This window comes from Ascaphus truei, chromosome 3 (genome assembly GCF_040206685.1).
Source record: "Ascaphus truei isolate aAscTru1 chromosome 3, aAscTru1.hap1, whole genome shotgun sequence".
NCBI lineage: Eukaryota > Metazoa > Chordata > Amphibia > Anura > Ascaphidae > Ascaphus > Ascaphus truei.
Genome location: NC_134485.1, coordinates 17,457,501 through 17,529,589, shown reverse-complemented (window position 1 = coordinate 17,529,589; position 72,089 = coordinate 17,457,501). Strand labels below are relative to the sequence as shown.

At 43.3% G+C, this 72,089-nt stretch overlaps 1 protein-coding gene across 1 annotated transcript; it reads right to left on the bottom strand.

The window, feature by feature from the left end:
- Positions 1-26,006: 26,006 nt before the first annotated feature.
- On the bottom strand, positions 26,007-50,982 carry LOC142490620 (indolethylamine N-methyltransferase-like). Its single transcript, XM_075593037.1, has 3 exons — positions 50,838-50,982; positions 49,134-49,341; positions 26,007-27,301 (listed from the first exon to the last, which is right to left on the bottom strand). The coding sequence occupies exons 1-3, from the start codon at positions 50,980-50,982 to the stop codon at positions 26,869-26,871; spliced, it is 786 nt and encodes a 261-aa protein (XP_075449152.1). The 3' UTR covers positions 26,007-26,868.
- Positions 50,983-72,089: the final 21,107 nt, after the last annotated feature.

The window sequence follows — 72,089 nt, the reverse complement described above, 5'->3', positions numbered from 1 at the left end:
ATAACTGCTTTCAAATAACGCTTTACTTGTGAGTGGGCATTTGTCTGGTTTTAAATGTTCCATAAAATTATTGTTAAACTTTAATGCACTAGGTGTGCGCCTGTTTTCTTTTCTTTTTTCTTTCATAGGTATTCCTAGGGAGTTGTGATCCCTTATAAACGGGCTGCCTATACCTGGATGCATTCACTTGGAACAGGACTCTGTGACTTTTAAGGTTTTTTAAAAGTTTTTTGGAAAAAAGTTTTTATTTTCATTTTTTCATATTTTTTATATTTTTTATTTTATTCTAGATATTTTTTGTATTACAACATAAAAATTTTTTTTTTTCCAGAAGCATTTTTTAACAATTTTGTTATGTACACTTTGTATTAAAGTTATTACACATTTTATCTTAGAATCACATAGGGTTTTTTAATTATATTATTTCACTTTAGCCACCCCATAGGTTGTATCAACGCAGTTGGCTACTTATTCACAGTTAGGCAGGTTGTTGCATTAGGCGCTCCTTTATTATTTCTGTTTTGTTTTGTTATATATCACTTCAAAAGGTAGCTGCCATTGCTATAACCTTGAATTGTTGGAATTATCTGTTTAAACTCAAGTATTATACTCACTTTAGTTAGTGACTATTTAGTGTAAATTGTTAGTTTTTATAAAAGTGTTAGATTACACTCACTAAAATGATGCAAAACTGTGAAGAACGTTTAGCCAGAAGGAATAAACTTGCAAACATTGTAAATGAGGACACCACTGATACTGTGGAGAACAATATAAATCTCAAAAACTATTTTCAGGAATTGGAGAATTTTACTAAAGATGAAACAAGAAATTGGTTGGACCTACTTTCTCTTCAGAACTATATAGATATTAAGTTAGTTCCAAGAGGTTTAAGAATAACAAAAAAAACAACATTTGAGGCACCTGAAACATTTACAAAAGAATGGAATGCCATTTTGGAAACATGCTCAGTGTCCCTCATTAACCTCTTGATCTCCTACAGAAAAGAAAGATTGGAGAAAGTAGGGAAGGAGATAGCTCAAGTACAAGAGATTATTAAACCATTTGAAGGTACGGAGGAATTTATTAGATTGGATGAAACAGTACACAAGAGGGTAATATCATTTGAGAAAGAAATCATAGATAGAAAAACAAACAAACTCAAACGTGATAAAGATGATTATGCAAATGATAGAGTAAGGAATTGGAGAAGGAAGGGTGATTCTTTCCAACACCGTAGGTATGGTAGATCAAACTCAGGTTATAGACAGGAGAATAGAGATTCCAAAATAAACAAGAAACCTACATCCAATGAGAAAGAAAAAAATGAAATCATCACTTTAATTAAAGAAGCTAGGATGGATAGGAAGGATAAGGTCACTCCTACAGCTTCCACTGCAAGTTGTTCCACCTCCAATCGGTACTCTGTTTTGGGGGACGGTTGTGAGGATAATGGGGAATCCCATGAACAAATTGCAGTGGAACATAGGGAAGGAGCTAGATCAAAAACTACCAGTAAGGTTTCTAATTTAATAAATCATGTTTCACCTGACAAATCACATCAATCCACTTCTTCTTTTTTAGAACAGAGAGAAAAAGAAAAGAGATATCCACTTTGGGAGAAACAGAATTCACAATTACCCCGAAGAAAAAGAGATTCAGGGGAGTCAGAGGAGGAGCGAAGAAGCAAGGACAGAAGAAAATAAAGATGTTGGCAGCTACACCACATAAACACGGTATTTACAACCTTTCGTCACACATACTCACTACACATCATTTATCACTTCTTTCTAAAGGACTTTCATATGCTCCAAATAGTACACCCAATAGGTTTGACCTGTTCGTGGATCTGAATAGATACATCCGCAAGTTAACATTGATGCGACATTTCACCCTGAAAGGAGATGACCATTCGGAATTGCAATTTAATACACAAGAAAAAGAATGTATAAATGCCCTGACATCATTCTTAGTAGAATCAGACCAAATAAACAACTCACAATATGGTAGTGTTACTGGAAAACTAATGGGTCCATCCATAAAAAGATCTGCACTTGATAACCAGTATCTAGCCAATAACTCATTATTGGACATCACTATACATGAGGAAGGTTCAAATATATGTTTAGACTCCTATCTAACCCCAATTGATCTAGATCAGGATACTTCACTGAAATGTAAATCGTCACCATTTGTCCCTAAATCAACATACTTCCCTTATCAATCAAAGGGCAACTTCATTGAAACATTCTATACAGTAGTCCTGAGGGACTTAGAACAGTTGTGTCTTGATAATGTGGAACTGAAATACAACAACCTTACAAAAGAAGAAAATTTGGCATTGCAAAACATAAAAAGTAATGGTGATTTAATTGTTCGCCAAGCTGACAAGGGGGGGGCGATTGTCCTGCAGGATAGGGCAGACTACCTCTGTGAGGCCCATCGCCTCCTCCTTGATACAACATCGTATCAGACTCTTATTGAGGACCCTTTAGAGGGTTATCAGGTGGAGTTCCGAGATCTTCTCCGGGACGCATTCACTGAAGGGATTATTTCAAAATTGGAACACAAATTTCTATACATTAAACACCCTAGAACCCCTATTTTCTATCACATTCCTAAATTGCACAAAGATATAGTTAAACCACCTGGGAGGCCTATTGTGTCGGGGATTGGCTCAATGACATCCAACGTGTCCCAATATGTGGATTATTATTTACAACCCCATGTCATCAAATTGCGTTCTTACATACGGGACACGTTGCATGTCATTGACTCCATCTCTGACATCAAGTGGAAGGATACCTATCACTGGGCTACATGTGATGTATCCTCACTTTACACCTGTATTGAGCACTTAAAAGGTATCGAGGCAATTAGTCACTTTTTAGAGTCAGATCCCGAGTTGCACTCTTCACACAGGCTTTTCCTATTAGCATGCATTAAATTTATGTTGAATCACAATTATTTTCTATTTGGAAACACGTATTATTTGCAAATCTGTGGAACGGCCATGGGGGCCAAATTTGCTCCCAGCTATGCTAACCTCTACATGGGACTGTGGGAGAGTACACATGTTTGGGGGAACGCTGCGCTGGGGGCGGGTTTGGTCTACTATGGCCGCTTCATAGATGATATCCTTATTATTTGGGATGGTGAGAGGGGGTCCCTGGAGGAGATTTTGGAAGCCTTTAATGATAACAATATGGGGTTAAAATTCACATATATTACACACCCAGATACCATAGTATTTTTGGATTTAGAACTATTTGTGGGTCCTCAAGATGTCATTCATACCAAAACACACTTTAAAACAGTGGCTGCGAACAGCTACCTACAATATGGTAGCAATCATTATAAAAAATGGTTAGACAATGTGCCAAAAAGTCAGTTCTACAGATTAAGACGCAACTGTTCAATGGACATAGACTTTTATACCCAGGGTACAGATCTTTCAATGAAGTTCCAGGAAAAAGGCTATGATATGGCAGTTGTTAACAAATCGTTTTCAGATGCCAGTTTACTGGATCGCGCGTCTTTATTGGAGAAATCCAAAAGTAAAACAATATCAAAAAATAAGGTTAACTCTACAGGTTCTGTACCTCAGTTTATTACACAGTTCAATCAGTCTGCCAAACAAATTAAGAAAATAATAAATGACCATTGGAACATCTTGGTTAGCGATCCAGAGATTGGTCACCTGTTGCCAACACATGCTCCTGTGATCTTCAGGAAAGCAAGGAGTATAAAAACAATAATTGCTCCGAGCAAATTAAAAACATCTAAGCTAGTCAACAATTGTAGAGTGGATGGATCTGTTCCCATTAGGGTTAAGGGAAACTTTGGATGCGGGAGAAGTAGATGCTTAACGTGCAAACATTTGATAAAAACCAATACATTTAAATCTTATTCCAATGGGACATCACATGATATAGCAGAATATATCAACTGCCTTAGTGACTATGTGATCTATCTTATATCATGTGAGTGCGGTCTACAATATGTAGGCCGCACATCAAGAGCCCTAAGCACGAGGTTTTTAAAGCATCGAAGAAATATAATCAATGGGTGTCTAACACACAATCTCTCCCGCCACTATTGTAATGAACATTCGAAAGATCCTAGGTCCTTACGAGTTATGGGCATCGAGTTCATTCCCCCTACATTTATGGGTGGTGATCGTTTCAAAAGATTGTGTATGAGGGAGACCTATTGGATGTATATTCTAGATACTTTGCACCCAAGTGGACATAATGATCACATAGACATTAGCACCATAGTGTGATCACTCCAGGTGGGTGATCCTTCGGAGGTCTGGTTTGAGTGCTTCGGCACTCCCTCTGAACTATGGTGACATGTCAACTCTCTAAAATATTCATCCTTCACAGAATTTTTTGAGGAATTTTTTGAGGCATTTATTGCATTGCATTCCATTATGGCTATATATATTCCCAATAATGCATTGTACTGCGGATGTGTCTGTTTGAGTCCAGAACAGGTCTCAACATATATGTTTACATTTTTATACATTTTACACGTCATTACCAATAGAGGTTATACATTCATTCATATCATTAACTTCACATTTATATTTCATTATTAAAATATTTGGATAATCACCTACACATACACATTATCCAATCACTTTAATATCTATTCTTTATATTAATATATTTTATCATTACAATTTTTCCATTTCACTTTATCAATACATCACAAACACATTATTATTTAATATCACATATATTATACACCATTTATACATAGTCACTTCATCACTTCATTGCTAGCCTTTCTGAGCATTCTTCTGTTCTTGCTTAAACCATCTTCTTTGCTCCACCTCTGACTCCAATTGCAATCAATCACAGATGGATCATTCAACAGGTATTATACCATGCCCTAAGACCTGATTTGTTTAATTTATGTAGCACATTGTTTGCTGAACATACTATAAAGGGGTTAATTGATGGTATTCAGTTTTGATAGTATTCTCCAATTCTTGGGATCTCTCAATTAAATCTTGTTCCAAATTGCCAATCATGTTTTGTGAATAGAATCACAACTAATTGTCATCTATTGTCATGAAGTATGGTTAACTCTATCCAACTAGTAAGTACTTGGTAATTCAATTAGTAGCCACACATCTATATGGCACTACACGTTGATTTAATACATTTATCAATTATCTCTATTGCACAAATAGGTAGTTTCAGTACAATATTCATTTTTTCTACCCATATATATTTGTTAACATCTTATGAGCTATAAAATTCTCCAATAGTACAGTGTGGTCCTTAGAACTTGTCCATTGTGATCAGTGTAGTATTAGTAATTGTACCAATGGACTAGTTTAAAGTGTTTTATTAATGTTGTAATTGATTAATTGTTTTTAATTATGTTTGCAAATGAACCTCACTATAAATACTGTGGGGATACAACCAATGGGTATCCCCTGAAGAAGTCATCATCGATGACGAAACGCGTAGGGCGTGGCTAGAGCAGAGCAGACATTTGTCCCACTGAGAGCAGACTGAGAGGAACGCAGCTTGTGGGAGGCTCAGCAAAGCAGATCAGTGGACACATCGTTTGGCTTGATTGGTGGTGCAGCAGCTAGAGGCAGTCAGGAGAGGCCTCGGTTTCCTGGAGGGACTTCCGTTTTGTGCGGGACACCAGACCGGGTGAGCGTCACTTCCGGTAGAAGGAGACCGCGCACGAGAGGACACCATTACAGGCTCGAACGGCACCACTGGCTTATGAGGGCCAATCTCATAACTGCTTTCAAATAACGCTTTACTTGTGAGTGGGCATATGTCTGGTTTTAAATGTTCCATAAAATTATTGTTAAACTTTAATGCACTAGGTGTGCGCCTGTTTTCTTTTCTTTTTTCTTTCATATATATATATATGTATATATATATATATATATATATAAAATCAAAAAATAAATAGATGATACCGTTCTATGGCTAACGAAATGCTTTTATTTGTGCGAGCTTTCGAGATACACTGATCTCTTCTTCCGGCGATGTTACAATGAATGAAGCAAGCAAAAGGTATACTATAAACAGTGTCTCTTGGAATGTTATCTGTGCTGGTCCTTCCCCCGGTGTGGATGTGTTTAATATATATATATATAATTACAAGTACAATCCTGACACCAAAAGGATGATGTTGTGGTAAGTCCAAATGTAGGGGTTCGAATGAATGTACAGTTGCAATAGGTAGACTGCTGTATCTGGGAGAATCACTCCCCAAGGGAAATCTGTAAAAAAAAAAATGCAACAGCGCTCAACCCTAGTGCATTCCCAAAATATAGAAATGTATTTAAAAAAGAAGTAGTAATGCCCACTTACAAGAAAGCAGAGTTAAAATTCACATAAAGGTATCTTGACTCAGATGGTACAGTACCATTGTAAATGCTGCAAGACCGTCCGTGGAGCCGCCAGTCAAGCTCTTTGCTCAAGTTTCCAACCACTCTCAGGGCAGAGGGAGCTGATTCTGATGAAACGCTTCAGGTGACGTCATCACGTTACCACGAGAAGCAGTGCTGTGTACCGAGGGGACTCCTTCACTCTAGTGCTGCTGCTGCAGGCTGTGTTAACAACGTTTGGCCTTTCATGAGAGCTGCTGGAGAGTGGCGTGTGCTCCCTCTGCCCTGAGAGTTGTCTGTAAGCTTGAGCAGAGAGCTTGACAGGTGTTTCCTCGCTGCCCATGTGGCTCCACGGACACAGTTTTGTGTATATATATATACAGGTATATATATATGTATGTGTATATATATATATATATATATATATATATATATATCACACAGTGAAAGGGTGTGACTTGTCACAACCATTCCGCTTCATATATGTAAGCAGAAAAACGACCTCCAGCTTCTGCTAGTTGTTTTCAGTGAAAGTAGAATTGTTTTGCTGGTTGTATGCCAGTACTGTGTTTAATAAGAATCGGCTTAACCGCAAGTTTTGTTTACAGAAACCAAGGCTAAATGGAAAGTCCCCAGAAAATCTGTTATTAAGTAATATGCTAATATTGTTACGCCTCTAATTACGCCTCCAATTAACACCTTATTTCTCTGTATAATTAGTATTGCTTTTCATTAATAAAGCTGAGACGAGGAATCAGAATTACCCTGTGTACATCTGTTTCTTCGTGTCCCGGGTACCCGTATGTCATCAGATCAAGATCCAACAGCCCAGGGCGTGGTTTGAAGTCTCCCAGGGTAGAGCTACACTGTTTACAGTCACGGCCGGCTGACCTGAGGTCCCCGGCCCGTATTAAGTTTAAGAACCTTACTGGTGCCCGGGACAACCTAGGGTCCCTGGCCCATTTTAACTGGCAAGAACCTTACGACTGGTTTCAGAAGTGGGATTCCCACTTGGTGGTGAGTATATTTGATATTTGATATCTCACCCCACTCTGGGTATCTCTCGGTTAAATTTTGACTGTGAAGTTAAGGGTTAGAGTCCTTAAGTGGTTAAAGTCCCTAAGTGTGAGTCAGGAAATCTAGGTTAAAGTCCTGGAAACCTGTTTTACGACTGGACTGTCGTCTCTGATCTAGGTGCACGACTATTGTATATTGTGTAAAGTATAAGAATTCTATTGTTACGTGTTTGCTATTATTTGCCATAATTTCGCTGTTTTTCTGTGAGCTACTAATGGGGGCAGCTGTATTGGGTACCTTAATGATAATAATGATAATTATTACCATTTAAAATCTATTGGTTATACTGTGTCGCTGACAGGACTGAGGTACAGGTACAGGAGTATAATATGATCAGGTAGAAATTGCATTTGGAAGAGGACTGATTGCAAGGGTAGACTTGTTTTATCATACCTGAAATAGCCTCAAAGTTGTTTCAGATCCTTGTTTTTATATCCTACTGGCTTTAATCCAAGTGTGGATATATTAAGATTGGTACACGATTAATTAATTGATTGGGGTAAAACTGAGAATTATGGGTAACCTACATTCTCGTCCACTGGCAAGGTTATGTGCTTTATGGATTTTATGGTAATAAATTGTGGAAATATTGAGAAAAATGGGATGATATTTTCCTGAATGATTCACTGCGTGAAAGATAAATCATGCTAATTATCACAGATATCAATGATCTTGCAAGTGCTTACGAAGTGAACAACACTAAAAAAAAGAAAGTTTGAGTGTCTGTGGAAGGAGAGGAGGGCGAAAAAAGAATGGGCATATGATATTCAGCCCAGTCACTGGTAAAATTTAAAGGGTTTATTCATTGTGGCCAGATGAATGAGTTTTTTTTTAAACCGGAGACATTCGTTTCTGTCTGCTCTATTTCTATCTCAAAGAAAGGAGAGAAAAAGCCCCTCACCTCCAGTTTAAAGAATGTGCAGCGATCATAATCCAGACATGAAATTTAACTAGCTCTGTAGCTTATGATAAGAACAAGGTAATTTAGAAAAAAAAAGCTGTGCTCCGCTGCAATCCTTGGATTTCTTGGTATCTACACAAACTCTGCATGATGCATGCACATATGGAGGAATAGCTGTTTAAGTGAGTATTGTTTCTCCCCACCATGGATTAAAGGGGAGTTGCTGACCTGAAACAGTGCTGCAGGTAAGATCTATCATGTCTGGTGAAGTGCTATTAAGAATGTTGGACATCTCTTCACCTAAAGGACATTATATGTTATTGATTTATTCCTGCTATCAAGTGCACTGGGTCCAATACCTGATACAGCTTTATTTTATTCCTTCCCACTTGGCTATACATTGATACTATCTGCCTATATATGTATCTAACATGCTGAAGCGCTGCTCTTGGGATTTTTATCCTGTTTTTCCACTAAATCATCATTGTCCCAATGATATTACAAAGGGCCGGAATTGTCAACAAGTGAGTCCTCAACGGGTGTAGGAGGGGTTCCTATTCAATGTAAATACACCCCCCTTGTTTCTGCCACACGCATCCCACAGTGGTTGAATTTAGGAATAGGTTTCTGGTCATTCCTAATTGCCCTGTGAATCTGCTTGGTAGAGATTTCTTGGGAAAACTCAAGATTTCCCTCTATGTTAATGATCAGGGTGGAATTCTGTGCGACTACCCCTATGCATTCTCAATCCCTGGGAACGATCCTGCATATGTTATCACGAGCATGACTAGTCACTCCCGCAGTTGCCCTCTCTGAATTGATTCTATCTGAAGATGTACTGCACCGACACACTTTATTCGAGCAAATACCCAGTATGTACCTGGCAGATACCTGGAATGCGCCGCTCCTCACCTCTGACAAGCCCCGTTGTGTTTGCCTTCCCAGCCTGGGTTCATGCCTGGCTGACGGATGGCTGATCTGTTAAATGATAATGATTAGGATTTAATAGGCTGCAATGCTTCGCGTGTCTACCAGATGGCATAAATTCATGAATTGTAATGCAGTATATATATATATATATACTGTGCAGTATTGCAGCCAGCGGGAATAAAATGCTTCAATCCCTGCCTGGAAAATACCTCAATGCACTCGGGCAGAAAACAGTCACAAACCTCAATACACCCGGGTATACCCGAATTCGTGGGACTAGCCGAGCTCGAATAAAGTGTGTCGCCAGTGTAATGCATGTGTTGGCCGTGGCTATGAAATCTGCCTTTCAGGATGATATGTTTGTGGATGTCTTTCATGACAAGCCATGTTTGTGCCCTGATATTTTTGTTCTCACAGAACTTGATGGAGATGATGAGGATTACCCCAGTGATCTACAGTAATTGATGGTCTATATTTGACTAACACTATTATCTATATTGTAGCCAGGAATAGATTATTTGTGTGACTCATGGGATGAGATTGTGTTCTCTCTCCTAAGTTTGTACCTATCGAGAACCAGGACTGTTGCTTCTCCATGACTTAGTGAGAAAGATTTAAAGTGAGTGAGGACTTTAGATAAGAGGGGATGTTCTGATGTTTGGATTCCACCTTTTCCTTAAAATAATTATATTACAGAGTAGATCCCAAGAGGATCAGAAAAGGCTCCCTCATATAATGAGCACTCAATGTTAGTACACTGTGGTGAGACTTACAATAGTCTATCGGTATCAATACCTTTAGATAGGACAAAGTGTGGCCCTTTTCTACCGGATTAGCTCAGGAAAAATAATAAAATTTTATTAATGAATTGTACTTGATCAGGATTAAAAACACATATAAAACATTCAAACATTAAAAATACCCCGTATTGAAGTGGTTGGGTGAGTTAGCAGTATATCGCTATAGTATATTCACCACAGACGTCTAAATAGCGATTTTAACTGTTAGTGGACAAGCAGGTAAGTATGCTCCTTCAAACCTAAATGGCGGAAGGAGTATTGTCAGAGATGTAGTCTCTATAGCTGTATTATTGGGTTGGCAAATATACAGGTAACCTCTATCCAAGGGTACAATGCATCATATATACTGTGTGTATGACCCTGAGGGGACAGAATAGATGAGGGATAAGTGTATATATATATAGTATTTCTATTATCCCTCAAGTGTCTAAGTGATTTCGCCGTGAGTTGTACTTGCTCGGGACACTGTATATTATAGTGGCTAGTGATACACGATGTGTTAATAGCTTTGGGATATGGTCATCCCATAGGTAATGCAAGTTGGTGCAAGAGGGTTCCGTTTCAAAGAGACCAATATAACAATATGGTATATTCTAGTATCTCTTGTAGAGTATTAAATGGTAAGCTAGAAGCCCCCACTGCGGGCAAAACCACGTGAGACACACTTGCAAAGTTTGCTGCTTTGATGCAAGCCTATATTCAACATGGTGTTGTCCCTGTAACAATATGGTAGATTCTGGTATCTCTTGTGAAAGTAAATGGTAAGCTGGAAGCCCCCACTGCGGGCAAGACCACTCAATACACACATGCAAAGTTTGCTAGCTTAGTGCAAGCCTGTATTCAAAAAGCTGCTGTCCCTGCTTGCAGGTGTTGCCAAAACTGATGATGTCACAGTCAGAATATTAATAGCTTAAGGATATAGTCATCCCGTAGTTAGTACAGATAGCTCCGTTTCAGGAAGACTAATACAAAGAAATATTGCAGGTTCAAATATCTCTTGTGTGTTTGGTTGTAGGCTGGAAGCCCCCACTGTGGGAAAACCACTTGGCACACACATATAATTCGCTGTATATCCTGTATCGATACAAGCCTGTCTTCCAAAGTGCTGCTGTCTCTGCTCGCTGACGCTGCCACTTCTGATGACGTCACTCGTGACGTCACCACATCCCGACGATCGTTTCGCGTAGACTGACACGCTTCTTCAAGGGGAGGAGTGTGTTCCCTTGCTATGCCGGTGAGTATTTGTAGGAAAAGATAATTTTCCTTAAAATAGTCCGCAAAGTCCTGAGGTGGGATGAAGGAAGAAGAGGCAGCTCAGGGTAGTTTGAGTAGAGAGTCAAAGACAGAGAAGAATTGGTGTGGGTTTAACTTGTGCGTGTTGATTAATGAAGAAAAGTAGGTTTCTTTAGCTTGAGAGAGGGCAGAGTTGAAACAGGATAGCATAAATTTGTAGTGAAGGAAGTTTGCGAGAGTATGAGATTTCCTCCATAAGAACGAGTGGAGGAACGTAGCATGTATTTGTGGGAATTTTTTGTGTGTTTATAAGTTATCTGACTTATTTTTACAAATGTCCCGTTGTTTTTATTTTCTGTGATGCCCTAAAAATTCAGTTTTTAGGGCTGTAGAAAAAGCTGCATTTTAACTCTGTGTTAATATTTAGCTGACGGAGAAGCCGTTTTGTTATCTGCTCGGCACTCTCAAGGTCATTTGGCGCAACGCCCTGGCTGGTTAAATGACCAGGATGATCTGAAATGATTTTTTTAATCAAATGCTAATTGCTAAGTGTCTCTATCTGTATAAGCACTGTCCACAGGTGTTTTCGGCGCTTCACAAAGAAATTGCAATACAGGAAGTTGGCATGGAGTCGAGTCCTATACACCCATAATAATAATCATTTGTCTACTTTAAATTTACCTGAATGTGTAATCCTCAAACCAGATATTATTTTGTAGTCTAAAGTTTCCTGTCAGCTATGTATGATAGGACTAGGTTCTGTTAACCACTTCACCACTGTGTGAGAACAGGCATTATAGTGCCAGACACAGACACAGATATCTGGGTGCGATCCTGGTACATAGACAATTAAGGCTATGAATGGTCACTCTGTACAGGACTATTTAGGCACATATGAGCCATCCCTCTGGGGGTCTCTTACTACAAACAGGATGGCCTACTGTAGTATTCACTCTGAGGGACATTGCTATCTAATACTTAGGGATTGCCTATTGTTTCCACGTTGATGTAATACTATCACCCTTTTAATTGTTTTAGAAGATTATTTGAATATGCGTCGTTGTTCTTGTTGAAATAAAGTTTTATTATTTTGGCCATTTGTAGGCTTTCAGTCTGTCCTCCTACAGTGTTGGAAGCAGTTACATTGTGTACTATACTTTAAGCAGCCAATTAGACAATTGTGTCTGGGAGTATTTAACCCCTATATGACATAGCAGCCCTGGAGTGCAATTATAGAGGGATCTTTGGCAGATTTTGCGATTTCCTTTGTTTATGCTTATGTCTATCAAGTTCAACTTATGCTAAATTTGGACAACAGATACTTTATCATATATCTATACTTACGAGTATAGTTCATCGTAACATACGAGAAGTGAGAAATAAAGACTTCTTCATATACTGTATACATTCTGAGTATAATTATATAATCACTTTTGTTTTTAATATTGATAGCAAAATGTAATCTACACTAATGAACATCAGAAACCAGACGAGGAAATCTAATAGTTTAAATACAATACAGTCAATTTATAATGGCATGATACCCAAATTAAAAAGCATTTCCATTCCAATAATTATCCGGCTGATTTACTTTTACAAAAATGTCTTACATTTTTTAGGAAAGAACCACAGAAGTGATAAATTTGAGCATATAGTTCGCTTACTTTTTACCCTCCAGCTGACACAGTAATTTGGAAGTGTGAGACCAATCAAAGGTGCCTGGCTCCTTATTCAGCCATTTTTCCAAATCACTAATGGCACGTTCATTGGATTCTACCACAATGATCTCCTTAAAGATCTCACAGGCCGGCAAGAGTTGAAGTACACATGGACTATTGGAGATATCAATTAGTGTTTCTCCTGTCACTTCACCTGCAGGAAATATGATATTGTCATCATTCCAAAGTCCAACAAAACATTTTGCAACATGCAAGAAAGAGAGAGAGTTTTTTTGCAAATATCATAATTTTTGCAAATATATACATACACCAGCAATAGGAGAAATCCACAGGAATGTTAATGTGCACGAAAACCTTCACAAACAGGCGAATATCTTGGCAAAATGTTGACAAACCAAACTGGGACACATTCTCTAGCCGCATGCTTATAGGCAGGGCCACAATTGAAGCAAACTACTTGATACATGAATACAGGATACAAAAGTTCCAGTTTTTTTCTAAATTTACTTTGGCACTTAGGGGGCTATTTCCTAAAGTCTTTGAGCTGCAAATCTGGTGCAAACCCATTGTAAAAGAATTGCACCATATACAGTATAACAAAGGAAAATTCCCAATTACTTACATGATTCCTTTCCTTTGATAAATATGGTGCTATTTTTTGCCCCAGTTATGCTGTGTGAAGACCTTTGTAAATAGGGCATAATTCAATAATGTCTGTTATGAGTTATAGGGGCATATTCAGCATTAACTCCCATTCCAGTCAGTGGTACAGTAGTAAAATTAATATCCGCAGCATTATCTTGTAACTGGGGTTAATGAATAAGAGGGCAGATGTTCAAATTGCTTTATATACCTTGACTGTTTCTCTTCCACCACTTTGGACAGAAAATTGTCCTTATTCCCTATGTACAGCCATATTCAGAAATCGGGTACCAAAACAAGCGATCAATGCTTCAGATTGTATTGTCTACTTCATCTAGTGCTGGTCTTTTAGATGGAATAGACGATTTAAAAGTGCTCTTCCTTCATGCTACATACAGTAACATGAATAAAAATAATAATTTTAGTTATACAGTATGTGTTATAAGCAAACCCACATATTTATGTCACTGAAGAAGTCCCTAGGTACAGTACGTCAGTTTATATTTTCTAAACCCTTAATAAAAATGGAATATACATACCTGAACTGAATATTTTATATAAGGTTCTTACAACAAAGTCTTGCAGGTCCTCTGCCAGAACACTTGTTTCTGAAAAATATGTTTCTATTACCAATCTTGGATCATGTTCTTCATCATGGTAGTCTTTATGGGAACTGGAATCCATTGTGTGCTTCTGGAATAGTTTAGTTTTCAGCTGAGCTAGAATATATATAGCTATAGAATATTTAAAGCCTGAAGAGCGTCTATGTCATTTTTCAAATAGTCATGTAAGTTAGCACATGATGACTACTGTTTGCTAAAGAGATGCCTCTAGGAAACATTTTGGTCACAAGTAATCAAATGAAATGTGTCTGTTAACCCTTCACAGTGCTGCATACCACTATTATTACTTTTTATACCAGTTTAGATATTTACAATATGAGAGCAGTATTCCAGGATATCACTAATGTGATTCTAATGCTCATAATCCCTGTCAAATATTTCAATTTGTTTGTGTTAATAATCAGTAGAGATGTGCAAATCTTTCACATGAGGTTGCAAACTCTGAAACATTGGCCTTTAATCATTTAAAAAAAGCCATGGCAGTGACCTGATCAGAGTTTGCAGCCTTGAACAGGGAGGAGGGCTTTGTTGCCTTCGGAGTTCTCAGGGAGAAACTTGGTGCCCCAGCTTTCGAATACATCCACTACCTTCAGCTCTGGCATTGTGTGGCCTCCATACTATCCCAGGTCTTCTCCCACAGAGGGACATATTTTTAATGTTGCTCTATATTCTCCCCAAAAAGCACAGGCCGTAAGGATTCTTACAGTTTGGGTTTTCCTGGTTGCCTGCCCTTTTCGCTCAGTTCGTCCATTTTTTTTACTTGCAGCCTACTATATAAGGCTGCAGTTCCAAGTGGAGGTGCCGAACAAGGGTCTTGTTTTTGCAGCTCCTGTTGGTCTTCGCTGTCACACCTTTTCCTTTTGCTGTTTTGATTTCTTTGTTGCTGACCCTGGACTGGGACCCCAACCTCACTGCTTTATACCTGCCCCGATCTTTTGCCTGTTGCCTGGAATCTGCACCACTGCCACCAGCTCTGACCCCTGCCTGCTTACTGACCATGGATACTCTTACAGGACTCTGTCCCTGGGCTCTGGTCAGTAATTCTGCATCCCTACCTCAGCCCTTCGGGTCCGCTTCCTGATTCGAGATGAGCGCCGTCACACAGACCTAGTATTGGTCTCAGCAGAATTTCATTTCTAGTAATTTGGATGACTAATTTATCTACATGAAACTATCAGAAAATAATATAAACTAATCCCTGGAGGTTGATGACTGGTAGGAGATTTGGGAGCTGCCCCCAAGGCTGTTCATCAATATGCACATCAAGGAAAATGGGTATAAGGTTATGTACAGGTGGTATATGTCATATTCTCTAGCCTGCTGTCCCCATGCTTGACCACCGGGACTGCTGCCACTCTCAATGTCTTGTTCTAGCCTGCAGTACCTATACTGGTCCACTGGGATTGCTGTTGCTAAACTAAGGAACATTCCAGACTCTGATACCTGACACCTCTGCACCTGTGCTCCACCTCTCAGCCTGCATATATAAACCTCCCTTTCCTGTTCCTCCTTTGCCTGTTTATACTGGTTCCTTAGCTCCTGCAAGGTTCCTGTGTTTACTGCTGTGCTAGCTATTGCTATCATCCTGTTCCAGTCTCCTCGTTGCCGACCTCTGCTTGTTACCTGACTTCGCTACCTGCCGCCTGCCTCGGACCCCTGCTTGTTACCTGACTTCGCTACCTGCCGCCTGCCTCGGACCCCTGCTTGTTACCTGACTTCGCTATCTGCCACCTGCCTCTGATCTCTGCTTGTGACCCCTACTTCGCTCCCTGCTGTTCCTGCCACTGGGATCCACTTCAGCCGAAGTCCAATCCTTGACAGAATAAACAGGCCCTACCATGGATTCTGCTGGAACAGACCCGACCCAGGCTCAGACACTCCATGACTTACAACATATCATGGTTGGTTACCAAGAACAACAAAGACACGTGTTCAATCGTCATGGCCGCTTGGAAGAACAAGCCACCACCGCGGAAGCTGAGAATCGTGAACTACGTGCAGCCTTAATCACCTTGTCTGGTCAAAACACTGTGCCTGTGCAAACCGCACCCCGTATATCCCTTCTGGAAAAATTTTGGTGGAAAAAACAATCTTTCCGGAATTTTCTTAATCAATGCAGACTTGTGTTCAAGCTTCAGCCCATCATTTATCATACCGAAGAATCCCAGGTTGGACTGATCATAACCCTGCTCAAGGATGAGGCCCTTGCTTGGGTCTCCCCTATGTTAGAACAAGATAGCCCACTACTAAGGGACCTGGAGGATTTCATCGAAGCCATGAGTCTTATTTTTGATGACCCAAATCCTAGTGCAACCGCTGAGGCAACTCTGAACAATCTTCGTCAAGGAAGACGCTCGGCAGCTGAGTACACCGCTGAATTCCACAGATGGGTTAACGATACTGATTGGAATGCGGCCGCGCAGAAATATCATTTTCGGCAGGGTTTCTCGGAGCAAGTTAAAGACGAACTAGCCCGGGTGGAGCCCCCAGAAAGATTTCAGGACTTTGTCCGTTTATGCATCCAAATTGATCACAGGCTTACGGAAAGATGATTGGAGAGACAGGGGTTCATGCCAAGCAACCCCAGGTTTAGAGATGTCAGTACCCCAAGACGTTCCAGGGAGACTGAGGAGCCGATGCAAGTAAATACATTGCGGGAACCCATTTCGACTGGGGAACGGAATAGACGCCGAACAGAAGATCTCTATTTATATTGTGGAAACGATGGGCACTATCTCGCTGATTGCCCAAACAAGTCCAGGAGGTCTTCTTTCCAGAGCCCTAGGAGAAATCAGCTGCACGCTATATCAAAGACTGTTTTCTCTGCTTCTCAAGGGAAAGATAACCCTCCTTCGCTACACCCTCACCTCCTAGTTCCTATTATAATCGAGGAAGGAACACATCGTTTCTCAACCACAGTAATGGTCGACTCAGGGGCGGCAGGGAATTTTATGGACATAGAATTTGCCAAGAACAATTCGGTATCATTTGTAGCCAAGGAATCGCCAGAAAGGATGGAAGTCGTTGACAGTTCTCCCTTGAGCTCTGGACCTGTTACCCATGAAAGCAGTAACTTAACACTAATCATGGAGCCCAATCACCAGGAGAAGATTTCATTTGGTCTCATTCCATCACCTTTGTTTCCAGTGATTCTGGGAATTCCATGGCTCATGATCCATAATCCACTAATTGACTGGAAGACAAAGACCCTCACGTTTCCCTCGGAGCACTGTCAGCTAGCCTGTCTACCTAAAACTCCTATACCAGAGTATGTAGGAATACATAAGATTTCCTCGTCTCAAGAAAATCTTCTGCCGGCTCCTTACTCTGAGTTTTTAGATGTGTCTGACAAGAAGAACGCGGATACGCTTCCCCCACATCGCTCTTATGACTGTCCCATTGAATTATTACCGGGTGCTGTCATTCCGTTTGGAAGAATCTATTCCCTCTCAGAACCGGAATTGAAGGTCCTCAATGACTACCTACAGGAGAACCTATCAAAGGGTTTTATCCGACCCTCTACTTCTCCGCAGGCGCTGCGCTCTTCTTCGTGGGAAAGAAAGACGGTTCTCTACGCCCCTGCATTGACTATTGGGAACTAAATAAGATTACAGTGAAGAACAGGTACCCATTACCTCTGATTCCTGAACTATTGGAAAGAATTCGGTCAGCCAAAATCTTTACCAAATTAGATGTCAGAGGAGCGTATAATTTGGTCCGCATTCGACCCGGTGACGTAAGGAAAACAGCCTTCCGAACCCGTTATGGGCACTATGAATATCTGGTGATGCCTTTTGGACTCTGTAATGCCCCTGCTACCTTCCAGCATTTAATCAATGATGTCCTCCGAGAGTTATTGGACCAATTCGTAGTGGCATACCTGGATGACATCCTAGTCTTCTCAGATAACATCATGGATCACCAGAGACATGTCCGAATTGTCCTTCAGCGTCTCCATAAGTACAAATTGTACATCAAGTTCGAAAAATGCGAATTCGAAAAGACCAGCATGCAATTTCTCGGTTACATCATCTCTCCCGAGGGTTTGAGTATGGACCCAGGCAAGATTCAAGCCGTGGTGGAATGGCCAATCCCTCGAAATGAAAAGGACATTCAGAGATTTGTGGGTTTTGCCAATTTCTATAGACGTTTTATTAAAAATTTCTCTGGCATTATTGCCCCACACGGAAAGAATTCCCTTTCAAATGGTCTCCAAAAGTGGATGCGGCATTCGAACAATTGAAGTCACTCTTCACATCTGCCCCTATCCTCATCCATCCAAATCCAGAATTACCATTCATCTTGGAAGTGGATGCATCCGACTCTGCTGTTGGTGCCATTCTGTCACAAAGAATTGGACCCAAGATGCTCCTTCATCCATGTGCCTTTTATTCATACCAAATGTCAACAGCTGAAAAAAATTATGACATCGGAAACAAAGAACTCTTGGCTATAAAAGCTGCATTCTCTGAGTGAAGACATCTACTGAAGGGGGCCAATCACCCAATTACGGTCTTTACGGATCACAGGAACTTAGAATTCATTCGATCTGCAAAGAGACTGTCTGTGCGACAAGCCAGATGGGCTCTCTCCTTTGCAAGATTTCAGTTCCACATCTCATACTGCCCTGGCTCCAAGAATGGGAAAGCCGATGCCTTGTCACAGTCCTTTCCTAATCCTAGTTCAGACAAAGAGCAAGAAGAAACTATTCTTCCAAAAAGAATTTTTTTGGGCGTCACATTCTCCGCCGATCTCCTCACACGAATAAAGGGGGCCTACTCAAATGACTCTTTTCTTAAAAACCCTCCTCCGGAAGCCGAACAATTTCTATGTGATGGTCTCTGGAACTGTAAGGATCGTCTGTTCATCCCTAAGGAGGTAAGATTAGAGGTCCTCCAATTAATGCACGACTCCCGACCCGCTGGTCACCCAGGTGTCCTCAAGACACAGGAACTGTTGTCTCGCTCTTCTTGGTGGCCTAAATTAGCACAAGATGTTAAAGACTATGTATTCTCCTGTGAGACTTGTGCTAGGACCAAGACCCCTCGAGCATCAGCTGTGGGTTTACTGCAGCCTATTCCGGTTCCAACTCGTCCTTGGGGGTCCAGATCAATGGATTTTATTGTTGACCTGCCCCGATCAAGTGGACATAATACCATCCTGGTAGTGGTGGATCGACTTACAAAGATGGCTCACTTCATTGCAGCACAGAATCTTCCTTCTGCAGACCAGACAGCCAAGTTGATTGTGAAAGAGGTGTTTCGGCTTCACGGGGCTCCTGATGAGATCATATCGATAGAGGGGTACAATTCACTTCAAAATTTTGGAGGACCTTCTGTTCCTCTCTAGGAATTCATTTAAATTTATCGTCTGGCTATCATCCACAATCCAATGGCCAGACAGAAAGGACCAATCAGACTTTGGAACAATACTTACGATGTTTTGTTTGTCATCTCCAGGATGACTGGATTGATTTCCTACCATTAGCTGAGTTCTCATACAACAACTCACATCATTCATCGACTCAGAAGAGACCCTTTTTCTCAAATTATGGATTTCATCCAACCTTTATTCCTCGTTTTCCATCTTTGGGCCCCATTCCGGCAGATACAGAGAAACTGGAGACTCTGCGAGACATCCAGGAGACCCTCAAAGAGACACTTCGTGAGACTCAAGTAAAGTACAAAAGAGCAGCAGACCAACACCGCAGACCCTCCCCAGAATTTCAAGTCGTGGATAAAGTCTGGCTTTCTACAAGAAATCTACGTCTAAAGGTTCCAACCATTAAATTGGGTCAAAAATACATCGGCCCATTTTGCATCTCAGCACTAATAAATCCAGTGTCCTTCAGATTGGAGCTTCCTGAGACCATCAAAATACACCCTGTGTTTCATTATTCTCTGCTGAAAACTTTCCGTGAGAATCCGTTTCCTGGACGGAGACTTCCTCCCCTGAACCCGTCCTCGTGGATAACGAAGAGGAATTTATTGTGGAGAGAATTTTGGATTCCAGGTTACACCGAGGGAAACTACAGTACCTGGTTCACTGGGGGGGTTATGGCCCAGCGGAGAGGTCTTGGGAACCCAAAGATTTTGTACATGCTCCACGACTAGTCAAAGCTTTCCACCAGAGATATCCAGACAAGCCTAGCAAGGATCGTCCGGAGAACGCTCTTGGGAGGGGGGAGTAATGTCATATTCTCTAGCCTGCTGTACCCATGCTTGACCACCGGGATTGCTGCCACTCTCAATGTCTTGTTCTAGCCTGCAGTACCTATACTTGTCCACCGGGATTGCTGTTGCTAAACTAAGGAACATTCCAGACTCTGATACCTGACACCTCTGCACCTGTGCTCCACCTCTCAGCCTGCATATATAAACCTCCCTTTCCTGTTCCTCCTTTGCCTGTTTATACTGGTTCCTTAGCTCCTGCAAGGTTCCTGTGTTTACTGCTGTGCTAGCTATTGCTATCATCCTGTTCCAGTCTCCTCATTGCCGACCTCTGCTTGTTACCTGACTTCGCTACTTGCCGCCTGCCTCAGACCCCTGCTTGTTACCTGACTTCGCTATCTGCCGCCTGCCACTGATCTCTGCTTGTGACCCCTACTTCGCTCCCTGCTGTTCCTGCCACTGGGATCCACTTCAGCCGAAGTCCAATCCTTGACAGTATATTTGCCATCTAAACTTATGTATGATTCGGTCTCCTCCTTGTTCTTCAGAGGCTGCGGCCAATTGGGCACCATATTTCACACATGATTGACCTGTCTCCAAGTTGTCACTATGTGGGAACAGATCTTCCAAATTAATTTGAGAGATAGTGGGGGCTGGGATCCCCCTTCACCTGGGGTTCGCCTTACTTAATAGACAGTCTGAGATGATTTGGGGAGAAAATGCTTAACATTTTCATGATTGCATTTTGGACAGTTTCACACATCAATTGAAATGAATTCCCTCAAGGTTTAGGGGAACTAGCAATGCAATTATCGGAATACCTCTTACATACGCCAACATTTTATTCCAGCATTTCGCTAAATTATTGATAAACCTAAAGCAAACCAATGTGTTGCCTGAAATGTTTAAACAACTTATCTGTCTACATACGGTAGGTTCCCAAAAATTGATGAAAATGTTATAGCGCTGTAGACATAAAGGAACAGCATCATGAAACTGTTTTTTTAAAAGTGTTGATTTCTGTTCTGTTTCAATTCTTATTTTGATTTACAGAGGTAGTCAGACTTGCTGTTTTTGGTGCCGTGATCATATGCAGCGGTGTTGCGGTCCAGCAGCAGTGGCCCAGAAAACAGAAAGCAGCCCGGGAGGATTACTCTGTGGGGGTCCCTGCTTCTCAATGGGACCCCCCAGCTTTAATTCTCCCAGGCCATAAGCCAGTAGTGGGATAGTCTGGAAGAGCTGTGCAGAGAGAGCATAAAGAAGCAGTCTCTCTCTGTGTCTCCACGAGTAGCTCTTATGGTAAGTGACGCAGTGATAAGCAGTCTCAAGTCTGTCCAGCCCTCTGATGATGTAGATGCCCAAATATGGGATCTACATCATGAACACAGTAGAGGGAGAAAGGGGTTGCACCCCATATGGCCATCCCCTGACCTCACCAGAGAGACAAGGGGTTAACTGGACTGCGGTCCAGGGATGTGTTTTGCACCGTGTTATACCTTGAAAATGTATGTTCCCCTGTTCCCATGTTTCACCTTTAATGTTGTTTCCAAGGCAGGGATAAAATCCTGCAGAGATTCCTTTGCACAAAGGGAAGCAGATGGTCAGAGGGGCGACCCAATGTCTAGAGACAAAGTATTAATCAACAGACTCTGCCAGTCTAATTGCTACTTGAGGGCGGAGAATCATCAAACTGGAGTGGTTTGTAAGTGTTATGTCTACACCTACAAACAATGCAGATCCTTCCAGATACTTCATTTGGTAGACTGATCGTTGCCCCTGATTTAATTATGGGGCTACCCATAGAGTCCCAGTACACATGGGCTAATTAGCTGGGGGGCATGGGTTAATCTGTGTCTCCACGTTAGGGATTGGATACAGGTAATTGTCACCAATAGTCTATATTCAATGTTAAGAATAGGGTTACACAGGTATTTAAACTGTGTCAACCCTACAGTTTTTAGTTCTTCTTCTGATACCATCTTGAATGTCACCGGATTGCTGGAGAATTGCTAGCTGATACTTCTCCATCCCCCAACCCTAAGTAAGTGTTACCTTCTTGTCTGTTAATTGTACTATATTGCTGTGTTCACCTTATTTAAGGAATAAATTATATTTTATTATATCTAAGCCTCGTTCAGTTCAACCCAGATATTTGGTGTTCATTATATCTTGTCATAAGCTACCGTGACAAACACAAGAGTACCACATTCGGTCATCTATCTCATCAAGGTCCTGTCCAACGCCCTTGATGACGTACTGCACCGACACACTTTATTCGAGCAAATACCCGGTATGTACCTGGCAGGTACCTGGAATGCGCCGCTCCTCACCTCTGACAAGCCCCGTTGCATTTGCCTTCCCAGCCTGGGTTCATGCCTGGCTAATGGGCGGCTGATCTGTTAAATGATAATGATTAGGATTTAATAGGCTGCAATGCTTCGCGTGTCTACCAGATGGCATAAATTCATGAATTGTAATGCAGTATATATATATATACTGTGCAGTATTGCAGCCAGAGGGAATAAAAAGCTTCAATCCCTGCCTGGAAAATAACTCAATGCACTCGGGCAGAAAACAGTCACAAACCTCAATACACCCGGGTATACCCGAATTCGTGGGACTAGCCGAGCTCGAATAAAGTGTGTCGCCAGTGTAGATGACCGAATGTGGTCTTCTAGTGTTTCGCATTGTAATGAAGAGGGCATTGAATCAATCTGGCACTCAAGATGTTAATGTTGATTACAAATTGTGAAAAAAATAAAATAATTTTTTTTTATGGCTTGTCAAGCCAGGTCTGTGTTGTATAGGACAGAGGTTATCTCAAGTCAACATCTGTTTTGCCAGAGATGAGATTAAAATATGTATTTCCTGACACTAGAATAAACAGGATTTTTTTAAATGTACCACAGTTCCTGGAGATGGAGATTGCGCTCGTCTGGGATCTTCAGGGAGATTCCTCTGGAAGGTCTCCTCTCCCGCTGCTCCCTCTCCCTCCGGTGATCAGCTGGCCAAGTAACAGTCCAAAATGCAAAAAAGAGATGGGAGGTGGAGCGCAGAGAAAGAAAATACCAGGGTGAGACAGGGTCAATTTAATGTAACAAAACACAGAATTACTTACAATTGGTAAAACAGCAGCATGTAGATACTCCCACAGAAATCTGGTCTGCGTCTATTAGGTTACCCCCGTCCTGACTGCGACACACTGCTTCAGTCACACAGGGTCCTTGACCCGGAACCGGAAGTGTAGCGACCGAGTGATAGGCGAGCTCTCTCGGGCCGTGGCAAAGGCTATAGCAATAGCAACAGCCACTCGAGACTGACGGCAGGATTCCGGCAAATACAGAGAATAGGGAGATTCTACTGTGCTAGAAAATGCACTCCTACCCAGGAGTGCAACATAAAAGTATTTAAACAACCCTCAACGCGTTTCGCACAGTATAGCGCTTCGTTCACATTAGGTATTATTGTATTTATTATTTGTATATGTAAATATGTTCAGTGTTTGTATATGTATACTATACATCATTAGTCACATTCACCATTGGGAAGTATTTTAAAAGTATGTTTTGACACATGCATTTTGTGTTGGTTAATCGGGTGGTGACCTATATAAGACCACCTCCTGCAATACCCTAATAACTCCTGACCATGCTGCTGTTTTACCAATTGTAAGTAATTCTGTGTTTTGTTGTTACATTAAATTGACCCTGTCTCACCCTGGTATTTTCTTTCTCTGCGCTCCACCTCCCATCTCTTTTTTGCATTTTTTTTAATGTACCTTCAAAGACATTCTTTGGAAGGGTCAGGGGGCGGGGTTAAAAAGGTATTCCCAAAAGAGTAAATGTATTAAATATGAAGCTATATTGGCCCTGACACCTATTCTGCAGAATAGCGCACATTCATAACTAGTCCCTAGTTCCTCCAAGGTCAACATTTTAGCATTTTAAACATTGCACTTTCACAAATATGCAAATGTCATTGATGTTTGCAAAGAGAACTGCGAGACTCATCTCTAATGCTAAATGTAATAATGATAATCCCCAGCACCCAGAGTTAAATAAAAAGAGACAAAAATCAGCATCATTAATCTGAAGTGTATTGTGATTATAGACGTATCATATAATTTGACGCATAGAAAATAGAATTTTTTTTAGCCTATTTTCTATGCTTAATATGTTTGGGAATTGTGTCTGGGAGGTTTACTTTAGACATTTGGGGCCATTGTTCAATTGTTCAATGAATACTACTTGGTTATTCTCAGGAGTCCAAATAAAAGAGGAGGGGAATCATTCTCATTTGTAACAATGAATTCTGTATGGTAACATGGCTAATCTTCCACAGTAATCGTCACATAATTAGGGGGACAATGTTTCGAGGAACAACGGCCGTTCTTCAAGTCCATTCCCACATTCCAAATATTTCAAATGAAATGTTGTATTTCCCTTGATTCCAATGTCCAGTTCTGTGATAGCAAAAAAGTCTGTCTTATTTCTCTGTATATCTGTGTATGTATCTAAAGCTGCAAGAAGTGCACTCCGCCTGACTCCTCTAATTGCTGATTGTAGTACTACTTCATAGCCTGTGGTAGTATACAATAAGCCGTTCTTGCTCTCAGTTGAGGAAATGGAAATAAGGGATAAGTTTGTACAGACTGGCAAGCAGACAACAAAGGGAAACTTTTGCTAATAGTTTTTATTGAATGAATTTGTAAAATGTTCTTATTTCTCTTTCTTCAATTAACCCAGCACCACAATAATCAGCATTGTGGTCTCATCACATAAAAAGAAACATTTATTTTGAAGATAAATACTCACATACAAAAATAGTACAAAATGGCGGTGATGTTCCAAATATCTCATAATATTCTTAATGACAGTTAAATAGTTTTCTGTTTCTGAGTGCAATTCTTGTATTTGATCTTAATATCATGATAAAACTTCTCTCCATCTCTTGGTATTAATCCATCTCTCTCCCATCCTTCTGGTGTAATCTCTCTGTTCTCCTCCTTGTGTAATCTTTCTGTTCTCCTCCCTACCACTAGTTACCCTGCTAGATATTTATTCAGACAATATTCCTTAGTCAGGTCTTGATATTACTAATTCTATTACCATGTAAGGTCCTACAGCCAAACTGATGTCATCTGATAAGGAACTGTCCACACCTCCATACAGAGAATAACCTAATATGGTATGTCTTCTGGAAAGACCCAACCTTAGGGCATAGCCTCCTCCAGTTGCATTAGCTCTAACCACAGTTGTCTATTGTCACTCAAATGTCACCCACACAGGACTTCTCTACAGAGAACTCAGCACAGCTGCACTCCCAAAATACCATCCCAATGTAAGTGAATCTATAAGAAAAAACCAATTACAATATAAAGTGATATAATATGAATGTAATGAAAGAACCTTTGCAAATCAGACAATATACTGTAGGCTTGGCTTTCATACCAGATTCACACATATTACAATATAATAATATCACTGAACTGAATTTCTTACAGAACTGAAAAATAACATATAATAATAAGATAGATAATAATAAATGTAATAAGATCAGAACAAATAACTAGGTAAAAGCACACCATGTGAAGATAAACATGCCCCAAAAATCAGCGTAAAACTAATAGTAATATTGAGGGTTATGTAAAGCACAAAGGGCCATATTTACTGCACTGTTCCATTGGACACCTACAGCACAGCTTAGCAGACATGGCCTGTAAGGTGTCTTCCGGCGTTAAATAAGTTGCCTTATGGAGTAACACTGCCTAATACATATATCTATTTATTAAGATGTCTATTAATATACTGAACACTATTTACTGATGTAAGGTGTCTTTCAGCACAGAATGGGATCATTGTACCAAGGCAAAGGTGGTGCAATTTTGGGGCAAAATTATTGAACCAGATGTATCAAAGAAAAGATAATTTTGTTTTTATAAGGATTTTATTTTCTTTGTTCCAGATGGTGCTGGGTGTGCACCATAGAATTGCACTCCTTTGCTATAATACATATTCCCTAAGGTCTCTTACGGATAATAACTTCTTAGTAAATATGGGCAACATTTTAAAACAAAGTTTTGCCAACATAAAAGATTTGAGAAACAAAACTGTTTCTTTATAGTAGCCAGATAATACGTGTTTTTCATAATCTATTGAATAGTTACCCAAATTATACTGAGCTGATTCCTGGAGAATTATCTACACTGATCTATTTACAAGCAGTGATGGTTGTCTGATGGATTCTACTAAATGCAGGATGACAGTATTGCCTGAAGTCCCAGAATCCTTTGCTGTGGCTATGGCTCAGATTTTATGTATGTATTTTAGAAGTGTTTAGTTGTTTTTGTCTCTACCAGCTTTCCCCCCAAAAAGTTAATGTATCCACTCTGCTATACTTGTATGGGGGTAGGAGTATTTGTCTTCCCATTTATTACAGAAACAGTTTTAGTAAACCTCGCTCTCCTTTTGAGCCAAAATAAATCCTACGTGCTCATAATCTAGTAAATGTGTGTTCTCTTTGCGGGTCTGAAAATCAACACTTTTAATAACAAACCCTGTATCAGTAAGTGCCTTTCTAACAAATCCTTCATCATATTTCAGCATATAAAACTTGTGCTCACCAATCATGTAATAAGACATAGAAATAGCCACAAATAGTACCAGATGCCCTGCAACTTTTATCAGGGAGGATATTTTTTTCAGGTTGCTGCGATAAGCATCAAGATCTTTGCTCACAACCTCCAAGTAGCCACAGGATAAGAGACAATCCACCTTTGGTAGAATGACTGGGTGTAGAGGGTTTTCTTTGGTGATGTCACATATTAGAATACGCTTGATTGCTCTTCTTAATTGTTCTTCCTTTTCATGCCACATCGCACTTGAAAAGAAAAAGCTCATTACTATCTGAATATCTACATGCTGGTGTGTGCACTAATGTTCATGCATTTGTCAGCTTAACTACAGTTTGAGACATAGGCAAGAAGTGCATACAGTATGTGTGCGGAAAAAGCCCTTTAAGCTCAGATAGGCACATTATCGTATTTTATAGCCCTTCTCGTATGTCTAAACCATGTGTGAAAAGTTTTCTTAGGAGTGATTTTTTTCTGGCTCTGCAAATCCGAGTAAGATAACAGAAAGGTCTGAAACGCACAATTTTAGCCAAATCGCTGGAATTCCAATAGCTCCGTTAACTCAAAATGGCAAAACCGCTTAATATAACTCACAGACTTTTTTCCTGCCACTTAAAGGTAAGCAAGATAGCTTCAATAATTGCAGTACAAATACAGAGTTACAAGCCCCACATCGTGTGTCAGCTCTGCTGAGCATGCACTTAATGTACCTACAGTAATTAATATGCCTAATAATCTATTCTATAGTAATTTCTGCCCTTTCACTGTACTGTCTAACGCCTGATGTACCTTGTTAATAAAATAATTTAACCCCTATATAATTATTACACATAAATACATTCATATGAAATACCTGGGCCACGTGCCCAATTGTCTCATTAAATAGCTGGTGGCCAGATTGATAGGTACATGGCTCAAATAGCTGCCTATATAAACACCCATTTTATGAGCTTCATATTTATTTAAAAATGTGAATACATGGGCATCATGCAGGAGTAATGGACATCATTGGGGACGGTCTCTCTTTGATAAAAAGGCAAAATACTTCTTTTTCATACGTCTGTAGCCCCTTTTCCCCCACCCTATCTGAGATCATATAGCTACAGTTGTATTCTGGTGCTGGTGCATACCTGTTAGGTAGAACAGAAGATAGGAAGATAGTCCTTGATAAAGCACATTTATTGTGCGAAACGCATAGGAGGCTCTACATCTCCATTGGATGATGTGTATCATTGAATACATCTTTATATTTTTATACCACCTAGCTCCATGGACAATGCGCTGCTTTCCTATTTTTTTTTGCTGCCAGGTAGAACAGAAGGCCTGAGAACTCCGCGATTATTTATTTATTTATAAAATGTTTTACCAGGAAGTAATACATTGAGAGTTACCTCTCGTTTTCAAGTATGTTCTGGGCATAGATTTAAGACACATAATAAATGGTTACAAATACAGTTACATAAATGAACAGGGTATACATTATATACAAGACATTGCATGCACAGTTAAAGAAAATATATATTATAGGCTTATGAAACAGTTACGACCAGATTAAATTGTGTGTCAGCCTTAGTTTTGAAAGAACTTAAACTGGTGGTGGATGTGAGAGTCTCTGATAGGTTGTTCCAGTTTTGGGGTTCACGGTAAGAGAAGGAGGAACGGTCGGATACTTCGTTGAGCCTTGGGACCATGTACAGTCTTTTGGAGCCTGATCTCAGATGATAAGTGCTGAATGTGGTAGGGGTGTGGAGCTTGTTCAGATAGATGGGTACAGTAGCTTGCCCAGAAAGTATTTGAAGGCAAGACAGGAATGGTGAACTTTGCACCTTGACTTGAGTGATGACCAATCTAGTTCTTTGAGCATTTTGCAGTTACATATGTTGTAGTTGCATTGGAGAACAACATGGCATATTGAATTGTAGAGGGTGTCAAGTTTGCTAAGGTGGGTTTGGTGTGCTGCACCATATACTATGTCTCCATAGTCTATTATTGGCATTAGCATCTGCTGTGTGATACACTTTCTGACCAGCAGACTTAGGGAGGATTTGTTCCTGTAAAGTACACCTAGTTTGGCATGCTGTAGGGCTTGGATGTCAGGGTATCAATGTGCATCCTGAATGTTAACTGGGAGTCAAACCATACTGATGCAGCAGCCGTTATTCGAACACATCTCGGTGCCGATTTTGTGTTCTCTACTGTTTCCTACGTAGCATGAATGCGGCCAATCGCCCCAGGCACCCGCGCTTATCCCAGGCACCCGCGCTAATCACAGATGTTTTGTTTGAATATCATGGATTCTGTTTCTTCGTTTGCAATAAAATGGATGAATTGTAATGTGTACAGTACTGTGCTACTGTGCAAATTTCATGTTTTTAAAAGCCAGAACACTAAAATTCGTTTTTCTGCTCTCGCCGCGCTCGCATCTTAGTGCGGGAAGGTTGGAATTCATCCCGCGGTTTCAAATCGGGATTCCGATGTACATGGCGTGTGAAGTGTTCGAATAATGGCAACTGCATCAGTATGCCCAGGTATTTAAAACTAGTGACAGGTGTTAGAGTGGTGTTAGCGTTGGTTCTGATCTGGAGCTCAGTCACTGGAAGCTTTAAAAATTTAGTCTTGGTCCCAAATACCATTGTTACAGTCTTGTCAGTGTTTAAAAACAGTTTGTTTTGGGAAATCCAGTTTTCGAGTCTCTAAAAGTCAGACTGAAGGCAGGGTTTGCTCCCACTCTTTACTGGGACTTCCAGTGCTAGAGGGGCCAGAGAATTAGTAGCCCAAGGGGACCTGGCTAAATGTCTATAGCTAAAAATGTTATCAAAACATATTTTGAGCTAAATGATTTGTCAAAATATGGAGTGTACATGTACTGTATATACAGTTGTTATATTTTGCAGGTGGCACATTAGCTATAAAGAAGCTGCAAACCACATCTATGGACATCATGAACAGTTTTCATGCTCCGTTTAAACATACTGTACGCTATAATAGTTTTGTGCTTCATATTGGAAACCAGGGCCACTGACAGGGGGGGACAGTGGGAAAAGTTCCCGGGCCCGGGGTCTCGACGGACGACGGCGCAAGTTGGGCCCCACCTCTGCCAGGCCAGACTGCTTGTCCTCTCATGGCCAGTCCCAGCATCTCTCTCAGATGCAGGCCTCTATCACTGTGTCCCACGTCGATGGGCCTCTCTGACGTCACCACGCTGGAAGTAGGCTTCGCCCAGCTTCCGGCTCATGGCATCATGGAGGGAGGCCCGACGAGCGCCAGCACGGCGTGGGACATATGGATAGAGGCCTGCAGTAAGTGAGAGCCGGGGCCCGGTTGCGAGAGGATCGGCTAAGAGACCTGGCCAGAAGTTGGGCCCAATTTGCAGTGCCAGCCGGACGGGCTTCCCGCAGACCATTGACAAGGTAAGTCTGTTTTTTTCATATGTATGGGGGTGTGTGGGTCTTTCTAAAATATATTGGGGGAGTGTGGTTTGTTTTAAAATGTATTAGGGGAGTGGGGGGTCTTTTTAAAATGTATTGGGGGAGTGGGGGTCTTTTTAAAATGAATTGGGAGGTAGGTGTATTTTTAATATGTATTGGGGTGGGCGTCTTTTTAATATGAATTGAGGGAGAGTGAGAGGGGGAGAGTGAGAGGGGGTGAGTGAGGAAGAGGGAGTGAGACGGAGGGGAGAGAAATACATGGGATGGGAAAAGGGTGGGAAATAGAGGGGGCTCATGAGGGGTGAAATGGGGGGGAGCTCACAATACCACTGGGGAGAGGGGGGGCTCAACGTAACTCCAGTCCTGGCCCCCAGGAAATCTGTCTGCGGCCCTGTTGGTAACAAGTTAATATAAAACATTATTGGTGAAGGAAACAATTCTCTGAGCTCACGTGGGGCCGATTTCCCATTAGGAAGTAAGGCCGCGAGTCCACGCTGAAGAGGGGACATCTGCTCCAAACACTGAACTTTCAGATAAGAAAAAAATCTTTATTGCCGTGTGCAGAGACTGTGCAGATTGTTGCATATGAAAGGGCTTGTTTTTGGGGTGGGAACCAGTTTAGCTGGCCATCCAGTTAGTGGGGGCTAAAGCTACGGTGCAGTTAATTTTCCCTAAAGGGAATTGGTGTTATTTTTATGTGTTGTTTTTGACTTAAAGGGACAGTGGGCCTATTGGTGTATGATTGAATCCTGTAAATAAACCTCCTGTATAGAGAAATATCATGTTTCCGGCCTTAATCTGGGACTAAAAGTTACTGCAACATGGTGTGGGCATCACAATTGGTGGAGTTTAATGTGGGCAGTCCAAGAGGCACTGAGCAGTGGAAACTGAGGTTTGAAAATAAATGCGGGGATTTAAAATGGTCGCCCAACTGAAGTGAAATAACAGAATCTGCGAGTGAAGTCTGTCCCACTGTGTATGACCAGTTGTGCTTACAGGATACACAGGGAAAGTGAAAAATGGAGGAATTTGTGATCACACGTCAGCGCAGAAAACAGGAAGTACTGCTATCTTAAAGCAGAAGTTGCAGCAATGGACAAAGTCACAGGCGGAGAATACTGCATTGTTAGTACAACAAATGGTCGTGTCCCTACCCCAGATGATGAAGGAGAACTCTTGCTGTGCCCCGCAAAAAGGACAGTCTCCATTTTCAGTAGAAGCTCCAGAATTCTTTTACCCCGTGTGTTCAGGAAAGCGAGGGTTAGAAAAGACCAGAGAGGAGCTACAGACCAGAGTGCTTGGCGCAAGCGTCACAGGAATGACGACCAGCCTAGGGATGACAAAGGCTACCACTACCACCATATACAGAAAGCTGAGTGAATCAGAGAAAACAAGTACTGACTGGAAACTGTACTATGAGATGTCCCAGAAAGACGTTCAAAACTTCACCACAAAGTTAGAAGTTTCTAAGCAAGAGGCTCACGCGCTCAAAGCAGAGCTTGGTAAGGTAAAGAGAGAATTTATACAATACATTTTTTAAGTGCAAGAAGCACTGGAGAGTGCAGAAAGAAGGCTGCATAGAGAACGTGGGTCCCTGGAGCAGCGCACACAAACAGAACACAAACTACGGAGCCAGCTGCAAGAGCTGCGTGTGAGTCTGGAAAAGGCTAAGGTGAAACAGGCTAATGCTGAGGAGATGCGGCGACTGATACAAACCCAGAGCAAGCACCGAGAAGAGGTGAAAGACCTGAGAGAAGACTTGCAGGATCAAACTGAAGAACTGCAGACGCAGATTGCTGAGCGCAAGATACAGCTCGCAGAGAGGGAGGAGGTGTCCGTCCGTCAGGTGGTCGATCTGATACTACATTATGATACCGAGATGGCCAAAGCCCGCAAATTGCTTGACAAGGTCCAGGAAGAGCACCGGTAACTGCAGGTAACTGCAGGTCAGAAATAGAGGAAAAGAAACAGTCTGCTAGGAGATGTGGAATCGCAACTCAACTCCTAAAGAAGCTGAACTAGCAGCTGCACTGACAGGAAAAAGAAATGCAAAAGGACAGCTTCAAGACCTCAGGAAGGACCTGGAGTCTGGGTGTGTTGGCCGCAAGATGGCAGAGAAACAAAAGCGTGACCGGGGTAATGAACTAAAGTCTCTGAAGACTGAGCAGGACGCTATGTTGGACTCTACTGCTGTCCGGCCGGAGGTTTCTCAGATGAAGTTGGAGAAAAAGGTTACAAACCTAAATCGAACACTTGGGTCACAGAAGCAGTGTTCGGAAAAGATGGCGGTAGACTTAAAAAAAAAGGAAGCAATGGAGAATAGAAATGCACAGGTGTCTCCACTACAGGGAAAGGTATTGGCCCGGCCCAAACAACTGTATCCCAGACTATGTGAGTTTCCAACACACAGAGAGTTAATCTCCCCTATGAAAATAGCAGCAGCTGAAAACTAATTAATCAGGCAGGACTACTGAGGGAATGGGGAAGTGTTTTAAAAGATACAGGAAGCTGCCACACTGAGTGCTGCCATGCGGAGAGACTGACTGCTGTTCCTCAGAGAAGGGGGACAGAGAAGCATCCTCCTCAGCTGTGGAAGCTGGCACAGACCTCTAGGCCTGCTGGACGGTGGTCGCGGAGCCTGCCCAATCTGCCTCGGTCATTAATCCCAGGAAGAAGAAGGAAGGACGAGAGACCGACTAAAAGATACTGCAACGTGGTAGACAGCTGTTTCGACCTTGATGGGTCTCATCAGTGTGAGGGTTTTTGTCACTTTTTTTACTCACCATAACTTAACTCAGTATTATGGTTTAGCCTATCCCATAGCCTCTCTTGCATTCCCAGTAAAATCAACCCCACACTGATGAGACCCATCAAGGTCGAAACAGCTGTCTGTGGGTGGTTTTCTGGGTATGCACCTTAACCCTGGCTGTGCTCGAGGCTGTGACCATGCAGCAAGCTTAAGCCTATAGGGAACCATGTTAAAAATGGTTATTGAGGCAAAATGTGACACTGTGTGCTCATTTGCATGTCATTTCCCAGAATCCCTTGCTGCAGTGGAAGTGCTGTATGCTGGGTGATAATGGGGAAAGGCGGGGTTGCAGACCTGCCTAAGACATGCAGATGAGCATACAGTTATATTTAAATATATATATATATATAATCAAAAAAATAAAAAAATAAATAGATGATACCGTTCTGTGGCTAACGAAATGCTTTTATTTGTGCGAGCTTTCGAGATACACTGATCTCTTCTTCCGGCGATGTTACAATGAATGAAGCAAAAGGTAAACTTAAAAACAGTGTCTCTTGGAAGGTTATCTGTGCTGTTCCTTCCCCCGGTGTGGATGTGTTTTATGGCTAGAGGTGTTAAATGGTTACTGAAAGCAAGTGAAGAAAGAGTGTGTATGTGTATCAGTGTGAATAAAAATGAATGGAGAGCCCACAGTATATACAGTGCTTTACACAAGGTGTGTGTGGAGTGGGACTGGATATAAATGGTGTGGGTGGGTGTTGAAATGTGAGAGTTAGTAGCACAACTAAAAGTGTGTGTGGATACTTAGTGCTCCCTATTGGTGTATAGGGATGGAAAAACAAGGAGTATTAGTATGTGTGAGAGACAGCTGTGTGTGCATACATATAGCACAGTATGTACAGACATGGCCTTTAGCGCTTATGGGACGAGAGTTTACTACTGTCAGTAATGACTCATAAAATTTCGATCTCTGTTTAGGCCACTGCTAAGTGTCCCGAACAGTTGCATAAATTTGTATTCATGCAACCGTCTCTCTTTCGGGGTTTTAAGATTACCTTTGAGTATGGCAACCCTCAGATCGTTCATCTTATGGCCAGAGTCAGAGAAATGTTCGCCAACAGAACTGTCTATTGTACCGTGTGTGATGCTGTGGCGATGCAGGTTCATTCTCTTGTTTAGCCCCTGCCCTGTCTCACCTATGTAGTAGCAGCCCCCTGGGCATTTCATGCACATGATGAGGTACACGACATTGCTGGAAGAACAGGTGAACCTTCCTCTGATTTTGTATTCCCGATTCCTGTGTGGTATTTGTATTGTGTCCGCTGTGTAGAGCATTGCGCAGGTTTTGCATCTTGGGTCCTGGCATGGTTTTGTCCCGCATTCAGTTGTACTGCTGAATACTTTACTCCTCACCATAATATTCTTGAGATTATGGGGTTGTCTATATGATAATAAGGGTGCTTCAGGGAAGACATGTTGCAGTCTTGTATCTTCCTGGAGGATGGGTTGTAGTTTCCTGGCGATCTTGCGTAGGGCTCCTAGGTGTGGGTTATATGTGACCACCAAAGGTACCCTGTCGCTTGTCTCCTTCTGTTTGTATTCAAGGAGATCACTTCTTGGTATTCTGGTGGCTTTGTGAATTTGCTGGTCTACAATTCTGTGGTTATATCCACGGTTTATAAAGTCTGATCGCAAGGCTTTAATCCGCTGGTCTCTGTCTGCTGTGTCGGAGCATATCTGGTTGTATCGTATGGCTTGACTGTAGATGGTTGCATGTTTGGTGTGTGTCGGGTGGAAGCTGTTGTCCCTCAAATAGCTGGCTCTATCTGTAGGTTTGCGGTATACAGAGGTCTGTAGTTGGTTGTTCTTTATAGTAATGGTGGTGTCTAGGAAATGTACTTCATCCGGGGAATGGGTGAGTTTGAGGTTGAAGGTCGGGTGGAAAGTATTGAAGTTGTCATAGAACTGTAGGAGGTCCTGTTCGCCAGAGGTCCAAATCAGGAGGATGAACAGGACCTCCTACAGTTCTATGACAACTTCAATACTTTCCACCCGACCATCAACCTCAAACTCACCCATTCCCCGGATGAAGTACATTTCCTAGACACCACCATTACTATAAAGAACAACCAACTACAGACCTCTGTATACCGCAAACCTACAGACAGAGACAGCTATTTGAGGGACAACAGCTTCCACCCGACACACACCAAACATGCAACCATCTACAGTCAAGCCATACGATACAACCGGATATGCTCCGACACAGCAGACAGAGACCAGCGGATTAAAGCCTTGCGATCAGACTTTATAAACCGTGGATATAACCACAGAATTGTAGACCAGCAAATTCACAAAGCCACCAGAATACCAAGAAGTGATCTCCTTGAATACAAACAGAAGGAGACAAGCGACAGGGTACCTTTGGTGGTCACATATAACCCACACCTAGGAGCCCTACGCAAGATCGCCAGGAAACTACAACCCATCCTCCAGGAAGATACAAGACTGCAACAGGTCTTCCCTGAAGCACCCTTATTATCATACAGACAACCCCATAATCTCAAGAATATTATGGTGAGGAGTAAAGTATTCAGCAGTACAGCTGAATGCGGGACAAAACCATGCCAGGACCCAAGATGCAAAACCTGCGCAATGCTCTACACAGCGGACACAATACAAATACCACACAGGAATCGGGAATACAAAATCAGAAGAAGGTTCACCTGTTCTTCCAGCAATGTCGTGTACCTCATCATGTGCATGAAATGCCCAGGGGGCTGCTACTACATAGGTGAGACAGGGCAGGGGCTAAACAAGAGAATGAACCTGCATCGCCACAGTATCACACGCGGTACAAGAGACAGTCCTGTTGGCGAACATTTCTCTGACTCTGGCCATAAGATGAACGATCTGAGGGTTGCCATACTCAAAGGTAATCTTTTTTTTTTTTTTTCCAAATTTTTTTTATTAGGCAGTTAAACAATTACATGGTATGTACGGTATAAACAATATGTCAGCCTAATGTACATTTTTTTCTTTTTCTTGAGAGAAAAGAGAAAAGAAAAGGCTCAACGCCTCCCTGATCTCACGAAGTCCATCAGGGAGGCGCGAGTATGGAAACAGAGAGGGAGTAGAGAAGGGGGGGGGGCAGGGTGTGGGGGGGGGGAGGGAGGAGAGGGTACAAAGGGTATAGCGGGGGGTGGTCATGATCCCCAGAACCTTGGTGATTCTGGTTTGGGCTTTAATGTGAATTGGGCTTCTAGTTTGTTAGGGGGCGTTTCGTCTTATATGCGCCAAATAGGTGTACCATGGGTCCCAAATTGCTGTAAATGAGGTGGAAGACCTCTTAAGGAAAGCAGACAATCTCTCCATGTCCATTACTTCTTGCACCCTTCTTATTATTGTTTGTTTCGAGGGGGGAGACACTTTCTTCCAGGCGGCTGCCACCGCACACCTAGCCGCCGTGAGGATGAAGGAGACTAATTTTCCTGTTGGTCGGTCCAGATAGTCTAGGGGCCTGGCCAACAGGTAGGTCAGCGGTTCGACAGGTATTTTGAGGTCTGTGACCTCCTCTATTAATTTTTGTGTTGTTTCCCAGTATTTCTGAATTTCCGGACATGTCCACCAAATGTGGGCCATGTCCCACTTTTGACCGCAGCCTCTCCAACATAGATCGGATGCCAGTGGGTAGATTTGATTTATTCTGACTGGAGTGAGATACCAGCGGAACAGTATTTTGTAAATGTTTTCTTTGATTGTGGTACATATGGAAGTTCCTGAGGCATTTTCCCAAATACTTTCCCAGTCCTCTCGGTCTATAACTATATCCAATTCTGCTGCCCAATGCAGCATGTAGTCATGCGTGGGGACTTCTGTAGTCCCTCCTAGCTCTGTGCAGATTTGTGTTATTAGACCTTTCTGGTGATCTGTTTCGCTGCAAAGTCTCTCGAAACCTGTGAGAGGGGGAAATTCCAATGTTGGGGATAATGTTTGGAGAAAGTGCCGAATTTGTAGGTACTTGAACACGTTCAGTCCTAATATGTCATACTTGGTTTGTAGATTTTGGTAGCTCAGGAACTTCCCGAGGCTCAGGAGGTCGGCAATCGTTTTAATGTTTTTGGTTTGAAATTGGTCAAATTGTCTGGGCTCACAGCCAGGTGGAAATTTCGGATTTCTGTGGATTGGTATGAGTTGGGATTGTAGCGATGTGAGCTTGTACTTGAGTTTGCTTTTCGTCCAGGTCTCCCAGGTGTGTCTCATTGGGCCTAATTTGAATTTGTTATTTTGCATGTCCTCCCTGCTCAGGGACCAAAGGCAAGCCGGCAGTGAAGGCGTTCCGGCATATTGCGTTTCTATATCCAGCCAGCAATATTGATTTGGGCTTGCGTTCCAGACTACCACCTGTCTCAATTGTGCGGCCAGATAGTATTTTGTAATGTCTGGAACTCCCAATCCTCCTCTCCCCCTTGAAGCCAAGAGAACTGACCTGGGGACTCTAGGTTTTTTACCTTGCCAAATAAAATGGAAGATTGATTTTTGAATATTTTTCAATTCTGAGCCAGGGATGTGGACCGGGAGAGTCTGGAAGTAATATAATAATCTAGGGAGTATATTCATTTTGACCGAGATCATTCTCCCGATCCATGATATTTGATATCCTCCCCATTTTTCCAAATCTTGTTTGATTTTATGGAACAAGGTCGGATAGTTATGTTTATATAGTGATTGGTAGGTCCTCGATATCTTAACTCCCAAGTATTTGATACAGGAGGAGCTCCAACGGTAATTAAAGTTTAGTTTGAGGAGTTTCACCTCTGGCTCTGGCAGACTTAAGTTCAGGGCTTCTGATTTGTCATTATTTATCTTATATCCTGAGATTTTTCCAAAGTCTCGGAGTTCTTTTTGAAGGTTGGGTAATGAGGTTTGGGGTTTGGAGAGGGTTAAGATGACATCATCTGCGAATAGAGAAATTTTATGCTGCCTATTTCCAATATCTATTCCCTGGATGTCTTTATTGAGTCGTATTGCTGAAGCCAGTGGTTCTATCGTTAGCGCAAAGAGGAGAGGAGATAGGGGGCACCCCTGTCGAGTCCCATTAGTTATCTCGAATCTTTGGTTAGTCCCCCCTGGTAGTTTTATCGTTGCTGATGGATTTTGGTATAGTCTACGGACCCCCTCTAGGTATGTGTCTTTAAAGCCAAATTTACACATAGTCTGGTCCAGAAATTGCCAGTATATTCTATCGAACGCCTTCTCTGCGTCTAAGCTTAACAGTAGTGCTTTGGTGCCTGTGAGGTGGACATGATCGATAATATCGATTATTTTTCGGGTGTTGTCAGAGGCCTGTCTCCCCGCAACAAATCCTACCTGATCAATGTTGATTAACCTCGGTAATATTGGGTTTAATCTGTTTGCTAAAATTTTGCTATATAGCTTGAGATCACTGTTGAGGAGGGAGATTGGACGGTAGCTTCCACATTGCATCGGGTCTCTGCCTTCCTTGTGTATTATTGCCAAATTGGCTAGAGACATTGTTGGAGGGATTTGGTTCCCTTCCATGAAATGGTTGAATGTTTTTAGCAGATGCGTGGATAGGGTTGGCAAGAATCTTTTGTAGTAGACATTTGTGAAACCGTCAGGGCCAGGAGACTTAGTGAGCTTTAGTGATTTGACCGCCTCTTCCAGTTCCTCTTTTGAAATCTCAGCATTGAGGACTGTGTTTTCCTCCTCCGTCAGTGAGGGGAGTTGACATTTATTTAAATATTGAGTTATAGTTTCTGACGCTATCGGTTCGGGTCGGCCGTTTTTAGTTCTTAGGTTATATAGTTCTGTGTAGTATTTAGTAAATTCTGCTGCTATTTTGCTTTCACTATATTGAATTTCTCCAGACCTACTCTTGATCGCCGTTATCTGGGATCTTTTTTGTATCCCTCTTAATTTACTGGCTAATAGTCTGTCAGCTTTGTTCCCTTTGTCATAATATTGTTGATTGGTCCATTTGAGGGCCTTTTCAACGTCTTCCAGCTGGGTTTGTCTAAGTTTTGTTCTAGCTTCTATTAATGTTTTGTATACTTTTTTTGATGGATTTGCTTTATGAGCTTGCTCTATTACTTTTATATTCTCTGTGAGTTCTTTGATTAGCGTTTGGCGGGCTTTTTTCCTGTGGGATGCGATGGAAATAAATTTCCCTCTGATAGTTGCCTTATGGGCTTCCCATAGGATTGCTGGAGAGGAGACTGTTCCCACGTTGAGGGAGAAATAGTCCTTAAGTGAGGATCTTATCTCTCTCTCAATCTCTGGGTGATTAAGTAGTGAATCATTCAGTCTCCATGCATATGTTGTTGTTTTTTCAAAGGGGATTGACAGTGTCAGGGTGATCGGGGCATGGTCTGACCATGTGATTGAGCCAATGTCTGATTCTATGGCTGCCGCCAGCACATTTTTGGTGGTCAGAAAGTGGTCTATTCGAGAGTAAGTCTGGTGAGGCGCTGAGTAAAAAGTATAGTCCCTCTGACCTTGATGTTGGGTTCTCCAAATGTCCACTAACGAGAATTCGCTCATGATGTCCCTAAACCTTTTCCCCTTGATCTGGGAGTGGGTTGTACGGGAGGGGCCCACTGTGGTTGATCTGTCCTCGGAGGGGTTTAAGACCATGTTTAGGTCTCCTCCCACTATTATCGATGACAGATATCCCGGGTCAACGCCCTCGAGAACAGTTTGTAGGAATTCTGTTTGGTTCTCGTTTGGGGCGTACACATTGATTAGAACGATTGCTGAGCCCGCAAGGGAGCCATATACCATTAGAAATCTACCCTCTGGGTCCGCCGTTGTTTTGACATGATTAAATGGGGTGCCTTGTCTGATCAGGATAGCCACACCCCTTTTCTTGCTACTAAATGATGCAAAAAAGCACATTGGGAAGAATTTTTTGAATAAATTTGGGGGGTCTTGTGATGTGAAGTGGGTCTCCTGCAAGAATATAATGTCTCCCCCTGATTTTTTCATGTCCATGAAAGCTAGCCTTCTTTTTCGGTTATTCTGTAGTCCTTTAACGTTCAAGGAACGGATTTTTATTGGGGCCTTAGTGGCCATTGTTGGCTTCTAGTTGTTCGGGGTCTTGGGGTCCCTCCTTTCCCACTAGGGGAGACCTTGTTTTTATATTCTAAAGACCCTGTATGATTGAGGTCGCCTATTGGGCTGGGCCTCCTTCTAGGGGGGGTGTGCTGGGTTTGCCTTTGCCGGGGGGGGGGAAGAGGCAGGACTATAGGGAGGGGAGGGGGAGGGGGAGGGGGGAGCGGGGGAGGGGAGAGGGGGAGAGGGGGGGAGGGGAGACGGGGGAGGGGGGGAGGAGGGGGGGAGGAGGGGGGGAGGGGAGGAGGGGGGGGGAGAGGGGGAGAGGGGGAGAGGGGGAGGGGGGGAGGAGGGGGGGAGGGGGGGGAGGGGGGGAGGAAGGGGGGAGGGGGGGAGGGCAGGGGGGAGGAGGGGGGGGAGAGGAGGGGGGGAGGAGGGGGGAGGGGAGGGGAGGGGGGGAGGAGGGGGGAGGGGGAGGGGGGGATGGGGGGAGGAGGGGGGGAGGGGGGGAGGGAGGAGGGGGGGAGGGGGGGAGGGGAGGAGGGGGGGAGGGGGGGGGAGGAGGGGGAGGGGGGAGGAGGGGGAGGGGGGGGAGGAGGGGGAGGGGGGAGGAGGGGGAGGGGGGGGAGAGGGGGGAGGGGGGGAGGGGGGAGGGGGAGGAGGGGGAGGAGGGGGGGGAGGGGGGGGAGGGGGGGGAGGGGGGGGAGGGGGGGGAGAGGGGTGGGGGAGGGGGAGAGGGGGGGGAGGGGGGAGAGGGGGAGGGGGGGGAGGGGGGAGAGGGGGAGGGGGGGAGAGGGGGGGGAGGGGGGGGGGAGGGGGAGGGGGGAGGGGGGGGAGGGGGGGAGGGGGGGAGGAGGGAGGGGGGGGAGGGGGGAGGGGGGGGGCAGTCTAGCTATGTTGTGTTGGTGATGTTTGTTTTCTATTTGTGTATCTGACTCTGTCGCGTGATCGCTGTATATGGTGTTTGTTCCTGCTAGACGCAGCCTTTGTGTGTATGCTTCGGTGGGTGGCTTAGTAGTTCCTTTAGCCCGAGGCCATTGATGCTTATTTTTGCCTCTGCTTGTCAGCCTTTCCCTCAGCCCATATATCATGCGTTAGTCTTAGGTCACCGTTCCTTATGGCTAAGCGAGTGGGCGGGGGTGGCAATTTCAAACTTAATTGTCCCGGCTCGGTGTCTCTTCTCTGTCAGGCCTCCCCCGGCTGTGGGGCACCAGGCCGTGAGTATGGGTATCGCCCGAGGGGAAAGCGCGGGGGCACCCGGGGAGGGGAGAGGGGGGGGGTCCGCTCTTCTCAGCAGCACCAGTCCACGGAGATCCCCGACCCCATCTCCCAGCCGCAAGGCCAGACCAAGGGTCTTCCAGGTCGCGGGGCTGGGCCACCCGCTAACATCCAGCCAGTGAGGCGTAGCCTCCGTGCGTCGCCCCCCTTCAACTCGCTGCGTGACCCCCCCCCCAACCCGTCCGGCACCGTCAATCTCTCCAGAGATTTTTTAGGGATTACTCACGGTTGCTGGAGCAGTTCGACCTGGGCTCGGGAGATCATAAGGCCGGTAAGGACCGGCTCTCCACCTCCAGGGACCCCACACGGGGAGGGTCGGGGGCCAAAAGAAGCCGAAAGGCCGTAGGTAGCCAACAAGAGGACGGGGACATGGCGAGAAAGGGGGAGAAAGAGGGTGGAAAAAAAACAGAAAAAAAAGAGAAGGGGGGGGGGCGGCGCCCCCCCCCTCCCCCGCACCGCAGAATGCTGGTCCCTCCATCTCCCGCCGATCGGAGCCCCGTCTCACTTTTCAGGTAAGTGAAGTGGGTGTTGCAAGCGGTTGTGAAGATTTGAGAGCGGTGCTGTTCCCTCGTCAGCTGTCTCTCCTCTCCCGGTGGGTCGGTGTAGTCATCTCCGGCAGTGCTCGTCCTCTCCCTGCAGTGCTGGTAAGGTGGGGTCTTTGTGTCATTCTTGGGGATGGTGCCTTTGTATGTGCTGAGAGTGTGGGGTTGAGTTCTTCTACTTAATCCTCTGACCCCTCTGTCCCGCCAGCCTTTCCGAGGCCCTGGTTGGGGGCTCTTCTTGTCTGGGTCCTTCGTTTCTCCAGCTGGCAGGAGGGGTGAGGTTTAGTGCTTTAGCAAAGTGCTCCATATCTTCTTGATGTTTAATTGAGAGCATCTTTCCATTGCGCTGCACCATTAGTCTAAATGGGAAGCCCCATTTATACTTTACTCCGCTGTCCCGCAGTAGTATGGTTAGGGGTCTTAGTTCCTTGCGGCGATCTACAGTTCTTTTGGATAGATCGTTGTAAAGTTGCAGTTGGCTGTCCTCAAATGTGATGAGATCTTTGGTTCGGGCAACCTCCATTATTTTTTCTTTTGCCGAAAATTTATGAAGTCTGGCTATGACGTCTCTCATCCTTTTTGGATCCTCTGATCTAGGGCCAAGGGAGCGGTGAGCCCTGTCCAGTTCAAGGTCCGTCTGATTCAAGTCTCCACATAGGGAGGTGAAGAGCTCCAGGAGGTAAGTCTTTAACTGCCCTGGAAGTACCGACTCGGGGATGCCTCTGATTCTTATGTTTTGTCTCCTGTCGCGATTCTCCTGATCTTCTAGGGAGTCGCGGAGACTTTCTACCTCAGCCCCGAGCCGGAATATCTCGTTTGCAGCCAATTCTTGGGCCTGTGCGAAGGTCTCCATTTTGCCTTCCAGTTCATCCGTGCGCTCCCTTAGGCCTGTCAGTTCTTGCTTTAGCTCAGTGACTGCGGATCTGAGATCGGCCTTTAGCGACTTGTGCAGGTCATGCAGCATTTCTGCCATAAGCTCTTTCATGTCCTCTCGGGTGAGTGTTGCCGCCGGCTGCGCTGGCATTTCTTGCCGGTCTTGCGTTTGGGCAGTTTGTTTGGGGCCTCGTGCGCCTGATGGGCCTGCGCCATCTTGGTTTCTTGCCGCCGCCTCTGAGTTTCGCGGGGAGAATAGCTTGTTAACAGCCTGGGCTGTTTGGGATTTTTGTTTGTTAGCCATTTCCTCTAGGGTTGTGGGTCTAGGGTAGTGCTTTAGGAGGGGGAATTTTCGGGGGAAAAGAGCCTCTATTTGTTTATTTGTTAGGGGGTCTGGCGAGTTCCTCTGCTACACGTCCATCTCCGTCGGCGTCCTGGCCACGCCCCTACATAGTTTTGTTTATGTGTTCATATGTTGTAGCGGGGGGGGGGCAGGGGGAATTGGGAAGCGTGGCTGTGTAGCTTTTCTGGCTCTCAATGTTGGACACTCATATATTTGTGGCAGCTATTTTAGAGTGTTGTTGTTTTGGGCGATTTTGCCGGTTGTGCTGCCAGGAAGTTTTGTGCCAGGATGGGGTTGGGCCGTTGGTTAAGCCCATGGGTCTCGGACGGCAGATTCTGGCAGCTGTTAGAGATTGGCAACCTCAGGTTTTTTTTTTTTTTTTTGGGGGGGGGGGGAGGGCGGGGGGAGCCTGTAATTATGGCTTTGGGTGTGAGGGGGAGGGTGAAGGTTCACTTTGCAATTGTATTTCTGACCAGGGGGGGAGAGGGGGCACCCACTCCTTCTGCACTGTTTTTGTTGGACCCTGCTGTGCTCTAATGGCAGGGTGTCTCTGGGCGCTTCTGTGCAGCAGGGCTCCGTTGTCCCCCAACTGTCTATCCCTCCTTACCCTTCCCCAGCTCCGACTGAGCCTGATTGTCCCTCCGCCTGTCCTGCACGCCTCCCCTCCGCCTCCGGTTCTGCAGCGTGCCGCGGATCAGCCTAGGCTTCCGATTCGGCAGCCATCTTGGTTCCTCTGCCTCGTGGGGAGCGCTGTCGGCTGGCTGCTCTATTTCCAGCTGTGGGAGCTCCCGGCGCCGCCCGCAGAGCCGAGGTCCCGTGCGCGAAGCTCGCCGTTCAGGCTGAGTGCCACCGCTGCAGGGCTCCTTCAGTTCCGTCCGGCGGCCATCTTGGAAACCTCGGCTGCAGGGGCTCCGGGACTCCGGCTCTCCCGAGCGCCTGTTGCTCGCTCGGTCTGCCGCCACGGGGCCTCACGGGGTGCGGGTGAGTCTCCCCCGCTCTTGTGGCACTTTTTCGCCGCTTTTTGGCTGGTTTTATGGGCTTTTTTGCCGTATTTAAACTGGGGCCGCACGGAGCTCTCTGGCTGTGCTGCTTCCCAGTTCGGCTGCTGGCCACGCCCCCCACTCAAAGGTAATCTTAAAACCCCAAAAGAGAGACGGTTGCATGAATACAAATTTATGCAACTGTTCGGGACACTTAGCAGTGGCCTAAACAGAGATCGAAATTTTATGAGTCATTACTGACAGTAGTGAACTCTCGTCCCATAAGCGCTAAAGGCCATGTCTGTACATACTGTGCTATATGTATGCACACACAGCTGTCTCTCACACATACTAATACTCCTTGTTTTTCCATCCCTATACACCAATAGGGAGCACTAAGTATCCACACACACTTTTAGTTGTGCTACTAACTCTCACATTTCCACACCCACCCACACCATTTATATCCAGTCCCACTCCACACACACCTTGTGTAAAGCACTGTATATACTGTGGGCTCTCCATTCATTTTTATTCACACTGATACACATACACACTCTTTCTTCACTTGCTTTCAGTAACCATTTAACACCTCTAGCCATAAAACACATCCACACTGGGGGAAGGAACAGCACAGATAACATTCCAAGAGACACTGTTTTTAAGTTTACCTTTTGCTTCATTCATTGTGACATCGCCGGAAGAAGAGATCAGTGTATCTCGAAAGCTCGCACAAATAAAAGCATTTCGTTAGCCACAGAACGGTATCATCTATTTATTTTTTAATTTTTTTGATTATTGAAACTCGGCTAACACGGTACTGATACCTCTACATTGATATATATATATATATATATATATATATATATATATATATATATATATATATATATATATATATATATATATATATATATATATATATATATATATTCTGTTTGTTTCATATTCATCTTTTCACATGTTTTTGAAGTGAAACTTCTTTAGTGGCACCTCTGATGGGATAAAACTGGATAGATGGGGGGGCGAAATGTGAAACGGAAGTGACGTCACGTAATGGACGCCGCTCCGCTCACACGCCCCCCCCCCTGTCACATATGGCGGCGGCGATAACCGCCGGTGCCGCTCCTAATCGCCGCCGCACCCCTCACCCTCCCACACACCCACACCTAGTTGCTCACATGCGGCGGCAATAGCCGCCGCTCCTAACTGCCACGGCGCCGCTGTTCCGCCGCCTGCTGCCATGCCGCGCGCCACGCATGCGCAGAAGTGGCTGGCAGCGGCGCCTGGGAATAGGGTGGTTTGAGCGCGCCGCCGGGGGGGGTGGGGAAGGGGGGAGCTTGAGCGCGCCGCCGGGTTGTGGGGAAGGGGGGAGCTTGAGCGCGCCGCCGGGTTGTGGGGAAGGGGGGAGCTTGAGTGCGCCGCCGGGGGGTGGGGAAGGGGGGAGCTTGAGCGTGCCGCCGGGGGGTGGGGGGGTATCTGCTCAGAAGACTCAGACTGAGCCCCCCGGGTCCGCAGCTCCGTCGGGGGTGGGGGGAGTCAGGAGAGAGGGGGCAGGACACAGACAGAGAGACATACGGTACACACAGAGAGATACACATACACTGACAGACACACACACACTGACAGACACGCACACACTCATACACACATTGACTGACACACACATTGACTGACACATACACACAATGACACACACACACTTACTCTGATGCACACACACACACTGACTGACACATACACACACACACACTTACTCTGATGCACGCGCACACACTGACGCACGCACGCGCACACACTGACGCACGCACGTGCACACACTGACGCACGCACGCGCACACTCTGACACACACTGACATACGCACGAACACCCCAGTGATGTACCGAACACCACCCCTGAATGATGTGCCTATTCCTTCCCCCCCACTGTGAGCTCCCCCACCCGCTCAACATTCATGATGCTGGTACTGCTGCCAATAAACACATACACACACACACTGACGCATGCACACTTTGACGCACGCACACTTTGACGCACGCGCACGCACACTGACTGTCACACATACATACACTCACTGACCGACACAGAGAGACATTCACACAACATAGAGAGAGAGAGACATACACTGACACACACACACACACACACACACACACACACACACACACACACACACACACACACACACACACACACACACACACACAATGACTTACACAAATACACACACTGACCGGTACAGATACATACACTGACTGACACACACACACAAACAAACACATACATACTCACTGACTGACATACTGACACATGTGTGCCGAGCACGCGCGTTATAAGTCAATTTCTGTGACAAAAGTCAAAGAAGTTTCACTTACTATGCGCGTGCACAGCACACACAGCTTTTTTTTTCAGCTCAGTCTCTTACTTACCTTTATTAGTTTTGACTTTATTTTGCTGACTCCAGTGCTTAGCTCAGTTTTGTTATCAGTGTTTTAGATTAGACAGCTTTGGGGACACTGTGGATCTTTTGTATATGTGTTTAATAAATTTTAATACTTTTGTACGCTCTTTTGGGATCTTTTTTTCTTTGTTTCTGTTATGTATAATATGTAGCCCTGTTTCCCCCACCCCTAAGTGAGATATGGGGGGGTGGGGGTAACTGTAAATAGCTACCGGTGCTGCCCCTTTACCTGTTTGGCTCGCAGGAGCCTAAGCCTTCGCCGCTGGAAGCCTGGGGTGAATGACTCTTACTACTACTATATGGTGCAGCGCCTCCACCTGCGATGGCTCCCAGCAGAGCAGGAGTTGTTCCTCGCAGGACACATACGAATGAACACATACACTGGATGTGAAATAGCAAAGGGCTTTACTGAACATAACATATCTCTTAACACTCTAATGTACTGACTTATAACTCTATGATAATATCTTATCACTCTACCCACTGAAGACACAACTAGCCACACACCTCGCAGGGCCTTGTACCCCACACCTTATTCCCTGAGTCCCAAGTGTCCCAGGTAATGGTGCACTTGGTGACTGTACCTGCCGAGTGTGTCCACACTCGGTATGATGAATCTTCACAAAGGATCCGCTGATCCTGCAATGAAACCTGCCTCTGCGTGGGGTGATGTCCCGCCAGACGCTCCCACCGTGAAGACTGTCTCTTTCCCGAAGAGGTCTGTTCCCAGACCAAACTTGCCAGGCCACGTGCACACAGCTGTGTCTCTGACTATCTTATATCACACCTGACTGCTGAGGGGATCCGTTCCCTATCTAGGGCAAGTCCCTGTAGCAGCTCCAACCTTTCAATGACTCAGGGCCTAACTGGGCCTGGGGTATAGGGCCTAGTGTAGGGGCTACTTGCCTCCCCACACGCAGAGCTCCTTTTCTAATGTGACAGGTCCCTATCCTAGGGCCTGTCCCTGTGACCACCCACTCTCACTAGTGGGAAGTGAGGGCCTCAATTCTAGCCTGGGGATTCCTGGCCTAGGGCAGAAGCTCGCAGCTCTCTGCCCTCCTTCTTCCCCCTTCTGTATCCTCAGCCTGACTGACTCATGTGCGTCACAACATTGTATCATATCCCCTGCTGCTGAGAATCTGTAAATCTCAGTGGCGGGCTGGCTGCAGGTGACAGGGATCATAGGGCATTCCCCAGAGGCTGCTGGGAGATGTAGTCCACTCAAGACCTCTTTCCTATGGGTACCACGTGCGTGATCTCTACGGCGCATGTGCGAAGCTGTAATGGCCGCCGCTACCCTTGCCGACCTCTGCGCATTGCGCGAACCTCGCGTCACAACCAAGATGGCGGCGCCCACCGGGAGAAGTCGCCGTCCCCTTCCCCCACTGCCACAGGGGTAAGACAGGGGGCAAAGGAAAATCAGGGATACCGGGAGTGACCCCCTTACATATATGAAGAAGTCAGTTTAGCTGATGAAACGCGTAGGGCCAGGTGTGCAGTGGATCTTCCAACGCTTCTTACGAACCTGCTCGTTATCCCAACCTGTTTGGTATCTATATCTACCGTGTGACGTCATCCGCTGTCCCGCCGCATCCATCGTCCCCGGAGGGAACCAAAGATCAACTGTTGGTGTGTGCCCGGGGAGAGGAGTTTGCGGAGAGCCTGATATCGTGAGTTCCTGCTGGCGGTGAACAACGAGGGCAGTATTGGACACAGTGGAGTCACGGAGAAATATAGCAGAAAAGCGGCGGTTGCTGATCCTCTGGAGCATGAGTATTATCTCATAATATGCTTTTATATATTATATGTTTGTGAGTTCATTTTATGAGCCTTTTTTGGGAATTAAATTTATTTTTTGCACAGTAATGCACTAGGATTCAGCGCTTTTTTTCTTCTTTTTTATTATATATATATATATATATATATATATATATATATATATATATATATATATATATATATATATATATATATAATCACTTTTGTTTTGTTTTTAATATCTGAAACCAGATAAGGAAATGTAAGTTTAAATACAATACATAGGTTACTTCTCTCTACTGATCATTCAGAGTGGAAGCTTGAGTGCTTCAACTTGGGCTACTTCTCTCTACATTTTCTCGTTATCTATTTACGACCCAAGAGCACCACCTCCAACCTTCATTTAGCTGAAGTGGGGGTTCCCTATCTGACTATTAAATACAATACAGGCAACGTATAATTTTATTTTACCCAAATTAAAAAGCATTCCATTCCAGTAATTGCCCGGCTGATTTACGTTTACAAAAATCTCTTAAATATTCTGGGGAAGAACCACAAAACAGATAAATTTAAGCATATTGTTCACTTACCTTTTACCCTCCAGCTGACACAGTAATTTAGAAGTGTGAGACCAACCAAAGGCGTCTGACTCCTTATTCAGCCACTTTTTAAAATCCCTAATGACACTTTCATTGGATTCGGTCACAATGATCTCCTGAAAGCTCTCACAGGCTGGTAAGAGATGGTGTATAGCTGGAGTTTTGGTGATATCAATTAAGGTTTTTCCTGTCACCTCACCTGCAGGAAATAAATCCAGAGAAAATATAACATTGTCATAATTCCAAAGTCCAAAAAAACTATTTGCAACTTGCAAGAAAGAGAATTTTGTTGCAAATATCATAATTTTACCAAAATACATACATACACCAGCAAAGAGGAGAAATCCACAGGAATGTTAATGTGTTCAAAATCCTTCACAAACAAGCGAATATATTGGCAAAATATTGACAAACTAAACTGGGACACATTCCATGGCCGCTTGCTGATGGGCGGGGGGCGCAATTGGAGAAAACTACTTGATACATAGATACATACTGGACACCTAACAAGCTCCTATTGAACCCTCAAAATGACCACAACATATATATAAGCATATGAGTGTCACAGAGGAGTGCTACTGAGCATGGCAATATATATTTTAAAACCAGAGACAGAACATAAAACACAGACAAAGCTCAGTTTTTAGCACATCCAGTGAGACTCATACACGGTACAGTGCCTAAATATATATGTATAAATATCTAATAAGTAAAAAATGTCAAACTAAAAGACCATTTTACTTATTAGATATTTATACATATATATTTAGGCACTGTACCGTGTATGAGTCTCACTGGATGTGCTAAAAACTGAGCTTTGTCTGTGTTTTATGTTCTGTCTCTGGTTTTAAAATTGATACATAGATACAGAACAAAAACGCCCCAGTTTTGTTCTAAATTTACTTTGGTACTTAGGGGGCTATTTCCTAAAGTCTGCGGGCTGCAAAAAATGTCAATCCCAATTTCTTACATGACATTCCTTAAATTTGATAAATATGGTGCTATTATTTGCCCCATTTATGCTTTGTGAAGACTTTAGTAAATAGAGCCCAGAGACCCCAAAGTGCGTGATTCAGTAATGTCTGTTATGAGTTATAGGGGCGGATTTAGAATTAACTCCCATTCAATTCAATGGTACTGCAGTTAAATTCATATCCGCAGCATTGTCTTGTAACTGGGGTTAATGAATAAGAGGGCGGAAGTTTCGATTGCTTTATATACCTTGACTGTTTCTCTTCCACCACTTTGAACAGAAAATTGTCCTTATTCCCTATGTACAACCATATTGAGAAATCGGGTTCCAATTCAAGTGATCAATGATTCAGATTGTATTGTCTACTTCATCTAGTGCTGGTCTTTTAAATGGAATAGAAGATTTTAAAGTGCTGTTCCTCCATACTACATAACACCAATAACAAAATAATACTTTTAAGTATACAGTATGTGTTATAAGCAAACCCACATATTTATATCACTGAAGAAGACCCTATGTACAGTATGTCAGTTTCAATTTTATATACCCTTACTAAAAACCCAGTGAATGGAATGTCTGTGAATTTACTGTGTAACCCTGTTCTTTTAATGTATAACTCTGTGCCCAGGAGATACTTGAAAATGTGAGGTAACTCTCACTGTATTACTTCCTGGTAAAACATTTTTATAAATTAAAAAAAAAAAAAAATGGAATATACATACCTGAACTGAATATTTTATGTAATGTTCTTACAACAAAGTCTTGCATGTCCTCTGCTAGAACACTTGATTCTGAAAAATATGTTTCTGTTAACAATCTTGGATCATGTTCTTTATCATGATAGTGTTTATAGGAACTGGAATCCATTGTGTGCTTCTGCAGTAGTTTAGTTTTCAGCAGGGCTGGTATAAATACAGTATGTAGCTATTGAATATTTAAAACCTGAAGAGCGTCTCTGTAATTCTTCAAATAGTTATGTAAGTTAGGGCATGATGACTGATGTTTGCTAAAGAGATGCCTCCAGTAAACATTTTGGTCACAAGTAATACAATGAAATGTGTCTGTTAACCCTTCACGGTGCAGCATACCACTCTTTTTATTTAGATATTTACAATATGAGAGCAGTTTTTCAGGGTGTCACAAATGTGATTCTAATGCTCATAATCCTTCTCTGCCGTTTATGCCCTGGTTCTACACAGCCTTGGATTCCCAAGCCTTTTCGTGTGGTGAGCCACTTACCAATGATGTCTCTACCACCACTCTCATATCCTAGAACAGTCCTCACCAAGGAACTGCTCGTTTACGGATCCCCTTTCCGCCTAAAAAACTTTAGGAACAACTTAATGTCCCCGAGACCCATGGATGGGCCTGTCTGGCTGCAGATCTCACCGGGGGGTGGGGGTACACAAAGGAGTGACCACGAGTCTCTGGACCACGACTCTACCCCCAATCCTAGACAGTTCAAGAACAATTCCAGGTCCCCCAACTCTATGAGTGGTCTTGTTCGCCCGGAGGTCTCACGTGAAGGGGGGGGGGTACTGTAAGGAATCCACACCTCAGTTTACTGTTTACCTTTCAGACCTGTGCAGTCCTGGAACACTTCCCCTGTTTACTGCAGCCTCACTCATTAAAGCAATACGGTCACACGCCCCTTCTGCTATTGGTTCACCGACATTTAAGTTCTGCTTTCCCACAATGGAAACTGCTGAGCATAGTCCTTCCTGGATGTCACCAAGTGTTCTGCCACAAGCCCCTGGCTTGTTATCTCGTTACTAACTCTGTTATTGTCCTAGTTCATGTTCCTGTCTCCTGTACTGAAGCAGAGGTCTCTCCAGTGTTGACTTCAGCTCCCTGTTTCCTGAGGCCTACTATCCTTCCACATGGCCTACTATCCTTCCACATGGTCATGGGATATGACCTTGCAAACTCCACTGACGCTGCAAAGCAGTGACTTGACATAAAAGGCTGGACCTATAACTGGAATGATGTTGCATTTATTTTGTATCTACTGGTTCCTGGGGCCTGCTGCTCATTCTCCATTGCAGAGGCCGTGTCCTGGTTCCTGTGCTGAAGTGGAGGATTCTCCAGTGCGTACTTCTGCTTCCAGTTTCCTGCTGCCCTTCCCTTGAAGAGGCCGGTCTACGAGTCCTGAGGTCTGTTGCTCTCTCTCTCCTTACACAGGCCCGCTCAGGACTCTTGCGCTGAAGCACTAGTGTGCCCACTCCGGTCTGCTTATCCCTTCCTGAGACCAGTAACATGGGCCATGGTCGCCGCACACGCAGAGGCCGATCACACTACTAAGCTGAAGCGGTGAACTACTGACTACCTGTTGCCGAACTCCTGCTTGAACAATGTTTACCCTGATGTCTCCGATCCTGACCCTGGCTTGTCCACTGACGATGCTGCCTTCTCCAGTCCCGACCCTGCTATGTACGACTACGAACTGCGCAATCCGGATCAGCCTGCGCGGTCTAAGGTCGGTGCTTATACAACCCCACCTCAGCCACGCGGTCCGACCCAGGTTTGTGGCGAGCACAACTGTGACAGGATGCACATTGATACCCTGACATCCAAAACCTAGTTTGCCGAACTAGGTGTATGTGATGCTTTTGCTCCCACGCACAAGCCAAGACAAGGAGAGGGACCCGATAGCGAGGTGGGGAAGTTGCAGGAGACTCGAGATAAGGGATTCGTTGCCGCGCAGCTGTGGAGCAGTGCACATCGACGCGTGAGCGCGCTGCGCGCAGGAGAATGCGCAACGCATCCGTAGAAGCAGAGCCACGCTCCGTGGCATGGCTGGACCAGCTGCATGTGCCCGCATGCTCTGGGAGCAGAGCGGGGTTGTGCACGCTGGGGCACCAACGCGGGGTTGTGAGGTATGCCACTAGTGAGGAGCAAGGAAGGATAGAGTCTAGAGCACAAGGTCACTATAGATTACTTCCTGGAGGACGTCCAGCCTCCTTAAAAGCAGAGTGCCAGTAACTGAAGAGTAAAGCAATACTAAATAAAAGAGAAAACGAAAAAAATGGTGTATATAGCGCTAAAAGTCTAAAGATTATAATAAACAGTGAAAATAATATTATTAATAATAACACGTGAACCCCTGAAGAAGTGTGCATGCGCACGAAACACGTTGGGCAGTTTGCTTAGAGTTATATTCTGACTAAGGCAGAGGACTTGATGTAGATGAAGTTCCAGGGGAGCGTCGCCACCAGGTGCCCAAAAAAGAAAAAACAATGGATAGTGTAATATTGTAAAACCAGTGTTGTGAAAAATAAATCAAAAGCTTCCAATTTCCTACTCACAAACGCAGCAGGAAAATGAGCATATGTGCCAGGTGAGAACTGTAGTGCAACCCAGTCTGGTGATGTGGTATATATGTCAGCAATTTCTGAGAAAGCAGAAAACAACCATAGCGCTCTTTTTACACTGTCTGGTTTGTTTCTATCTAGATAGGCAGCAAAACTCCCCATACATAATGGAAACTATGGATACTAATAATAGTTTCTCTAATGTATTCTCAATGAGACTCTTGAGAAATGCAGATTTTCTAAGTATTCTCAAAAAAGATAAAAGCCCCCCAATAGGGGAGGAACAAATCTTAGAAGCAGGGTTTGAGATACTGGAAAAATTATTCACTAGAGATATAAAGAAATGGTGGGATTACACCTTCTTGGAACAATATAGAATCTGTGACAGGATACCAAGAGGTCTTAGATTAAAGAAAAATCCATCAATGGACCTTGGAGATAAAGATTTCCTAGATAAATGGTACCAAATTTTAGAAAAAGGTTCACAAGATTTGATTGATCTATTGATTGAACAACAGAAAAAACATTTATTACAAATAGATAAGGAGATAAATGAAAGCAAAGAAAGGATAGGTGACCTAGCACAAACAGCATTGTTTAAAGAAAAGGTTAAAGTACTTCAATTAAAGTTAGATAAGTTAGAAGAAGAAACAATTTCTAACAAAGTACAGAAATTCAATAGAGATGAGGAGGATTGCAAAGATGGTCCACCCCGTAAGATTATACCTAACCAAAATAAAAAAAATTTCAATAAAAAGGATATTAGAACAGATTCAAAAGATTCAAACACCCTAAATCCTCAAAAAATTCCCTTAAATGAAAAAAATAACCAATATGGAGATAAAAAAAGGAAAGGGAAATCACCATAAGACCAATTATCATAAGAAAAGTCAATATGTCTCAGATAGGGAAAATGGGAGGTCTGAACGCAAAAAGTCTCCCCCAAGACCTGCAGACAGACCTCCCAAACCCAATCCCCATAGAGAGAATGGGAAAAAGAGTGACAGTGAAGATTCAGATGAGGAAAGAAGTAACATACATAAAGTTACAACTAGGGAGGAAAAAGAGAACAAATATCTAAATATTCAAACAAAAAAAGTGATAATTTTTTAGGAGAGGGGGGGTCCTCAAACAGATTTCACCCATTGAGGGAGACAGAACCCCCATCAGGGAAAAAGTACACCAAAAAGAGAGAAAGAAACGAGGAAAACGAGGAAAGAGAAGAAAGGGAAACAAGAAAAATCCAAAGAAAATAACAGATATGCAGAATATCTTTAATTTGAGCTCTATAATTTTAACTTCACCGGAAAAAGATGTTATATCTAAAGGATTAAAATTTGCACCAACTACAGGTCCAAATACTTTTGGCCTGTTTGTTGATGCTCAAAGATTTTTGAGAAAACTGACCCTAAAAAGGTTTTTTAAATCAAAAGAAGTTGAAATAAGAACAACTGATAACATAAAAAAAGATGCAATAAATATTTCTGATGAGTCTGATATGAATAATAAAAATATCATTCATTCTGGCTTCAGGACACCATCTGGATTCTATCCCGGACATTGTAAAGAGAGGAACTTAGAGGTGTTTTCTGAATTAATTATAAAGGATTTTGAAAAATTGACATTGAATAATTCATCTTTCAATGATAATCTCTCTAAATTAGAGAGAGAAGCATTAAAGGTTTTAACTGAAGATAGGGAAATAGTTTTAAAACAAGCTGACAAGGGGGAGGGGTAGTTATTTTAAATAGGGAGGACTATATGAAAGAGTCTGAGAGAATCTTGTGAGATGCGGTAACATACTGCAAACTCCCCAGAGATCCCCACAAATAAATATCAAAAAGAACTACAGGTACTCTTAGAGAGGGGGAAAAATTAAGGTATATTGGATGATAAAGAATTTGAGTTTTTAAACCAGAAAAATCCAATATTACCTATCTTCTATTACCTACCCAAACTTCATAAGTGCCCCAATAACCCCCCGGGAAGACCCATCATAGCTGGGATTGATTCCCTCACCTCAAATTTATCAGCTTATGTGGATTTTTTTCTTCAAGGCTATGTCAAAAACCAAAAATCCTATATTAGAGATACAACGGATATTTTAAGAATTCTTAAGGAACAAAAATGGGATGATGATTTTTACCTTGTAACAGGAGATGTTACATCCCTGTATACATCCATAAGCCACCAACAGGGTTTTGAAGCAATTGATACAGTTCTCTCTAAAGATTGTAATATGACGGACGAACAAGCCAATTTTATTCTAGATAGTATTTATTTTATATTAAAACATAATTATTTTTGGTTTGAAAACAAAAATGTGGAACCGCCATGGGTACTAAATTCGCCCCCAGCTACGCAAACCTCTTCATGTCTGTATGGGAGGATGACCATAATTGGTCAGTTGCGGAGCTGGGTGCGAATTTGGTCCTGTGGCGGAGATTTATAGATGACGTCATTTTTATCTGGAGGGGGGATTGTTAGGATGTGCTCACCACAAACGAGACGGGACCACGGTGCTGAGATGGGAAGGTAGGAACACCATCCACAGCCACGAGGACACGTCTTGAAAGTAGATTGGTCGGGGATTCCGGATCGGGGCAGGAGAGGTACGGTTGGTAGAGAGTGCCGTTTGCCAAATCCAAGGTTAGAGAGAGGGACGTTGTCGTTTACCGTAAGCCAGGATCGGGATGCCAGAGATGCGGAGAGTCGAGTAGCCGTGTGCCGAGTTCGGGATGCCAGAGGTACAGGAAGACGTAGCGGAAGCCGGTTTGGTACACGAGGAGGTCTGTAAAAATAGAACTAGGGAGGCAGAGAATGGTAAAGACAACTGGAACTATGCTCAGCCAAAGAACCAGTGATTTTGGCAGGTATATAAAGGAGTGAGGGTCCAATAGGATTGCAGCCATAAAGGGGTGTGTAGAAGGAGCCAGCTGCAGCAGGGATAGGTCCCTTATGAGTCCCAGGAGATGAGGCATAAAGGGCAGCAATCTGGCTGCATTCAATAGCAGCAACAGTTTTGTTCACTGTACCTTTAAGAGGCGGTTGCGCCTCCGTGTGGCCGCGCCTCCGTGTAGCAGCGCCTGCGGCTGCGTGCGCGGCCCCGCGCCCTGATCCGAGGGCAGAAGAGACAGAAGAACGTGCGCGCGCGCGCACTGTGCAGGAACTCGCGCGCCTCTCTCCGGCGTCCCTGTGAGCCACGAGGGTGTCAGGCGAGGCAGCAGGTAAGTGGGAGACACGCCGTGAACGGCGTGTCTCCATAATCCTTACAGGGATGAAGAGAGTCTTTTAAAATGTATTTCATATATTAACGATAATGATTTAAATCTAGAATTTACCTGTAATTATAGCAAGAACAAGATACATTTTCTTGATTTAGTTATCTATATAGAAGGTGGTGCTATCAAGACTATGACTCACTTTAAGGATGTTGACAAAAACAATTATATATTACCTACAAGCTGTCATCATCCTAGCTGGCTGAAAAATGTGCCTTACGGACAATTTAGGAGATTAAAATGAAATTGTACCGATGACACAATTTTTAAAATTCAGACTAAATTTTTAGAAGATAGGTTTTATGAAAAAAACTATGATAAACAAACTGTACAGTTGGCCATAGAAAAGGTGAACAATCTACAAAGAGATGATTTATTAATAGATGGAAAAAAGAAAAAAACAGATACGAAGGATTTTAATTTTTCTTTCATCACAATCTATAACAGACAGGCAGGGAAAATTGTCAACATTATCAATACGTACTGGCATATAATAAAACATGACGAGATAATTGGAGATAGTGTTCCTAAAAGACCAATAGTCATCTTTAAAAGGGCAAAAACATTTAAAGACAAAATTGTACCAAGTGCACTTCCCAAAAATAAGATAACAAATAGATGGCTACCCATTATTAGGGTTTTTTTTGGTTGCACTACATGCAAGGCCTGAACTTATCGAGCGACAGACAAGTATGAGTTTGTTTCTAACATAACAAAGAAGAAGTATTTTATTAAAAAACATATAACATGTAGAAGCAATTACATTATCTACCTCATCGATTGCCCATGTGGGTTACAATACTGTATGTTGGAAAAACAAAAAGACAGATGAACATCAGAATATTAGAACATATTGGTAACATCAGATGCAATGTTTTAACTCACCTCCTGTCTGAACATTTTATTAGTATACATCACAGTGATATGTCGGGTTTTAAATTCAGTGCCATTGAACAAGTACTCCCCCATTGGAGAGGGGGAGATAGAGATCTAGAACTAACCAAAAGAGAATCCTTCTGGATATATACATTAAAAACTCTAGTTCCAAATGGCCTGAACGCTGAGTTTGACATCAAAGCATTTTTATAAAGTAGTTCCTATAGAGTAGTTTTTTTAAAGTATTTTTATAAAAGGATTTTTAAAATAACATTTTTATGGTCATTTATGAAATATTATCGTGAAATGAAATGTTGTTTTTTAATAGATTTTTAATATATTTTTAATATATTTTAATCTATGGATTTATTATTAAAGCTTTTTTATTGCCAATATTGTTATATAAGGGATATGCATTTGTAATATGTTCCTTTCCTAATATCTTCCTTTCTCTCATATCATCACTAGGGATCATCAATCGTCGATTATTTTATGGTTTTAGTTAATATTTTTCTGTTTTTTGGTGCCCATGCTGTTTGGGGGCAGCATGGACACGAATATATGCTTTAATATAATTAAATTATATGTACTGTATGTAATTGATATTAACAATAGACCTTATTGGGCATATGCAGTCAATACATGTATTTTTAAAGACATTGAAGTGTGTTCAATTGTCGTTAATATTGTTAGAAGCTTTCGGATTTCATCAATATGTATTAGTTAGTTAATTAGTAATTGCGCCGTTTGCACCTATCACAGCTCAGTATCAGGTATATATACTGAGCTGTGAGTACCCATTAGCCACTCCTGAAGAAGATGTCATTACGTCGAAACGCGTAGAGTCGGGCTTTCGCAGCCATCTTGAAGAAGGAAAGAAGTAGGGGAATCTTTGCTGTGTGCGGTTCCGGCGAGCTGTGGCGTCACGTTCTGGAAGTGACGTTCGCGGTAGCTGTTCACAGGAAGACCGAACGGAAAGAGCTACGCCAAAGCAAAGACCCTCTTGTACACATGCTGTTATTCCTTCGATTGCCATAAGCCTCCATTTGTCTTTTACACTAGATTAAATTGTTATCCTTTATCTACACTATGGTTGTTTTCTGCTTTCTCAGAAATTGCTGACATATATACCACATCACCAGACTGGGTTGCACTACAGTTCTCACCTGGCACATATGCTCATTTTCCTGCTGCGTTTGTGAGTAGGAAATTGGAAGCTTTTGATTTATTTTTCACAACACTGGTTTTACAATATTACACTATCCATTGTTTTTTCTTTTTTGGGCACCTGGCGGCGACGCTCCCCTGGAACTTCATCTACATCAAGTCCTCTGCCTTAGTCAGAATATAACTCTAAGCAAACTGCCCAACGTGTTTCGTGCGCATGCACACTTCTTCAGGGGTTCACGTGTTATTATTAATAATATTATTTTCACTGTTTATTATAATCTTTAGACTTTTAGCGCTATATACACCATTTTTTTCGTTTTCTCTTGTATTTAGTATTGCTTTACTCTTCAGTTACTGGCACTCTGCTTATAAGGAGGCTGGACGTCCTCCAGGAAGTAATCTATAGTGACCTTGTGCTCTAGACTCTATCCTTCCTTGCTCCTCACTAGTGGCATAACTCACAACCCCGCGTTGGTGCCCCAGCGTGCACAACCCCGCTCTGCTCCCAGAGCATGCGGGCACATGCAGCTGGTCCAGCCATGCCACGGAGCGTGGCTCTGCTTCTACGGACGCGTCGCGCATTCTCCAGCGCGCAGCGCGCTCACGCGTCGATGTGCACCGCTCCACAGCTGCGTGGCAACGAATCCCTTATCTCGAGTCTCCTGCAACTTCCCCACCTCGCTATCGGGTCCCTCTCCTTGTCTTGGCTTGTGCGTGGGAGCAAAAGCATCACATACACCTAGTTCGGCAAACTAGATGTCAGGGTATCAATGTGCATCCTGTCACGGTTGTGCGCGCCACAAACCTGGGTCGGACCGCATAGCTGAGGTGGGGTTGTATAAGCACAGAACTTAGACCGCGCAGGCTGATCCGGATTGCGCAGTACGTAGTCGTACATAGCAGGGTCGGGACTGGAGAAGGCAGCATCGTCAGTGGACAAGCCAGGGTCAGGATCGGAGACATCAGGGTAAACATTGTTCAAGCAGGAGTTCGGCAACAGGTAGTCAGTAGTTCACCGCTTCAGCTTAGGAGCGTGAGCGGCCTCTGCGTGTGCGGCGACCATGGCCCATGTTACTGGTCTCAGGAAGGGATAAGCAGACCGGAGTGGGCACACCGCCATGCAGCACTGGTAAACCAGTGCTTCAGCGCAAGAGTCCAGAGCGGGCCTGTGCAAGGAGAGAGAGAGAGACAGACCTCAAGACTCATAGACTGGCCTCTGCTAAGTGTAGGGCAGCAGACCACAGGAAACAGGGAGCTGAAGTATATTCTGGAGGTGCTCCGCTTCAGCACAGGAACCTGGACACGGCCTCTGCAATAGAGAGAGAGCAGCATGCCCCAGGAACCGGTAGACAGGCCACTGCTATTGAAGGACAGGAGGCCTCAAGAAACAGGGAGCTGAAGTACACACTGGAGTCCTCTGCTTCAGCACAGGAGTCAGGAACAGGCCTCTGCGTGAGACTAGCAGCAGGTCTCAGGAATAGTAGATATGCCTCTGCTATGGAAGCACAGCAGACCTCAGGAAACAGGGAGCTGAAGTCAACATGGAGAGTACTCCACTTCAGCACAGGAGTCAGGAACAGGCCTCTGCATGAGAGTAGCAGCCGGCCTCAGGAAACAGGGAGCTGAAGTCAACATGGAAAGTACTCCGCTTCAGCACAGGAGACAGGAACAGACCTCTGCGTGAACTAGGGAATAGAACTTTGAGAGATTAGTACACAACAGAGCCAAGCCTTAGGGCTTGTGGTAGAACACTTGTGACAACCAGGAAGGGTTATGCTTGGCAGGGAAGCATTGTGGGAAAGGTGTCTATAAAGGTCAGTGAACCAATAGCAGAAGGGGAGTGTGACAGCATTGCTTTAATGAGTGAATCCAGGGTGGAGCTGCAGTAAATATCAGGAGCAGTGTTCCAGGGCTGCACAGGTCTGTAAGGCAAGACAAACAATAAACTAAGGTGCGGATCCGTTACAGTATTAACCCATTTATTAATAGCCAAATTTATTCCTGCATTGTCATTTAGCCTGAATATTGCACCTAGTAAATTATAACCGCAATGTTGATGTTTCCCTACTTAATATTGCAATAATAATGCTCATAATTTTTTTTTTTACTAAGTGCAATATTTACTTCAGTTTACCAAATTTGGATGTATCCGAGCTATTGTATTTTTCAACCTAACGCACAAATTAAGGGATTCAATAATGTCTGCTACATCTATATTTCTGTCTGTTTCATTGGGGAGCAATATACCTGTGTACTGTAAGTGATTAAGGGGGATGTTTGTGCCGCTGTTTGTGTTCTGTTCTCATGCTTGTTTAGTTTCATGTTGACACAGATGATCACGCTATGTGCTGAAGATCTACAGTATCTGGGACAGTCAACATTTGCTGCATGAGCATCTGCATGAGCATTTTGTTCTATAACATTTTCCCACATTCCATGGGGACTTACAGCATGCAGCCAGACTTCAGAGTTAGTGATAACTTTGCTAACTACTAGAATAACATATTTGCATTTTAGGGACATTCCGATCATTACATTGCTAGTTCCCTCAAACCATGATAGAAAGCTAATTACACTACATATTATTTTGAGCAGAGATGGGTGAAAATTTACAAAATGCATTCGTGAAATTGTTCCCTAAATTCAATTCCCTCCAAAATGTGTTAATAGTTTTGCCAAATTAAAAATATTTCAGCTAATTATCCGACAGTGATATGCCCTATTTATAGTCTCAGCATTAGGAAGAGCTATTGGTTTCGTGAATTTTGGGAGTGATACTAGCGATGAAATGAAATTGCAATGCACACTGACTTAATGCATGGTGAATACTTAATTAATAAATACATTTTCAAATCCGATCTAAAATTTACCCATCTCTAATTGTGAGACGCCTGTGAATATCGACTTAGTGGCGGCTTTTTGAAGTGAAACTTCTTTGCTGGCAGCTACCACAAACCAAAATCTCATAGGACAAAAACTGCTTGTTGGAGACAAAAATCCGTTACTGTCAGGCATGTTCACAATCGTGCACACAAGTGGGCGCTCGTGCACTCCCTCTGGCTAAAACTTACAACGCATGTGCAGAGGCGTCTGGAACCACACGTTGTGCAGACGCAGCCCTCGGGCCATGCTAAGCTGCTCTGCATATAGATGAGAACAATAGGCACTCAGTCAGACAAATCAAGATGATGGGTGCAAATCCTATAGAAAATAACTTAGGCAATACGATACCGTGTGTGAGACGAATATCAAAAGACAGCACTCCAATGGATGGTCAAAAAAGTTTGTATTATAAAGACATCATAACCAACGTTTCGGTCCTGCAAACGGGACCTTTCTCAAGGTGATGTGAATACAGAGTGCAACAGAACACATATATATACCCTAAAAACACATATAAACAGGTGCAATTAATAAAACAGTACCTTATCTAATAATGCAGCATGATTAGGATTACCTTCCAAATGGATGTGACCCCCAGTGTTGTCTGGAACGCAGTGGTTCGCTCATGTAGTGAAACGCACCTACTGCGCATGCGCAGGTCATAGGTGAAAGGCAAGGAGTCAAAAAAGTAACTTGATGCGTTTCAGCAACCAGAGGGGGCGCCTGTATGTAATGGAACGCAAGCCACTCTGAAACGTAGCCATATGCGCATGCGCGAGCAGTTGCAAGGCAAAAATAAATAAATAATTGACGCGACTGAACCGGGAAACTCCGATCTCCTACTGTGTATCCATGCGCATGCGCAATAAAGAAAAACTGCGCTATTGCCACAAATGGAAGCTGGATAAGCCACAAAAGCAAAATAAAAGCTGAAAGGGATATACAGTATCAATGTGGCTAATTGTGATAGCATCATATAATGCCAACGAAACGGATGTACAATAGTTAAACCAACATTGGGGAATATAAATTAGCTGCTGTTAATAAGCATATCCAGTGACAGTAATAAAGGCTGGGGACCATAACAAAACTGCAAAAAGCAAAAGGCATATGAATAAAAGTGCAAAAAACACCTACATAAAAAGTGCAAGATAGTGCAAATAAGTGAACATATACACTACCGACACACTTTATTGAAGTGTGGTCGGTACCGCAAGCCGGGAAATCTCCCGGCTTGCTAGTGGCCGCCCCTCGGCGTGCCGCGCGTCATAGACGCGCGGTCACGCTTCATCGGGAGCGTGCGCCCCCTGCACGCGTGTCCAGGGGCTCCCCGAGGGAGCCCTGGTGTCCCGCGATCGCGGGACAGCGGCAGGGGGTTCCGGGGGACCCGGCGGACCCGGCGGACCCGGCAGCGGTAGGGAGAGCGCCCCGATCGGAGGGCGCTCTTCCGCTGCTTCGGCGCGCGCCCGTCACACTCGGGCGCGCGCCAGGCTACTGCTGCGGCACAGAACGGGCAAATGCTCGAATAAACTGTGCCGCAGCAGTATAATGATGAAGTAAATGGCTCTAATTACATAAATAAATTAACAGGATACACTAATGAATAGTAAATACCATAGAATATTGAAACAACATAGATGCAAATAGACATAGAAAAAGGTTGTGCTGGCATGCTAATTATTAATTAATGTTCATAATGAACAATTAAAGTATAATAGGTGAATGCAAAACATCATTGCATAGATGACAAGTCCTTAACCAGAGCTCAATAATGCCATGTATTTTAGATATTGCATGCAACACAATCAATAATAATCCAATAAAAGGTGAACATCTAATTAACTTGAAATGGGTACAACATTAGACCTAATTTAGAGGTCTATGAACCGGATAAAGCACAGACATTATGTTAAATCCTGCTGGTAAAAAATACCTAGAAATCAGAGAGTAATGATATAGCAATATGACATTGTAAATCCTGTATTTAAGGAAGAGGAAATGTGTAGTACACACAAAAATGGGTACATGAGAGTACACAATAAAAATGCGGGTATGGTTCAATTATAGAATGTTCCAAGCTTAAGGATGATGTCCAAATCAAAGCCTGGGGACGAAAAGTCACCAGAAGTGGAAAAGTCAATGACTGGACCCAACTTGAGGACAGCTTGGTGTGCTCCACAATATTGAACCTGTGAAAAAAATTCATATAGCAAACAGGAATGTGGTTAGAAGTAGCCCGCATATAAATCCGGAAAGTAGGAGTCTAATCATAAGGACGGAAAGTCACTCAGTGTGGATGAGCCTGTGTCAAGGTTGTTTTATCAGAGAAAGCAACTTAATGAGACGTCTTCGTTAAGCCCGTGTGGACTTAATGTGTCCAGGTTGAAGATAGTCTTCATCTTGATCTGACAGCCCAACAACGGTGAGCACTACAAGCACCAGGCAGGCAAGGCAGTAAGGGAGTCCCACGATACAGACCAGTGTCAGAGGTCCCAGCATAGAAGGAGTATCATGAGTGAAGTCCACACATTCCACACAGGTCAGGGGGTAGTGAGAGGGTTGTCTCTGCTCCGCTCCAAGTCTCTGACCTCCCTCAATGGGGGCCTATGGCAGTTTGACGCGCTGACGTCATTGGGAGTGGTCACAGAGACTGCCTGTCCTCTACCCTTAGCCCAGCTGTAAACTTCGGCAAATTTTGACGCGCTGACGTCATCGGGGGTGGCCAGAGAGAATGCCTGTCCTCCACCCGTAGCATAGCTGCAACTTTGTATCACTTTAGCTCTGCATTTGCGTATAGACGGTCTATGAAGAACTACTACGTCTATTTTTTTAAAGTTTAAACGGGGTATAAATGAGACTGGGGTATACAAGTTGGTATACTGATTTGTTGATCTACCACAGTATTCACTGTGACATTGGAGACACCGCGCCAGACATCACTAGTCTGTCACTCTGTCCAGTCACTTATTTCATTGTAAACTATTTGTGCAGCAATACAGAACTTATACTCAATCTATCAGCTTTATGGGGTAACTATGATACACTCTGTCATACATATCAAGCCTGCTATGGTTTAACTGCATGTTATCTTTGGCGTAAGACGTTGTCAGCAGTGACATTCTGCCATGCAACAACATTATGACAATTTGTCCAGACTCGCAGCCTAACTCCATCCACTCACTAGGTTTTGGAAGTGAGTGTGTACCACTGTTACACGGCCAAATACAGGCACAGTGTTCCTTCTATGTACTTAGCCGTGGGCAGTAGCTGTATCCATATCATGTTCACTGCACAGGAGCCACAATGTCTAACTATCTGTTTGACTATACATGTGGTTAAGATCCATAAGAGTAACCCAGACCCGCAAACCCTACAAGAATTGAAAGATACCAAAATTGAACTAAACATGTTGTTGACCTCCAGGGCAGATAACGCGCTGAGTTGGTCTAAGAGGAAATTTTACGAAAAAGCGAACAGGCCGGATACTATGCTGGCTCGAGCGTTAAGAGACAGACAAGTGAAGTTTAATATCCAAGCTATACGCTTAAAATCAGGTACCCCCACGGCCAACCCTAAGAAAATAGTAGAAGAATTTGGTTCGTTCTATGAAACACTATATAATGGAGAGAAAGTGGCACATAACGCTAAAACGAGCGAGAAGCTGAGAGATTTCTTAGCCAGCTGAAAACTAGGGAGATTGACAGAGGCAGAGAGAGAGGCCATGGGCGCTGATTTCACTATAGAGGAGGTGTCACAAGCCATTAAGGAACTCAAACCCTCAAAAGCCCCAGGGCCAGATGGCTTCTCGGGGCTATACTATAAGAAATTTGCCAAAGTACTAGCCCCTAGGTTGCTCCACGTGTTCAATGCAATATTAGCAGGAGCCCCCATCCCCAGAGAGATGTTACAGGCGTCTATATCATTAATCCATAAACCAGGTAAAGATCCGCTGGACTGCAAAAGTTATAGGCCCATATCCCTAATCAATACTGATATTAAAATATACGCTAAACTATTGGCCAATAGATTATGTCTAATCCTACCCAGACTTATACACCCAGATCAGGTCGGATTCATTAAAGGCAGACAGGCAGCGGACAATACCCGGCGATTTATTGATCTGGTAGAATTGGCCACTAAAAATAACACACAAAGTATGCTGTTAAGTCTGGATGCAGAAAAAGCTTTTGATAGGATAGACTGGCCTTACCTGAAGGAGACGCTTGCGGCATTTGGCTTTGGGGATCAGGTGAGTAGAGCGATTCTCTCGCTGTACTCAGGACCTACCGCCAGGGTAATACACCAGGGCTCTCCATCTCTCCCCTTTCAAATTAAGAGTGGCACGAGACAGGGATGCCCATTATCCCCTCTCCTGTTCGCTCTATGTATAGAACCACTGGCGGCGCAAATTAGAGGCAACCCGGACATCTCAGGGTTAAACGTATATTCTCAAACACATAAAGCGGCCCTGTACGCAGATGATATCCTACTAATTATTTCAAAGCCCCTCACCTCCTTGCCAAACCTATTGGATTTATTGGACAGATTCTCGAGCATTTCGGGATTTAAAATAAATCAAGCTAAATCTGAAGCCCTCAACATCAATCTCCCTAGACACGTAGAGAAGTTATTGCAACTGAATTTTAACTTCCACTGGCAACAGAAATTCATAAAATATCTAGGAGTCCACATAGCCAAGAACACCAAAGACATCTACAATGCAAATTACCCCAACCTAATTCGGACGTTGATAGCTGACCTCCATAAATGGTCCTCTATACGAATATCCTGGATAGGTAGGATACATAGCGTCAAAATGAACCTACTCCCCCGTATCCTATACCTTTTCCAGACGTTACCAGTGCCACTCAGACTGAAGGATTTGCTCTCACTTCAGTCTGCAATCTCTAAATTTATCTGGGGAGGGAAAAAACCGAGAGTCAACAAATTAAATATGAAAAGATCTGTCCTAGCAGGGGGCCTAGCGGTACCCTGCCTGCTCTCATATTACAAAGCGGCTCAATTAAGCCAAATTGTTCAATGGCAATCCAGTCCACATTTAAAACGGTGGGTGGAATTAGAGAGTGCTGCCTGCGCTCCTTTAAAAATACGCAACTTGATTTGGCTACCTAAAACAGCACGACGATCTGCTAACATGCCGCTTTCCTCAATGACCAACTCGTTGTCTATCTGGGAGGCTAATAAGACTAAATACTCTCTCACAACGAGTAATTCTTCGATGTCCCCAATTTGGAACAATCCCAAGTTCGCTCCTGGCCTTCTGGAGGGAGATGCATCAATTTGGAAACATAAAGGTTATATACGAATTAAAGATCTGGAGGGTTACAATAGCAAGATTAAAACGTTTGATCACGTCAGAGAAGAAAAAGATATACCCCACTCAGAATTTTTTAGGTACCTCCAGCTTCGAGCATTTTATAACAAATTTGCCCCATACCCCCCCCTGACGTCATTCGAAAAGCTCTGTCTGGCAGAGACCGACACAAAGGGACTCACATCACAATTGTACAAGGAAGTAGTTGATTCTGCGAGCTTTAGACAGCAGCCACCGTCATTTAGAACCCAATGGGAAAGAGACCTGGGAGAGACATTAGAAGATGACGAGTGGAACGCTATATATATGGCCACAGCAAAAAGCTCCATATGTACCACACTAAAGGAGAACGCATATAAGGTCCTAATGTGGTGGTACCTCACCCCAATGAAATTAGCCAAGTTCGTGCCTGGATCCTCCTCACTATGCCCCCGGCAGTGCGGAGGATCGGCCGATCTGTTACATATGCTGTGGTCTTGCCCGCGGATCTCCCCACTATGGGAAGAAATTAGACATTGGATACAGAGAGTCTTCGACCTCACTATTCCCCCAGACCCATGGCTATTCCTCTTGAATAGACCACTAACGGGCCTGTCCAAAGCAAACAATAAACTAATAGCACATTTTGCAATAGCCACACGGAGCGAGATAGCAGCACTATGGAAACGCCCCGAAATTCCAAGTATCCCAAAGATTCGAAATCGATTGTGGTTTATCTGCCAGATGGAAAAGTTGACGAGTCTAGTTAACGACACTGGCACCAATTATCTCAAAGTATGGACGCCTTGGCTGGCGCAGACGGATATCCCCGGGGTTGAGAGGAACACAATCTGGCTGTGATAGATGAAGGTGCGTTCTCCTTTAGGAGCGGAAACTCAGCTCACGACGACTACACAGACAAATAGACAGAACGCCTACAGAGGTGTTAAACTGGAGAGGACGCAACCCACAAAGAACCTTACTAGGAGCGGTGAAGAGACCTAGCACGAGTCGATGCTCCTCTTCCGGCCGCGCCACCCCTTTACCCCCTTCCTACCCACCTCCTTTTTTTTTTTTTTTTTTTTTTATTATTTATTTATTTATTTTTCTTTATTGATTTTGTGTTTGTCAATTTGAATCAATCGTACTATGTGAATTATGTTATTATCTTTATTGCTAGTCTACCCAAAACAATCCGGTCGAGTAGGGCCCGAAAAACCGGGATATGTCTCACAAGCTGACATACGGTACTGTCTATAGCGGAGATTAACACTAAAAATGAATGTAATGTATACTGTATTCTGTATCACTTGTTTGGAAAAATGCAATAAAATTTAAGTTACAAAAAAAAAAAAAAAGATCAATGTATATTAACTCCAGGAGTGCCACAATACGCTCCAATACATACACTTATCTAACTAGGATTTAAGTGTATATATACATTTACTAGAGTTTATATATCAATCCAACAGAAGATCTCCTGCATTTATATGTAAGGGTTCTTCAGTTCCACCTATATGTTTCAGTGGGAAACTATACCCCAGCTCATACCTACCCTATTTTAAAATTTGCACGTTAGATTTAGGTTAACCTCAGTTGAGGCATGGGTTCACTTTCCTACAATATTTTAATATTGAGTTATCTCCCAATAAAGATATTTTTAATTTATTGATCATTACATTACATATACCACTTTATTCCGGTGTTTTCAGTGGATTGGCCTTTCCAGAGTGCTCTCATTATAGGGGTTTCTTTTTCTATTGTTGTATATTCTATTTCGCCCCTGATTGCAGCACCTTGTGCCAGGCTATAGCGAGGGTTAACCTTTCCTCTCCCCCGTCCCTCCCTTTCCCTTAAGTCGTTATATATGTAGTATGTATGTATGTATATATATCTGTATGTATATGTATATATATATATAGCAACTGTAAATATTACTGTATGTTCATTTGCATGTCTTAGACAGGTCTGCAACCCTGCCTTTCCCCATTGTCACCCAGCATATAGCGCTTCCACTGCAGCAAGGGATTCTGGGAAATGACATGCAAATGAGCACTCAGTGCCACCTTTTGTCTCAAGCTCGTATTACACAAGCCAATCCTCAAGCCAATGCATGCGGTTTTAAACACAGCTTTTAGACAGAGGCTGGGATGAGATGCAAAGCCATTAGACCCACTCACATACATGTTTCAACCTTGATGGGTATCATCAGTGTGAGGCTGGTCTTAATAGCTAGCAGGTTTGGGACTAGACTAGGTAATCACCACTGTCATTAAGGTTATGGTGGGTAAAAAAAAGTGACAAAAACCCTCCACAGTAAAGCATAAAGCAACTGTAATATTACTGTATGTTCATTTGCATGTCTTAGACAGGTCTGCAACCCTGTCTTTCCCCATTGTCACCCAGCATATAGCGCTTCCACTGCAGCAAGGGATTCTGGGAAATGACATGCAAATGAGCACTCAGTGCCACCTTTTGTCTCAAGCTCGTATTACACAAGCCAATCATCAAGCCAATGCATGCTGTTTATATATATATATATATACACATACATACACTCATATAATATGCTCTCATATCTGAACATTAAAAAAAGGTACATTTCATCTTGATTTAACCCTATGTATTCAGAGTGGCATGCAGCACTGTGAATAGTTAACAGGCATTTTATTACTCGTGACCAAAATGTTTACTGGAGGCATCTCTTTAACAAACAGCAGTCCTCATACCCTTACTTAAATAACTATTTGAAAAGGTGAAAAAAGCAAATAGACGCTCTGCAGACTTAATTACCTCATATCTCTGTATATACCAGCTCAGCTGATAACTAAACTATTACAGAAGAGCTACCGCTCTACTCAGAAAACAACATGGATTCGCGTCTCCATAAACACTACCATGATGAAGAATATGAACCGAGACTGTGTGCGGAAACATATTTTTCAGAAACAAGTGTTCTAGCAGAGGACCGGCAATACCTTGTAAGAACATTATATAAATTATTCAGTTCAGGTATGTATATACCATTTGTATTAAGGGTATACAAAATACAAAGTGCCATTCATATGTGTTTTTATAGAAATAAAAGTATTATTTTTAAATTAAATGTTATATAGTTTGGAGTAACTGCACCTTTAACTCTTTTATTTCATTTATTCCATTTAAAAGACCAGCGTAGATGACGTAGTCAATTCATTGAATTGGACCTTATCTCTTAATATGGCTGGAAATAGGGAATAAGAAAAATTTACTGTCCAAAGTGGTGGAAGAGAAACAGCCAAGAAATACAAGGCAGTCTGACCTCTTATCCCCTTATTCACTAACCTCTGTTACAGGATAATGCAGCGGATCTGACATTAACTTGAATGGGAGATAATGCTGGATCTGCTCATATAACTCATAACAGAGGTTAGTGGTTCATCCCAGTGGGGGTCTCTGGGGTCTATTTACTAAGCTCCCAACTGCATAAATGGGGCAAAAAACCCACCATATTTATCACAGGAAAGCTCTCCTGTAAGCGATTGGGATATTCCCTTTGTTAAATATGGTGTAAGTCTTTTGCACTTTTTGCTGTATGGAGAGATTAGGAAATAGCCCCAAAGTATCAAAGCAGTTTCAGAACAACACTGGGGCATGTTTATCCTGTATCAATATACCGTGTAGTTTGCTGCACATTTTGTGTCCCCCGCCCATCAGCATGCGGCCAGAGAATGGGTCCCAGTTTGGTCCGTCAACATTTCGTCAAGATGTTCGCCAGTTTGTGAAAGTTTTTGTACACATTAATACTCCTGTGCAGTTCTCTTTATTATCAAAATCTATATATTTTGCAAAAATAATGACATTGTCAAAAAAAATTGTCTCGCAACATTTTACGTGAATTCTTGTGAATGTTACCTGTTGCGAAATGTTTTGTTGCACTTTAGTGTGCTTATAATATTATGTTTTGTGCAGGTGAAGTGACAGGAAAAACCTTACTTGATGTCACCAACGGTTCTTCTATATATCAATTTTTACCCGCCTGTGAGAGCTTTCAGGAGATCATTGTGGCCGAATCCAATGAACGTGTCAAAAGGGATTTGGAAAAGTGGCTGAATAAGGAGCCAGACGCCTTCGATTACTCTCACACTTCCAAATTACTTTGTGAGTTGGAGGGTAAAAGGTAAGTGAACAATATGCTTAAATTGATCTGTTTTATGGTACTCTATCCTAGAATGCATGTGTAGCCATTGCTGGGTGTGGCTACAATTTTGTTGGCAGTCCATGCCAGTAGAAATTTGGGAACTGAAAGGTTACCTTTTATCTATATTTTGTATATATTTATCAAATGTTTTTAAGATTCATTTGCTAGATTCTAGTTCTACTCTTTACTGACATATCCTACCTGGTAACAGCAGGCAGTGTTGGGATCAATCATGGGTTTTCCCCACTCAGGCAGTACCCTTGAATGACAGGGGAGGAGGTGGGATTAGGCCCGAGGTTGTCCAATCCTGGGTTCAGACCTTGTACTCTCCCCCTACTGTACTCAAGGGGGTTGCATCTCCAAATTGTTAGTTGGCCTCTACCATTGAGAGAGACAGGGTGTCACAACCAGGCTGCTGTGTATTGGCAGGCTCAGGGTTCCTTCCCTTAGGGGTAATGAGTCACTACCTATACCCCTGGTCTGGCTAGAAGACCAGGGAAGAGCTAGGACTGCTGCGGGAGCCCTTGACCCGTAGTGAAGGTCCAGGGACCATCTGAAGTTTTAGACCAGAATTGTGACTGCCTTGGGCAGAGTTGCCAAGTGACTGCACTGGGAATAGAAGAGAATTATCCAGTTCCTGTTATTATACCTCATGCCAGGTATGTAATCTTTCCGCGGGGAGAGGAATCTGTTCTACTGTGGGAGATTACCTTCATACATCTGGAGCCTACAGCAGACGGAGGGGACTGTGTACCATGAAGTAATGTCAGGTATTTACCCCAGAAGTCTGTTCTGCAGTTCCCATAAACATCGGCGGACACCTCAGCCAACAGGTAGCATGCACCATTCACCTGGTAACAGGGGAATCTCAGCTAGGGTGAGGGAAAACCGTTACATTTGAAGCACTGCTGAGATCTGCAGCAACAGATCAGGCTTTTAGTGACGCAAAGTTGGAAGTA

Bases quoted from the DNA above. Each gene is read 5' to 3' on its own strand.
- LOC142490620 (XM_075593037.1), bottom strand. From the start codon at position 50,982: ATGGATTCCAGTTCCTATAAACACTATCATGATAAAGAACATGATCCA. The intron at 49,342-50,837 runs GTATGTATATTC...TATTTCCTGCAG, and splicing joins ACATAAAATATTCAGTTCAG to GTGAGGTGACAGGAAAAACC. The intron at 27,302-49,133 runs GTAAGTGAACAA...TTTCTTTTCAAG, and splicing joins TGTCAGCTGGAGGGTAAAAG to TGCGATGTGGCATGAAAAGG.